This window comes from Scyliorhinus torazame, chromosome 4, assembly GCF_047496885.1.
Source record: "Scyliorhinus torazame isolate Kashiwa2021f chromosome 4, sScyTor2.1, whole genome shotgun sequence".
NCBI classification, from domain to species: Eukaryota; Metazoa; Chordata; class Chondrichthyes; order Carcharhiniformes; family Scyliorhinidae; genus Scyliorhinus; species Scyliorhinus torazame.
In genome coordinates this window covers 160,995,070-161,067,158 of record NC_092710.1, presented here as the reverse complement: position 1 = coordinate 161,067,158, position 72,089 = coordinate 160,995,070, and positions in this window count along the sequence as shown.

The following is a 72,089-nucleotide window of genomic DNA, read 5'->3' as shown; positions in this document are numbered from 1 at the left end:
TGAAGGGCACTCCCTGATGCCCTGGTGCAAGCAAGGCGACATGCGTGCCTTCAATTACCCCCTGGATCTGGGCATTCCGGCAATGGCGGAGACTCCTGCAGCCCGGGCATCTTTGTGGGCTTGGTCCACCTCAAAATTGATATAGTCTGATGCCTGGGCATACAGGGCATCCGTGAATTCCTGGATGCACTTGTGGGTTGTAGCTTGCTTTTGCTGCACAGGTCCCTGCTTGAGCCCTGGAATGAACCGGTTACATAAATGTTGAGGGCTGCAGTGATCTTCATGCGTTCTGTGTTATGATCACGGTCCACAGAACATCTAGTTGTTTAACTAGAAAGATGATTTATTAACAAACACGTGGAAAGATAACTAATGAACTTTAATACAGATGATGGCTACTCTAAGTTCAACTAGCCTCTTGTACAACTTACCACCAACTGACAGGTCTCTCGAGTCACATGATAGATCTCTATCGCCACCAGCTGGTTGGAGGTCACATTGTTAACTATAAACAGAACTCAGCACAGGCATACCACCACACTTCACGGCCAACAGGAGTGGGTGTCCTGCTCCTCCACAGGGTGCCAAATCAGTGAGGACATGGCATTGGTGCTGTTCTATCTCTTTGATGAGACAGTCTCCTGCGGCACATGTTATCCGTCATCTCCTCGAAATACCAATGATGCCTGTACACCTTAGGCCGTCGCTGGCTTCACTCTCTGCCTGATGGGTGGCAGGGTCTTCAAGGTGTGCGATGGCCCCTTGTACATGGGATGCCACCTACAGCATGCAACAACGCTGCTGCCGCCTTTTCTGGTGTCTGGCTTCCTGGGCTGTAACCACCACCGTGAGGGCATCCTCTGCGGACCGACACCACCATCCATTTTGGTTAAAAGCAAATTACTGCGGATGCTGGAATCTGAAACAAAAGAGAAAATGCTGGAAAATCTCAGCAGGTCTGCAGCGTCTGTACGGAGAGAAAAGAGCTAACGTTTCGAGTCCGATGACTCTTTGTCAAAGCTGGCCATCCATTTTGGTATCTGTAAGGAATTGGAGTAGAGATGGATCAACAACCAGTTCGGGCCTCTGCCCCAGGACCTTCAAATTCCCTAAGACTTCCCCACCCTTACGTGTCCCGTCTTCTCTCAGAGTTCCATCCACGAAGACAGTTGTGCTGGAGAACCTTGCTCTGTACACTCACCCCTAGCCACAGCAGGAGCCCCTGGATCCCAGACCCCGGCCGGGAATATTAAGGAGACCATGCTCAGGTGCCCTCCCCTGATCCACACACATTGCCTTTGATCGCGAGGATATCCCCAGTACTGAAGCTCAGCTCTTGAGTGTTTAATTGTTGGCTGCTGCCTCGATGATGCCGCTGCTTCTCGAGTTCAGTCAGAGTGTTCTGGCTTCAAGGCTTGATTGAAATGTGACGCAATAGTCATAAAATCCCTGCAGTGCAGAAGGAGGCCATTCGACCCATTGAATCTGCACCGACCCTCTGAAAGAGCACCCTAGCCAATCCCCCTTCCTATCCTTGTAACCTCACCGATGGACAATTTAGCATATCCAATCTACCTGACTTGTACATCTTTGGACTGTGGGAGGAAACCGGAGCACCCAGAGGAAACCCATGCAGACATAGGAAGAGCGTGCAAAAGACAGTCGCCCGAGGTCGGAACCAAACCCAGGTCCCTGGCACTGGGAAACAGTGCTAACCATTGTACCACCGTGCTGCCCCTCATCATCAGTGATAATCATCATCAGTGACATGGCAAGTGTACCCACAAGAATTCACTTGGGAATATTTTGTTTATTAACAGTCAACATTATCCTTATGCAAAAAAGATAATAAAACAAACTACATAGCAGTCCACATATCACATTAACCAGTAACAGAGAAGGAAAAGGCACTGTGCCATAGAAAAAGGCACCTGTTTACTACAGAGTGTTGGTACAAACGCAAAGCCACAACAGTAGATTGAAACATTGAGACAAAGAAAACCAAATACACATTAAACAGTCAACAATACACAGAAGTTACTAGCATCCAAATCAACCCCCCCCCCCCGGCAATCTGCCCCCCCACTCCCCGCAGTTCCCAGCCGCAGACCCGCATTAGTGGAACGTCGCTTGGGTGTGGTACAACAATACATTGGAGAGTCACACTGATGCAGAGCATGGTGGAAGAGCAAGAAAACACCCCTTTCTGGGTTCCATACCTCAGACAAATAGAGCTGCAGCAAACAAACATACAGCCTCCAGACATGAAATAGCAAACAGGCAACAGTACAATGAGGTTACCAGCATCCGAATCAACCCACTGCTCTCTCCCACTCCTGTAGCCTCCAGCAGCAGACTCACATCAGTGGAAAGTCGCCTGAGGATTCATAGAATTTACAGTGCAGAAGGAGGCCATTCTTCCCATCGAGTCTGCACCGGCTCTTGGAAAGAGCACCCTTCCCAACCACACACCTTCACCCTATCCCCATAACCCAGTAACCCCACCCAACAGTAAGGGCAATTTTGGACACGAAGGGCAATCTATCATGGCCAATCCACCTAACCACATCTTTGGACTGTGGGAGGAAACCGGAGCATCCGGAGGAAACCCACGCACACACGGGGAGAACGTGCAAACTCCGCACAGACAGTGACCCAAGCCGGAATCGAACCTGGGACCCTGGAGCTGTGAAACAATTGTGCTAATCACTATGCTACCATGCTGCCCACAACGCAATAATACACTGGAAAGTCACAGTGACGCAGAGCATAGCGGAAGAGCGAGAGAGCACCCCTTTCCGGACTCAATAGCCTCAGCCAAAAGGGGCTGAAGCAGACAAACGCATGTCCTCCATACATCAAACAGTAAACACTCAAGAGCACAAAAACTCTCCCTCCCCACCCCCACCCCCCCCCCCCCCCACCTTCAGCTCCAGCAGTAGACCCACATCATTGGAAAATTGCACAGGGATGAGCAGAACAATACACCAGAAAAGTCACACCAACACAGAGCGTGGCTGAAAAGCGAGAAAGCACCGCCTCCCCCTCTCCAGTACTGGCAGTGGTTCCGGATTCCAGGCTACGGAAGCAAAATGGGCTGCACCAAACAAGCATTAGACATTGCTCCAGGCATTAAACAACAACAGATCAGTAGCAAACACACAGTTTCCGAACATTAAACATAAACAAGCAACAGTACGAACAGGCACCAGCAGTTTGCACAACCTCCAAACCTGAAACGGTAAACAGTCATCAGCAGAATAAAGCCACCAAGAATGTTCAGAAGTATTTCTTCAAGTTGCTCAGTCGAAGTAAGCCGCCACCCTTCCTCTCCTGTCGTACCGGTATCTGGTCACCTGACTCAACCCAGACCTTAGTCCAGGCCACAGAAGTAAAGAGACAGTAACAAGCAACCATACAGACAGCAGTACAAAGTACCAGCAATCTGCAAGAGTGGTTCACCGTACCTTCAGCAAGTTGCTCAGTTGAATTGGGCCATCACCCTTCCTGTTTTGTTAGCACTGGCAGTAGTTGTCTCTCCCTCTCCCTCTGGCAGCTCCAGCAGCAGACTCCCAAGGTCGGAAAAATAATTACCTGAAAGCCACACTAACATAGGACACAGCAGAAGAGTTGAAAGAGCAGCCCTTCCCCTTCTTCAATCTGGTAGTAGGCATGCTCCTATCTTCCCTTGCCTCGTTGCAGGCCACAGAAGCAAAAGACGCAGCAGCAAACAAAAACTTCAGGCATTTTTGCAGCCAAAAGCAGGAGCAAGCAGCACACACAACCTATAGCTACTTGAGTGTACTTTAATTTATTAACCATTCCTTTATACAAAAAGACAAAACGAGGTACAAATCCATCACATAAAACAAGAAGCAGGCAACACACAATGAACTTTCCACCGTTGCAAAGGAGACGAGACAAACCAAATCACAATACAATGGCATAAACAGTGAACAAACAGCAGCAGAATGAAGGCACCAGAATCCAAATCAATGTGCTGCTCCCTGCCACCCCCGCAGCAAATAGACTCGCGCCCTGCGAAAACCCCAATTTTGGCGTTTCTCGCTGTTTAACTGGCGCGTTCAGACCAACGCTGGGCGCAAAGTAATGGTTCAATCATGCTCATTATAAATTGTCATGGCTTAACATACAACTGCTTGGGAGAGGTAGGCTAGGCAAATTCTGTAGATCTATATGTTGGTACAACATGAGACTCCAATATAATTTTCTAATTTAACCTGACAGCTAAAATTAGATCACAGTTTTGCTGTAGCTACAGGGTAATGTGATTGAACACTTTGCTTCCACTGTGTCCAAAAATAAATAATTAAAACAGACAGCATTCATTGAAGGTGATTTTGAATATGAAAGCTCAATGTGCATTTTAGAATATGTAACAATGTGGAAAATAGGCCCTCCGCAATGTCCATTTATCACCTGTGTCTACTCAGAAAATGGCAGCTGAAGTGAGCCTGATGCATTTTTAAAAAAAAGAGTAACATATTCAAAATAATTCCTCAAACTGGGCCACTTTTATGTACTTAAAATAAAATTAAATCATTAAAAATAAAAGTTTGCAATTTTAAAAAATGAATTTAGAGTACCTAATTATATTTTTTCCAATTAAGGGGCAATTTAGTGTGACCAATCCACCTGCCCTGCACATCTTTGGGTTGTGGGGGTGAGACCCACACAGACACGGGGAGAACGTGTAAACTCCACACAGACAGTGACCCAGAGCTGGGATTGAACCCGGGTCCTCGGTGCTGTGAGGCAGCAGGGCTAACCACTGCGCCACCATGCAACCCTAAAAGTTTGCTCTTTGTAATGTGGTAACATAAATTGCTTTAGGAAATCTAAAATAGAGTCCAAATCATGAGCGCCTCGCGGTGACATTCTTCATTAAGGTGTACAACGGTTTTACGTCACTTCACCCAGTCTTCTGTTCTGTCTGAAGTCAGGTCCCCGGCCAGAGTTGGGGAGGAACGGGACAGCTGACACATGCGATCTTGTGCTGTTCAATTCATTACATATGTATCCACGAGAAGCTCTGCAAATCTTGCAGTGGGGCAGGCAGGAAGTCGCTGCCCCCACCATCACCTTGTGGGGTCAAAGGTCCTGGCACCATATTTAAAGGGTAATCTGAACAATCATTCACTCACTGCGAGCCAGGTGTCTGAATTTTCCACCTCACAGACAGAACAGGCGGGACTCTCCGGTTCCCCAGCTGTGTTTTTCGCTAACACGCCATTCTTTGGTGGCAGGATTCTCGACTCCATCTTCTTGCCAATGGAATATCTCATTGAAGTCACCCTACACTGCTGTGAAACCGGCAGGTGTGAGTGTGCTGCCAGCGAGAAAAGAGAATCCCAACAGCTGGAAAAGTCCGGCATATGTCATAGAACAGATAATTGCCGGAATTCTCTGCCGGTGGGATTCTCCATTCCACTGGCAGTGAACTCCCGCCCATGTGTCTCCTGGACTCAGACAGATACACAGCCAATGTGTAACTAAAACATTGCCCATTTAAGACCTTTGTGTTGGTAGCCCGATTTAAAAAGCGCTGCAACCCATTATGTCGAGAATTGCCTTATCTGTGCTCAGAACAATCCCAAACGTTACTCAAAGAAAGGACAATTACGTCACACCCGACCTGTGAATGGACAAATTTGCAAATCGATTACATTGGCCCCCTTCCCCCTTGCAGAAATGGTTTCAAGTACGTGTCGGTTGTATTCGACACCTTTACTAAATGGCTAGAAGCATTTCCCTCACGGACAAACACAGCAAAGGGCACCACTAAGACTTTGACCCAACAGATATTCACACCAAGGTTCCACTTCACTGGCAGCGTCATGCAAAATGTTTTAACAATTTTGGGGATCAGGCAAAAATTCCATATAGCATATCACCCCCAATCCAGTGGTATTGTCGTGAGAATGAATCGAACTTTAAAATTGACTATTAGGAAGATGGTGCAACAGAACAATACCACATAGGACACAGTCCTCCCATTTGCTCTCATGTTTCTTCGGAATACCGTTTCCAGCTCCACAGGTGACTCCTAATTGGAGTAAGGAGAGAAAGACTAATAAAACGGGATATTAACCAAAGATAATAACAGACACTATGCTTGCGCCCCCAGGATTACACAGAAAACAGAAAACACAGGATGAAGCAAGGACTGCTGACATGCGTTTGGATAATCGCTGGACTTCTGCAACTGCGCACGCACGGACATTTGTGACAAACCCCACACCAGCCCCGAACATTGCCACCCAACAGACCAGCACCAGCCCGGACACTACACCACACATAAAGACAGACATCGAAACCCCCACCTGGTGTGAAAACATTGCAAATGGAACCCCTTCCATACATAGTAGAGGCCCTTCTAGTAATTGCAATAATCTACAGTGTCATTCAGACACTCCGACTCCGTAAATGCCGAGCAAAAGCCTCCCACTCCCCGATATATACAATCCGAGCCCCCTTCTTTGGGATTCAACGAAATTGAACTCATGTAGCAATCGCTGCTAAAACTAAACCATGGAGCTCTTTAACTTTATTAGGATTAAGTAGAAATGTGATGCTGCTGTTTTAAATTTTGTACTGTATATAAGTTATTTGATATTCACCAGTAGCATGAGAGTAGCTTAGATAGTGTTAGCTAGAGATCAACTGTGTGGATAAATTAAATGTTACAGGGACCTAAATTATAGTAACCATTAGAGATGAATTAATTTATGAATGTATTAATGGAATATTAGGTAAATGTCCCAAACCATAAGATAGAGTAGAGTAGAACCTTGCCTTGACCAAGGGTGACCGGTCCACCAGGGATGAACAGGGATCAATAGTGTGATCCACCACGCTTCGCGTTCAGGATCAAAAGGACGGAATGTAGCCATCTAAGATGGCCACCTGCAAAGGACCATGGGAATTATGGCCAACCCAGGACTCAGACAGATACACAGGTAACCAGACCTGACCGAACCCGCCCCCCCCCCCCCCGTATGTTTACATTCCAATGGCCCATTTTCCTAGGACAATAGAACTCCAATCAAGCAACCGGTACAGCCACAGACTGATCGACGCCACTCTCTTGCTCAGAAAGCACAACTGCCAAGGTCAATGACCGCTAAGGACCCGCCCAGCTACCAAGGCACCCGCCACTTTATTGGCCGAAATCAAAGACAGTAATCTGGGGCGAAATGACATCCCCGGGCGGCGGATTCGTGGGAGCGTCAGCGGCCGCTGACAGTTTCCCACGCATGCGCAGTGGAGGGAGTCTCTTCCGCCTCCGCCATGGTGGAGACCGTGGCGGAGGCGGAAGGGAAAGAGTGCCCCCACGGCACAGGCCCGCCCGCAGATCGGTGGGCCCCGATCGCGGGCCAGGCCACCGTGGGGGCACCCCCCGGGGCCAGATCGTATTGTAAGCTGATAGGTGTAGTTTAACTCGTAGTAGATAATGTGTTTGCATGTTGAGATAACTCTTGTGTATGTAAATAAACCATCTTTTGAACTAATTAACTGGTTGTGTGGTCATTTGATCGATATAGGGGAAAGGCTTGTGGTTCACCGAGAGAAATAAATAGAGCATCAGAGAATTCACCCCAATGTGTGGCCCCACGGTTTTGCAAAGTCTCCCTGCAGATTCTCCTCCAGGACATCCAGGGATAGCAGCAGGTGCCCCTCCTGTCTGCCACATGGACCTGGAAAGAGGTTGGTGCAGACATTGGAGACTGTGGGACCCACTGGTGGTATGCCAGCAGCCTAGAAAAAGAATGACGATCTGCTAATCCCAAACAGGACAAGTGCCAAAAGCTACTCACTGCAAAGTGACATTCATATGGGCATCAGGCAGTGTAATTGTCAGAGTGCCCAGAGATGTCATCCAGAAGTTTGTGTTGCAGGACTCAGCAGCAGATGAGGCATCTGCACTGAATGTGTGGCAACCACTTCATTCTCTCAATGTACTATCTGTTGTTGAACATTTTGCTCTTAGTCTCTTACTGGGGGGCCTCAGGAGCTGGCATAGGTTTCCATATTCCTAATCTGCTCATGCATCCATTGGATGACAATCAGTCTTTCTGCAGGACAAGGGTTCACACAATAAATAAGAGTTGGCCAAGACCAGAGGTGGCTTGCCTGACATTTGAATCCTCATCCCATTCAAGGAGGAGGCTGGGACCATGCCTTTGCCGAAGATGAGATAAGTCTCCTCCAGGAAACCAGTGAGGATGCCTCTAGTCTGCAGTTATCAAATGTGCCCACAAAGTGGTGCATTGCTTTAACAAGGGAATCTGCTTAGGCATTCACTCAATCTTTGTTTTCTCCATTTCGGGTATCTGCAAAAAACACGGGGCAAGCCCACAAGGGAGACCAACCACTGAACCATCCCCAATCCCTCCTGCGTGCACCTGCATTCTCCACCAGTGCAGAGACATTGACCATGAGTGAATGTTCTAGAGTAAGCTCGGGGTCACAATCTGGTGACTACATCACCGTCATGAGTCCAGGGCTGGCGGAGGAAGTAACAGCCAAGGGCTCAGGCACTCAGAGAATTGCTGGATTCCAGACCACTGTTCAGCCCCATGCAGATCATGAACCTCTGGAATCAGTCCTAAGAGACCTGATGGAGGTGCAGAGATAGGTAGGGGAACAACAGAGATGATGGAGGACATGCACAGACTGGACTGAAGGCTGGAGGAGTCTGCCCACAATCTGTCTGCTGTCATGGCTCCAGCATATGAGCAGTTGGTTGCCTCCATGGAAAGGGGCATTGCCACTTTGGAGACCGAGATCCCCCAGGTACAGAAGAACACACAGAAGCTGCTGGATATGCACCCGGACCGGCACTCGCGCCATGGGTGTAGTGCAGCAATAGCTAACTGGGGTGGGGGACACACCAGAATCTGTGCAGATAGCCTTAATAGGCTGAGTCCTCTGGGCCTAGCAGCATGAGAGGACACAGCCATAGTCACCACAGTCATCAGGCCACAGCAGTCAGCAGGCTGCTGTTACATTATTACACAAGAACTTGGATGTATTTATTGCACAAGGCACGAGGCACCGATCACTCATAAGGGATTTGGTCAGCACGTGGATGGTTCCTTTATTTAGACATAGGTATAAAGCTTGAAGATGTGAGAGCTGTGTGTGTGCACTCTGCTCAAAGTAAAAATGAAGCTAAGACTGGATCCCATTTCTCTTCAAGTGATGTAATTGCTGATAACTATTAAATGTATATTATTGCAATTGCCTCCATCCCAAACTGCAGATGTCGGGGCTGCATCTAGTAAGAGGAAAAGAAAGAGAGGCACACAGGTGATATGACTGTTCAACCATTGAATATAATTCTGACACTTGTAAATATATGTCTAATTGTACTGTGTTCCGTTTGCTGTATTCCCATGATGCTGCTAGTTGCTACAATGCTGAATTAAGGACATTGCATTTTGCTTCCAATCTAGTTCTGATAATGTGGTTCTAACAATGCACCATTTAATATCTCTCATAATCAGTAGTGTCATCATTGAGCATTCGGACATGAGTATGTTTCAGCCTTGACCATAATTAGTGAATTTGCCACCTAGGCATTCATCAGATACCCCAGCAGGTTTTACTCACCCGGTTTTGAGCTCTCTTACAATGGTATCTGTGAACCACTTGCAGTCAAGTCATTGCAAGTTCTGCTGGTAACCTGATGTGTGTTATTAAGGGGATGTAAATGGGATTCAAGGGCAGTTAGACAGGCTCAGTGAGTGGCCAGAAATATGGCAGATGGAGTATGGAAATGAAAAGCATGAGGCTCTGCGCTATGGTCAGCAGAATAATAAACAAGAGACTTTCCTAGAAGGTGAGATAATGAGAAGGGAGGACGGTCAAATGGACCTGGCTGTCCTTGTTCAAAGGTAACTGTGGGCAAACATACAGATACAACCAGAAAGTAAGGATACAACTGTCAAGTTGCCTTTGATTGCATGATTCTCCCGTTTGCTCCTGCCAGTCGGAAAACCGGAGTGATACCTGCAGGCACTAGGAGCGATGTTGACATGCTATTCCAGGGCACATTTAGACTTTTTTTTCCAAGAATGGGGTTTTCATGCCATTCTATGGCACATAGTAAATTTTTTGAAGAGGATCAGGGTTTTCACTGGACCTAAGAGGGGCGGAGCCTAATCTCTCCGACAGGTCCCGCTCCTCAGAGATCAGGGTGCCTTCTCATAATATGGTTGCCCACTCCCCCTGGGGTATTGCCTGTCCCATTCTTCTCCTTACCAAGGGATCAATTGACATCAGAATAAGCAATTTTAACCAACGTTCACCAGAATTATCACAAGGATTGGGGATTATCCCATGAGGTGAGATAATTGCGACTCCCGACCTTGCAGGAATCTCGATGTTGTGAAATTCCGGAGTCAGGAAGCAAACCTGTCGTTTCACCAAAGAGAGGAGAACACAACTGAGCATGGTTCGCATCCTGTTGGCTCATGATTACTGGGTATCCATTTATTTGGCCAACTATGCTGACCTTGAACTGCAACTACCAGAAAAGACCCTCCTCACACTTCAACGGATTGCGATTTCAGAGGGACCGCGTTTTTCACAAAGGTATTTAAAAAATGGTGGTCACCACCTTTCAAAATTTCTCCACAATATTCTACCCTATCTCATCACCACAAACCTACCCTATCATCCTTAATCCAACCAATATAATCATTCCTCTCTCCTCTGTTACCCCTTAAGGACCCCACTAGCTTTGAACATAGCCCTTAAGCCACCTCATTACTTCCTCCAAAATTCAATTCAAATTCAAATTGAATCCAATTCATGGGAGACATATAAGGTCCAAGCGGACAAGAAACGGCATTGCACCTGATCTTGGGCTTGATCTGAGCCAAAAGGCCGAGAAGCCTCCTCACAGCTTGGCTTACCAGCACCTGACCTCTATTAAGAGGTTGACACTTGTAAGTGGTCCCCAGGAAAACAAAGCAGGAGCTACTCACTTCAAAGACATGGAAGAAGTCTGCCACACCAGGTTCATGCCACTTATATGCAATCGTAAATGTGAACGTCCTAATTTCTGACTGACAGGGAACTTAATTTGGAAGGGGAACTTAATTCCGGTGAGCTGGCCTTTCAATGAGCATGCATGATGTGAGGGTGGATGAAAAAGGGCTTCCCAACACTCTTCGGCGGGAAGCTTGACCCACCTTCAAAGTCCCGAGAACATATTTGGAAAAGTTCATCCCACCTTCAGGAAACTGGTTTTTGGCCTCACGCCAAATTAAGCATCACGCTGCTGGCGGGATGGGAAGAGTCCACCCAAACTGTCAAAACCTTTTCAAAGTAAAGTTCTTCACCATGAACTTAGTTACTTGGAGACATCGCTGTAATGACTGGAACCAATGCTAAAACAAAAAAATGAAACCTAGAACTTTGAGCAAATAGGCCAGTGTTCGCATTGGGCTTGTACAGAACCACTCTGGTCCTCTCCAGGGTAACATTATGCTTGTGGACCTTTTGAACAATCATTTCAGTGTTTCCTTCCTATGGCATTGCAGTCAAAGGTTTTCCATGAGATGCTGTGCTTCTCCCAAGCTCTAATCTGCCACAGATAGCCACGCATGTCCGAACAAAAGAAGGCTTAACCTGAATGGTAGGCCTAAAATAATCAAGACAAGAGATTGCCACTTATTTTTCTAAAGGCACTTTGTCTACCAAAATTACCTTTGATGTGGGCATACGAAAGAAGCAAGTACGAGTCGACTTTGAACACTGTAATGGAGACATCATCATTTCAAACAATTTAGCCACGAACATCTTTGGAGTAGTCATACAATGCCTCTTTGAGTTGTGTGAGTGACATTAATGAGCAGAGGAGTGGAAGGAAAATTTTCTTGACAGCAAAAGGTTTTATTATCTATGTTGGTGCATCTCACAATTTGTCTGTACGGGTGACAGTGTGGTTGCTATTATCCATGTATTTAAAAATGGACATTTAAAAAATACATAATATTAAATCAGTGCCACATTCAGCATTTAAAGGTCATCTCATACTCTAATGATTGTTTTCAATATGGTTGGACCATTTGATATGGTGATATGACTGCAGAGTACAATCAGCATGAAGACTGATATACTGCCTTTAACATGTTGCTTGCTGCTTGCATCTTAAAAGATGCATTGCTACTGAAAATATGCTGAATTTTCCAGGCTGTGGCAGTAGCAGGTTTATAGCTTGAGATACATTAAACAGTGCATAAAGTGATTGGGGATTCACATTGTGTCACATTTTGTCATCATTTAAAACTTGGTACAGCAAAAAATAATGCTCGGGGTTAAAGTCTCCATTTTGTGCCAGGTACAGAAATAAAGTAATGAGTTTGATCCCTGGCCTATGTTAGTTGATCTCAATTCAGATAATGACATGGCTGTTATAAGTGGCCGCAACTTCTCTGAGGTACAGAGAGAAAGAAATCAGCCAGAGTTCCTGCATGCCCCTAATCTCTGCACAACAATTCCCTAGTCAGACTCAGCCGTGATTTCCTCCACATTTGGGTAGCCTGCTGACTCTCATTGTCACAGCTCATACATTAGTAACGCTGTCTTGGATGATGTACTGTTGGGTGAGCACTCCCATGGAGTCATAGCACAGTAAGGGAGCCAATGGTGTTAAGCGAGGAGAGACAATCAGAAAAAGTGTAGATCAAACTTTGGAAAAAAGAGGAAACATTCACAACCATCGGATTTCACCAGAAGTGTAAATGTGGTGCAACTAATTCCTCATAAAATGAATATTCTAAATGCATTTAATTGCTATTTAGTTTGAGTTTAGCAGTATCCTTGTTTCAATTAATGGTGATGAACAGTTTTAGTTGCTTTTGACACTTTGACAATGAGAGTTTGTCGTAAAAACTGCACATCGAGCAACTATTTGCTGATGTGGGGTATTTCACACCGTGTGTGGTTAGTTACATTATTTGACATCCTTTAGTCCAAAGTTTTTTGTGCCCCCATTTGCTGGAAGTGTGAGCTGCAGATGACATGGTGAGTGCAACAGGGCATCTTGGACTTCAATGAATGGCCAGTCCAACAGTGCGTCTCTTGAACCAATAGTTACCATTGACCAGAAACTGAACGGAACCAGCTATATAAATACTGTGGCTACAAGAGCAAGTCAGAAGATGAGAATTCTGCAGCGCGTAATTCAGCTCCTGACGCTCCAAAGCCTGTTCACCATCTATGAGGCACAAGTCAGGAGTATGATGGAGTACTCTCCATTGCGTGGATGAGTGCAGCTCCAACAACACTCAGTATGATTGACACCATCCAGGACAAATCAGCTTGCTTGATTGGCACCCTACCCACCCCATCAATATACACTCCCTACACCACTGAAGTACAGTGGCAGCTGTGTGTACCATGTACACGATGCAGTGTAGCAATTTATCAAGACTCGTTCAACAGCACCTTCCAAACCTGTGGCCTCTACCATCGGAATGGATGGGGCAGCAGATACACCAGCTAGACATTGCCCAACAGCAAGAAAGAAGAAATTAACAGTAAAATTAAAGCTTTCCTACTCAATATTCCCACCCCTTCCTAAATCCTGAGACCATACAAAGGGGGAGGTTCCTAGGAAACAGGCTCATTACCTCCTTTTGTTATGGGCCAGGGTTTAGAAAACCCCAACGTGTATCATGGAGTTCACCTGACCCACAACTTTTAATTGATTGTGGTATGGGGAGCACACGGCCCACTCTACAGGTGCGGTACTTCAGAAATGGAAAAGTATTTTTCAAAGCAAAATAATGTTTATTCTATGAACTCAAGTTAACCTTTTTAAAACAAACAGTGAACATCTTAGCAACCATTAATTCAAATACAACCCCCAAAAAATACAACACTAAGTAATCCTTAAGCTGTCCTTTTAATATCCATAAGACTTAAAAAAAGAACTTTTAACAGAAGCACATCAGGTTAAAGTCACTACTGAGAGCAGTTATTAGTTTTAAATCACCAAAGGATCGATTTACAGTTTTTCGATTACAGAGAGAGAGACTAATACTCATTCTGGCTGTGACTGCAGCTATCCAGCTCTGAAAACTAAACTAAAACACACCCTGCAGCAAACAGCCTAAAACAAAAGTACAAAGCTGACAGACAGCCCAGCTCCACCCACTCTCTGACATCACTGCAGTAGTAAACACCCATTTATTAAAGGTACTCTCACTACAGATATTTATATGACATACCCATTTATAAACACCCATTTCTTAAAGGTATTCTCACATGACACTTTTCATTACCTTTTGCCACCTAACTGAATTATAAAAAACATGAGAGAAAACATTTGGATTTGGGAAATTGTTATGAAAAAACATTATCCAAAGTGGCAGCAGATTTCCGATGACATTACTCGTGCTAAATCAGAGACTATACTGTTTTATACTGACAGGAATATTCTTCCATATCACCCATTTATCCACTGATGTACGGGTGGAGCTGTGTTTGAACAGGCTGCTGGGCCAATCAACATTTAATTGTTGTTTGGTGATGGATGTTCACTGATGGAAGGAACCTCGTAAAGTTCTGCCTTGTTTCAAAAACGGAAGCGAAGAATGTCTGTCTTTGTCTTTTATTAAATACTTTTAAGCACTTTGAAATGTGACACCTGAAATGTGACAAACACTTTCAAAATGTTTATTAATGTTTCGGGCTGTGATTCTCTCCATTCTATCCTGTTCAAAACCCAGGTGGATTGTTACAGAGAATAATGGAAAATGGGAGGGTGAAATCAATTGCAGATTCACTACTTTCACCTCTCCCGCCCCCCCCATCAAAACTGCTCTTTCCTCACCTACCACATGAAACTAGTAGTGGTGGCTGGGCTGACTCATAAAGCAGTGATCTTCTGGTCTTTGAAGTGCTTTTGGCCTTCAACGGCTGGAAGAATAACCTGAGGCTGAATTTTATGGCCTCCAGGGGCAGGATGGCAAGCGATGGGAAGGTAGTAAAACTGGCACCATAACAGCGGCACTGTGCCTGAAGCTTATCTGCCCCCTGTGATAGTGTGGCCCTTTTAAGGGGTGATCCTTCGCGGGTCAGGAGATGGAGATGGAGTGTGCGAATCCTGGGCTCGGGTAGCGGGAGATCATCAGCGAGCAAGCCAGGGATTGAGGGAACTCGCCTTATTTTGGAATCGTGTTGATCTGTAAATACAAAGTTCTTCCTTTATTGGATTTGATTTATTGCCACGTGTTCCAAGGTACAGTGAAAAGTATTGTTCTGCGTATAGTCCAGACAGATTGGCGCACGGTCGCACAGTGGTTAGCACAATTGATTCACAGCTCCAGGGTCCCAGGTTCGATTCCCCGCTGGGTCCCTGTCTGTGCGGAGTCTGCACGTTCTCCCCGTGTGTGCGTGGGTTTCCTCCGGGTGCTCTGGTTTCCTCCCACAGTCCAAAGATATGCAGGTTAGGTGGATTGGCTATGTTAAATTGCCCTTAGGTTAGATGGGGTTACTGGGTTATGGGGATAGGGTGGAGGTGTGGGCTTACTTAGGGTGCTCTTTCCAAGAGCTGGTGCAGACTCGATGGGCTGAATGGTCTCCTTTTACACTGTAAACTCTATGATTCTATGAGATCGTTTCATACATGAACAAACATAGGACATGCATAAATACACAATGTAAATACATAGACAAAGGCATCGGGTGAAGTGTACGGAGTGTAGTCCTTCTCAATAGAGAAGATCTGTGAAGAGATCAGTTCAGTCCATAAGAGGATCATTCAGGAATCTGGTATCAGCGGGGAGAAGCTGTTTTCGAACCTACTAGTGTGTGTTCTCAGACTTTTGTATCTCCTGCCCAATGGAAGACGTTGGAAGAGAGAATAACCCGGTGGGAGGGGTCTTCAATTATGCTGCCCACTTTTCCAAGGCAGCGGGTGGTATAGATAAAGTCAATGGATGAGAGGCGGTTACATGCGATGGACTGGCTGTGTTCACAACTCTCTGTAGTTTCTCACTGGTTGGTAGTCTTATTGATACTTATTGATAGTCACCATTATGATTTAAGTCTGCTTCGTCGTATTACCTCACGCTACAACATTGGCGACGAGAATAAATCAATCAAGTCGAAAGGAAAAGTCATCAGCTTTTGGAGCGGGAGGGAAAGAGTGGCCTCTCAGTGTCCTGTAAAAAGGTAAAGAATCAAGGGCAGCATGGTGGCGCAGTGGTTAGCACTGCTGCCTCACAGCTCCGAGGTCCCAGGTTCGATCCCGACTCTGGGTCACTGTCCTTGTGGAGTTTGCACATTCTCCCCGTGTTTGCATGGGTTTCACCCCCACAATGCAAAGATGTACAGGGTAGGTGGATTGGCTGCGCTAAATTGCCCCTGAATTGGAAAAAATGAATTGGGTACTCTAAATTTTATTTTAAAAAAAGGAAAGAATCAACCAGAGTCGAATAGCTATACCACTATTCAGGAAAATTAATCCATTCGATTTGGAGGTTGAGAGTTTGGGTTAATGCATCGAAAAGCTTCAATACTTTTTCACTTCCCATGAAATCACAGCAGAAGACAAGCAAAATGTTATATCACACGCAGTTTGCGGGCCACAAACAAATAACCTCGTGAGAAGCCTAACATCTTCAGAGGCTCCGGATGCCAACGCATTTTATCAATCAGTGAGAGACTACTACAATCTCTAGCCCTCCATTATAATGCAGCATGATAAGATCCTTTCAGCCATTAGGCATCCTGGAGAAACAGTGTCCACTTTTATAGCCAGGCTTCGACAGATGTCTCAACATTATGAATTCAGTCCGTGATATGTTACAGTGATATGTTATATGACCGTTTGGTTTGCGGTATCAATAACTTGAATATTCAGAAGAGGTTACTGGCAGAAACCAGAATATCTTCAGACAAAGTGTTTGAGTTGGGTCAATCAACTGAAACACTGAACAAAGTGCTTTTCAACCATAAAGCATGCAAAGCGAGTTACATCAGTTATGGCGGGACACAGCAGCTGTTCAAAGTACCCGGAGTAAGGGTGCAGCAGAGCCTGAGAAAAGGAAGAGTGACTGTCAGTCACAATATTTAGAGGCTTGTTATCAAGACATAGACTGACAGGGACCCGGTTTCATCGAAGGAAAAAAGGATGGTTCTCACTGGCTGGCATTTTGAGAAGTCAGAGCAAGTCAGGCCCTACTTGCAGTATAGGGATGAAATTAGCTGTGAAGATCGGGTTCCTTTGTGGGGGTGGAGAGCGATATTGCCTCCCCGGAGTGACAATCACTGCTCCAGTTGTTGCAGAACGTGTATCCTGGCAAGACCAAGATGAAGATGTTGGCTAGGAGCTGCATTTGGTGGCCAGGAGTAGACAAAGAAAGAGAGAGTGTAGTCAGCCGTTGCCAAGCACAGCAGACCCTTCCACCCGCAGCTAAACTACACCCTTGGGAGTGGCCAGGCTGTCCGTGGCCGAGGCTCCACGTTGATTGTGGGGGCCCTTTTATGGGTCTGATGCTTTTAATTGTTTGAAATGGTTGGATGTCCTGTCATGCGTTCTGCGATTTCATCAGCCATGGCCGACAAGATGTGGTAGATTTTCTTAACACAGGGCATCCCAGGGGCGATTGTTTCAAATAATGGCACCACTTTCACAGCCGAGGTGTTTCAACTCTTCATTAAGTCAGATGGAATCCAGCATATACGTACGGCCTCCTACCACCCCGCTTCAAATGGGTTGGTGGAGCGAACAGTACAAACCTACAAAGCCTCACTGAGGAAGTAGTCCAACAGACCACTGTTGCTCCAGTTAGCTAATTCTTTACTCACACGCAACACTACCCTGCATGCTACCACCGGGGTTACTCCGGCTGAGTTGTAGGTGGGTCAATGGACCTGTCTTCGCTTCTTCTTCCCAAATTTGATGGGGAAGGTGGAGGTTAATCAAGCTTCATAGGAGGAATATCATGACTCAGCCAAGGGAGACAGGTTGTTTGAAGTGGAGGATTTAGTTTTCAACTGGAAATTTGGAGACCGCTGAGGTACTCAGGAGGATATTGCAATGACTGGCCCAATGTCTTATATGGTTGACCTACAGGCTGCCAAGTGCGGAAGCATGTCGATCTCCTGAGAATACAAGAAGCTGCTGTCCTCACAGAGAGGCATGTAGACTCAGTAGTCGTTACCAGTGTACCAGCCAGAGTTGCTGGTGATAGATCCAGGATCTTACCAAGGGGAATCTTGTGTGCCAGCAGAAGGAGCTGAGGAAGGTGTCAGTACTAGCTCATCTTCAGAGTCTGTAAATTTGCCTGGCCCCGCAGTGGACTCTGAATCTGGAGAAACAGGTTTTTAAATTCATTTATGTAATGTGGGCATTGCTGGTTAGGCCAGCATTTATTATCCATCCCTAGTTGCCTTTCAGAAGGTGGTGGTGAGTTGCCTTCTTGAACCACTGCAGTCCTTGAGGTGTAGGTACACCCACTGTGCTGTTAGGGAGGGAGTTCCAGGATTTTCACCCAGCGACTGAAGGAACGGCGATATATTTCCAAGTCAGGAACCTCCAGGTGGTGGGTTTCCAGGTATCTGCTTCTCTTGTCCTTCTAGATGGTAGCGGTTGTGGGATTGGAAGGTGCTGTCTAAGGAACCTTAGTGAGTTACTGCAGTGCATCTTGAAGATGGTACACACGGCTGCCACTGCGGAGTGTTGAACGTTTGTGGAAGGGGAAGCAATCAAGCGGGCTGCTTTGTCTTAGATGGTGTCGAGCTTCTCGAGTGTTGCTGGAGCGGCACTCATCCAGGCAAGTGGAGAGTAATCCATTACACTCCTGACTTTGCTTCTCACAGTAACTTGATTGAAGCCTACTTGTGACGGTAAGCAATTATGATGGCTTGTGCCTTGTAGATGGTGGACAGGCTTTGGGGGGGTCAGGAGGTGACTAACTCATTGTAGGATTCCTAGCCTTTGACCTGCCCTGGTAGCCTGGTAGCTGTGGCGCTCTGCAAGAATCTGAAAGTGCCCTGATAGACTGACTTGATGAACTTTGCCTGTTGGCTCCGTACTGATTATTAGGTTTAACTTCACACATTTGTATATAAGGGTTTTTTTCTGTGAAATTGTAAGAGGGGAGAAATGTGATTACGTGGACCTTTTAAGGAGGAATCCTTTGTGGACCACATGACCCACCCGAAACCTATGGGGACGGAGCGCGCAAACCTTGGCCAAGCAGGTGCCAAGGCGCGGACCCAGGTAGCGGGAGATGATCAAAGAAAGCCTGGAGTCGAGGGAACTAGCCCTGTGTTGGAGTTGTGTTGATGTACATGTATGAAGTTCTTCCTTTGTTGACAAATCACCATTGTGATTTAACACTGCCTCATTGTATTACCTCTTGCTACAATACCCTCGTCCACTCATGTGGATATTTCAGCCGCAGCAAGAGAGGTGGAGTGACCATTTACCCATGGTCAATATAAGGTTCTTGACTGGCCAAATGTCCATACTGTCCAGTTAAAGCTGATGGCTGTGTTGGGGGTGCCAGTTATTTGGGTGCCCTTGCCCATTGGAGAGTGCCCCTCCCATCCAACCCCCAGATGCCCCTCTCACCAGCATTTTCCCTGACCCAGTCCACATCAGCCCATCTCAAACAAATTAATGTCCCGATTGCCGTTATAACACCCTCCAGCAGGCTCTGCCCAGACGTTTACACCGTGAGACAGGGACCCTGCCCCCTGCATTAAATAAAGCCCCTCGTCTAGGACTCCCTCTCCTTGGGTGTCCTCCCCCTGGTGTACACAGGTATGTTTCGGAGGGAGCTCCATACCTGGCACACAGGTTGGACCTGGCATAACCAGATTCCAGCCTAATTCAGAGGAACATAAGAACATTAGGAACAGGGATACGCCATTCAGCCCCTCAGCATGCCATGCCATTTCATTAGATTTTGCCTGATCTTCCCTTGAACTCCACTTTTCTTCTCCTTTGTCCCACATACCTTGATGTCCAAAACATCTCAGTCTTGAAAATCCCAATCAACCCGGCCAGCATACACCGCACTTTAGGGGAGAGTGTTCCAAATTTCTATTATGATTGTTATGAAAAAATGCTTCACTGTGTTACTGCTGAAAGGTCCAAAGTCTAATTTAAAGATTTATGTCCCCTCCGCCAGAAGAAACAATTTCTCAGTCCCTGCAATATCAAATCCTTGGAACGTTTTGAGCACTTCGGTCAGAGAGCCCTTCAATCTCCAACACCCAAGAGAATGCAAGCCAAATTTATAATTTATGTAACGTGTCCTCATAATTCAACAGTTTTCATTGCATTTCCACCTGACGTATGGCATGAGTTCCCCAGATTCACAGTGGATGTTTGAGACCAATCTCTCTTCATGATCTTCTGGTACTTGTCTAAGAGATGTTATTTTGTAGCAGCTTGTGACACAGCCTACTATTAAACAGGCAATTCTGGATTTGGTGATGTGTAATGAGGCAGACTTGTTGAGGGAACGTAAGGTGAAGGAACCCTTAGGGAGCAGTGGCCACAATATGATAGAAATTACCCTGCAGTTTGAGAGGGAGAAGCTGAAATCAGATATAATGGTATTGCAATTAAATAAGGGTAAATAAGGGTAACTACAAAGACATGAGGGAGGAGCTGGCCAGAGTTGATTGGAAAAGGAGCCTAGCAGGGAAGACAGTGGAACAGCAATGGCAGGAGTTTTGGGGGATTATTAGGGAGGCACAACAGAAATTCATCCCAAGGAGGAGGAAACATGCTAAGGGGAGGACAAGGCATCCATGGCTGATGAAGGAAGTCAAGGACAGCATAAAAGCAAAAGAAAATGCATACAACGTGGTGAGGATTAGTGGGAAGCCAGAGGATTGGGAAGCCAGAACGAGCAGACAATGAAAAACGTAATAAGGGGGAGAAGATGAAATACGAGTGTAAGCTAGCTTGTAGTATAAAAGAAGATAGGAAAAGTTTGTTTTAATTTCTAAAAGGTAAGAGAGAGGCAAAAATAGACATTGGACCACTGGAAAATGTGACTGTAGAAGTAATAAGAGTAAACAAAGAAATGGCAGACAAACTGAATAGTTACTTTGTATCAATCTTGACAGTGGAAGACACCAGTGGGATGCCAGAGCTCCAGGAGAATCAGGGGGCAGAGGTGAGTGTAGTGGCCATCACTAAGGAGAAGGTTCTGGGGAAACTAAAAGATCTGAAGATGGATAAAGCACCTGGACCGGATAGACTACACCACAGGATTCTGAACAGATAGCTGAGGAGATTGTGGAGGCATTGGTGGTGATCTTTCAGGAATCGCTGGAGGCAGGAAGGGTCCCAGAGGACTGGAAAGTGGCTAATGTAACACCACTGTTTAAGAAGGGAGGGAGGCAGAAGATGGGAAATTATAGGCCGGTTAGCCTGTTTTTGGTCATTGGCAAGATTTTAGAGTCTGTCATTAAACATGAGTTCGCAGAGTATTAGGAAGTGCGTGATAAAATAGGACTGAGTCAGCACGGCTCCGTCAAGGGGAGGTCATGTTTGAAAATCTGTTAGAGTTGTTTGAGGAGGTAACAAGGAAGTTGGAGAAAGGAGAACCAGTGGATGTCATTTATTTAGATTTCCAGAAGGCCTTTGACAAGATTCCACATAGGAGACTGTCAAATAAGTTAAGAGCCCATGGTGTTAAAGGTAAAATCCTGGCATGGTGGAGGATTAGCTGACTGGCAGAAGGCAGAGAGTAGGATAAATGGGTCTTTTTTAGGTTGGCAGCCAGTGACTAGTGGTGTGCCTCAGGGGTCGGTGCTGGGACCAAAACCTTTCACAGTATACATTAATGATTTGGAAGAAGGAACTGAAGGCACTGTTGCTAAGTTTGTAGATGATACAAAGATCTGTAGAGGGGCAGGTAGTATTGAGGAAGCAGGAAGGTTTCAGAAGGACTTGGACAGGCTAGGCGAGTGGGCCAAGAAGTGGCAAATGGAATACAATGTGGAAAAGCGTGAGGTTATGCACTCTGGAAGGAGGAATGGAGACATAGACTATTTTCTAAAAGGGGGAAATGCTTAGGAAATCAGAAACACAAAGGAACTTGGGAATTCTTGTTCAAGATTCCCTTAAGGTTAGAGTGCAGGTTCAGTTGGCAGTTAGGAAGGCAAATGAAATGTTAGCCTTCATGTCGAGAGGGCTAGAATACAAGACCAGGGATATACTTCTGAGGCTATACAAGGCTCTGGTCAGACCCCATTTGGATTTCTGTGATCTCTTTTGGGCCCATATCTAAGGAAAGTGGTGCTGGCCTTGGAAAGGGTCCAGAGGACGTTCACAAGAATGATCCCTGGAATGAAGAGCTTGTCATATGAGGAACGGTTGAGGACTCTGGGACTGTACTCATTGGAGCTAAGAAGGATGAGGGGAGATTTTATTGAAACTTCCAGGATACTGCGAGGCCTGGATAGAGTGGACATGGAGAGGATGTTTCCACTTGTAGGAAAAACTAGAACCAGAGGGCACAATCTCAGACTAAAGGGACGATCCTTTAAAACTGAGATGAGGAGGAATTTCTTCAGCCAGAGGGTGGTGAATCTGTGGAACTCTGCCGCAGAAGGCTGTGGAGGCCAAATCACTGAGTGTCTTTAAGACAGAGATAGATAGGTTCCTGATTAATAAGGGGATCAGGGGTTATGGGGAGAAGGCAGGAGAATGGGGATGAGAAAAATATCAGCCATGGTTGAATGGCGGAGCAGACTTGATGGACCAAGTGGCCTAATTCTGCTCCTATGTCTTTTGATCTTTTCGTACTTTCTAGTCTGTGTGCAGCAGCAGCAGCATTGTCAGTCACCACAGCATGAGCACCATGTTTTTAATGAGGGATAAATATCCTTGTTTTGGAAAAGTAGCTCCTGATTTATGTCATTTTTAATTATATAAACCTTAAATTTAAGCACAGACAAGAGCAAGCTATTGGGTAATTTGATATTTACTGGCACAGGAAGCTATTAAAGTTCTACCAAGACAGCAGGTTCTGAGTGGAGAGAACAGAAGTCTCCAAGCAATTTTATTTAACTGCTTAATCCTCCCACACACTGATACAAAGTCGACAAAAGGGAACCAAATTACCCAGATCCACATTGATAGATTTGCCTATTGTGAACAGGCCAGCAACTAATTCCTTTATATTCTTGTTTATCACCAGCTAGAACACAGGCTTGCGTTAAGCCAGGGTTTGGGAGTAAATCTGTCAAATTTAAATGAAGCATGCCATGATAAAAGGGATAAAATAAAGGTAATGGGGGTGGGATGGTGAAGGTGGATGGGAGACAGGACAAGTCAGCAAGGACATCCTGGACCAAACTGACTGGTGGAATGACTTGCGTTCAAAGGGCAAAAGAGGATAGACAACAAAGACAAGGCAGATGGCCAAATACTGAAGAAATCTGAGCTGATTATCAAATGAATACTTCCCACAGATAAAACCGCTTTCAAATCATGGGCCTTGCAGAAACAATCCCAATATCATTTGTTAACTAAGCCTTGAGTGGAACGTTTTGTTTTTATTGAGCAAATGGTGCGAAAATGAAAAGATGTCCATTTATTCCAGGAAAACAGAAAGATGTTTTGGTTTGTTTTTTTATTAATAAGTGGCAAGGTTAGATAACAGTCCTCCTGTATAGTGGGTGGTATTCTCGCAGCCCTGGGCCGGGCCGGAGAATCCCCGTGACCGGGCCACGCCGCCACATCGCCGGCACGCGATTCTCCGCAGAGTTCTTCGGCCCGGATGGGCCAAGCGGCCATAAGAGGTCCTGGTTTGAGCCAGCGGGACCTCGGCGCTGAAGGGTCGGGTGGCGGGCCTGTGGGGGGGGCGACCCTGGGGAGGGGGGCCTCTGATGTGACCTGGCCCGCGATCGGCGGGCCGGCCTCTCTGGCTGGGGGCCTCCTTTCCTACGCGCCGGCCCCTGTAATCCTGCGCCATGTTACAACCCTGCTAAAATAAATGTTTTCAGGCAGTATGTTTATTTTTTCAAATTCTCTCCTTTCCCCAACTTCAGAAGACAATAGGGTAAATTATAAAACATTTCACACAGCCACTGGAGGGGGTATAAAAGATTTGCTTGAATGGCTTTAACTGGGGAACAACATTGACTGACTTTCTGCACCTCCCTCCTCACAGTCCCTGTTCATATGTGAGCCTTTATGGAATGTCAATGGAACATCAGATAACCTTCGCCTTGCTTCTGTTTGCACCAATGTCCATGCTTCCATTCTTTCCTGTGATTAATGGACATTAATCAGTGATGGAAATCATTTTCCATAGAATCCCTACAGTGAAGAAGGAGGCCATTTGGCCCATTGAGATTGCACCGACCCTCTGAATGAGCACCCTATGTAGGCCTACTCTGTCCTATCCCTGTATCCAACCTACCCTGGACATTTTTGGACACTAAGGGGCAATTTAGCATGGCCAATACACCTAACGTACACATTTTTGGATCTTTGGACTGTGAGAGGAAACCGTAGCACCCAGAGGAAACCCACGCAGACACACGGATAACATACAAAATCCACACAATCATCCAAGGTCAGAATCAAACCCAGGTCCCTGGCACTGTGAGGCATCAGTGCTAACCAGTGTACCACCCTAACCCACTCCCTACCCGGGTTGCTGAGGCCAATTTTAACATCCTGGAGAGACAGTAGGCAGGATTCTACGGTCACCGACGGCGAAACCGCGTACGGCGATCAGCCGGAGAATCACAGTTCCCGACCAAATTGGGTCGGCATCGCTTTCGCGATGCTCCGCCCCCTCCAGAGCTGTGTACTCTCTGAGTATGCTGCGCCATGTATCGACGGCCTCAGGACATTGCCTCAGGCCCACCCCCTGATGGTCCGCACCCGACCGGCCGAGTTCCCAACGGCGTCGGTCGCGTGTAGTCTCATCCGTCGGGAACTCGGCGTGGTGGCTGCGGACTCAGTCCAGCGCCGCCACAGTCGGGGGAGTGCCGATCCGTGGGTGGGGGAGACTTTATTGGGGGCTGGTGGCCCTTTGGGTTGTGGCATTTCTTTCTGGCGTAAAACACCGGCGTGGGGACATAGCCCCAGAATCGGAGAATCCAGCCCACTGACTTTTGTTCAGTCATAATTACTCATGCTGGTCACCTACTGTAATTCGATAAAACGCTCAAGAAAATGAGAACGACACCTTGACACCTGAATACTGAAGATTCTGTCCTTTGTTTTGCATTCTTCAAGTAAATAAATCCCCTTTTTAAAAATAAAAAAGGGACAAGTCACTTTGTTAATCAATCATGATGGGCAGCATGGTGGCATATTGGATGGCACTGCTACCTCACGGTGCCAAGGTCCCAGGTTCGATCCCGGCTATGGGGGTCACTGTCCGGGTGGAGTTTGCACATTCTCCCCGTGTTTGTGTGGGTTTCACCCTCACAACCGAAAGATGTGCAGGGTAGATGGATTGGCCGCGCTAAATTGCCCCTGAATTGGAAAAATTGAATTGGGTACTCTAAATTTAAAAAATAAATCATGACAATGCTTCTGAGTCACAAGGCTCCTCTAAGGCTCAGGTGGGTTTTTTTGAAGATCTTGACATATGTCATGCCTCTAAGATTGAGAAGGGTCTTTCTTTGTTGTGGTGTGTTAACACAGGAACATATTGTTGCTCATTGGTCCATATGTGTTGCCAGCATTTTCAGTCTTTCCATTCCTGCCCGTATCAGGGAGTGAATCCCTCTAGAGCAGATGTTGCTGGTGGATATGAGAGTGGGTGAATGACTTTTAACAGGTCGCAAGGGTGGTGGATAGAAATCTCTCAAGTCGGATAAAAGCACGGTGTATTACTTATTCCTGAATACTATTTGCCCCATGGTGATACAGTCTGCTGGGCAGGAGGATCTTTGCAGGAACCCAGTCCAATGCAGTTTGGGAGAACCCGCCTGCCTCCAGACTCCAGGTTGGCTTCGTCGAGGGACAAGCTGATCTTATGCTGGGTCCTTTGAGTTTGGGGAGCAGGAACCTGGGGCGAAATTCTCCCCCAACGGCGGGATGCCCGCCGACTGGCGCCAAAGCCGGCGCAAATCAGACGGGCATCGCGCCGGCAAAAAGGTGCGGAAGTCTCCGCATCTTTGGCGGCCTAGCCCCAACATTGAGGGGCTAGGCCGACGCCGGAGGGATTTCCGCCCCGCCAGCTGGCGGAAATGGCGTTTGTTGCCCCGCCAGCTGGCGCGGAAATGCGGCGCATGCGCGGGAGCGTCAGCGGCCGCTGTCAGTTTCCCAGCGCATGCGCGGGAGCGTCAGCGGCCGCTGTCAGTTTCCCGCGCATGCGCAGTGGGGAGAGTCACTTCCGCCTCCGCCATGGTGGAAGCCGTGGCGGAGGCGGAAGGGAAAGAGTGCCCCCACGGCACAGGCCCGCCCGCAGATCGGTGGGCCCCGATCGCGGGCCAGGCCACCGTGGGGGCACCCCCCGGGGTCAGATCGCCCCGCGCCCCCCCCAGGACCCCGGAGCCCGCCCACGCCGCCTGGTCCCGCCGGTAAATACCAGGTTTGATTTACGCCAGCGGGACAGGCAATTCCTGGGCGGGACTTCGGCCCATCCGGGCCGGAGAATCCAGCGGGGGGTCCCGCCAACCGGCGCGGCTGGATTCCCGCCCCCGCCCAATCTCCGGGAGCGGAGACTTCGGCGGGGGCGGGATTCACGGCGGCCAACGGCCATTCTCCGACCCGGCGGGGGGTCGGAGAATGACGCCCCTGTTTCTTTTTGGGACCCGATTACCCCACTGCTTCTCTGTTTCCATTGTCAAAGGCGCAGGATTAATGGTTCAGACATAAGCTCATTCATCCCTTCCAACATTCGGCAGGTTTGCACTCCAGCCAAACCTCCTGTGCCGACTGTGCAGTAACACCCCACCACATCAGTGGCTGAAATATTTGCGATGTTACCTTGACAACTGAGAGATCTCAGAAGAGAGCAAGAGTTGTACTGCCCCTATGCTTGAATGATGGCGCAAACTGCTGACCTGAGCAAAAGGCCAGTTAACGCAGCACAGAACCAGGACCGTACCTTTTAGGATGGCTTTGTGATTCAGGCAGTGGCCTTACTCAATGGGAATTGTTTTTTCAAAGCATATCTAAATATTTTCACTGCCAGCAGGGTTTAGTGCCCCCAGAAACCTTTTTGTTTTATTTGTAGATCTTTGTAAAAATTTCCTGTTTCAGCAAAGTAAATGATCGTAAAAGAACAGCAGAGTCATATCAACAGTTTGAGTCGAAGGAGAAGCAATTGATGGCTTATTTAACCCTGTGAGTGCAATAATTTCTTAAATTGCTTTCAGTAGCAAATGTTGTAAAATAACACGAGAGAAAATTGGCTGTTCAATATTTACTCTCAGAAAGGTGTTGCTCAGATAAAAATAAGTGGATTAATAAAATAATATTTTGCGAGATCATTCATCTAATTATAAACTTGCAATATGATGTTGGCATGTCTGTTTATTCTGCATTGTTTTCAGAAGGAAAGGGAATTAGTATATGTACCAAAACACAATAGACACCTCCACCTCGGACTTGCTTGATGTAAGTCTCTTCACCCCTACTCCATTGCATTTCAGTTATTGGGTGGTTCGATTTTGACCTCTGTCACCAATTATTGAAGCAGTCACTTCATTTACTCCTGTCTTGTATGTGTGTTGTATCAAACATTTTGCCAAATCCAACAGAGGGATGTGGGCACAAGAGGGGTGATAATTCAAGACAGCGGAGGCCTTCTGATCAAAGTTTCCTTTTTAACGGATGATGTTACCATCTTCTGCTCAGATCTGTTGTCAATGTGTAGATTGATGAGGTTCTGCAACTAGTTCAAATTAGCCTCAGGGGCCAAAGTGAACCATGACAAGTGTGTGATCCCTTTCTTGGGAACTGGGCTGACTGATCCTTTGTCTCCTTCACCCTCAGGTCAGACTACCTGAAGGTACTTTGGATGTGGTTCTGAGGGGTTGGGGCATGTACCAAATACTGGAAAGAGCAGGTAGCCATGGTGAAACAGAACTTGGACATCTAGGAACTCCCTCTCCATTATGGATAAGAACCTGATGATCAGGGATGACATGATGAGATGCTTTTGGTGTTGCGGTATGTGTCGCAGGTCTGGCCCGGCAATGCCCTCCTCATGTGTCGTGGTGATCACCCAAGCCATCTCCTATTTTTTCTGGAAATTGAAAATGAACTGGGTCCACAGGACAAGGGAGGAGGAAAATATACCCATCATCAGCTTCTTCCTGATGGCCACCTTTGTGAACAGCTGCATCAAGATATGTGTAGAACCTCGGTAAGTGAGATCTTCTGACTTCGCGTCGGTGTGATCTTCCGGACCCGCCGACAGCACATTCCTGTCGTGGGTTTCCTGGTGGAGTGGGATAGATTCAATTGGAAATCCCATTGACAGCAGCGAGACCAGAAGATCCCACTGTCAGCCAACGGCAGGCCGCCTCCCGCCACTGAGAAACACGCGGCAGGGAGGCCAGAGAATCCCACCCCCAGTGTCAGGACGTCTGGCCTGTTGCTGCAAACAGTCCAAGCAGTTGGACTGTGCCATATCACTTGCCTTTGTGGGGAAGTTTATGCAGAGAAACATCTTTTATCATAATTCCATCAGGCAGTGGTCTGTATGTAATGTCCTCGAGCCCCTGTGGGAAAAGGTGATGGTAGACCCTGTTGGATGGTTCCCTGAACAGACAGTCAAAGTCAATTGGCAGAATGCCTTATTGCCCAAACTTTCAAACAAGCACCAAAACATGGCTTCGCTGGTGGTGAGAAATGCCCTCCCGTCAGATCCTTCCTGCATGCTCGTGTTTCAGCTTAGTTAAACGTTGTCATGTCATGTAATATACTTTCATAAATTTTATGAAAAAAGTACATTGGGAGGGGGAAAAAAGTCACTTTGCTCACGAATGTGCGGGTCAATCTTCTTTCTATCCTTTTGTGCATCCTCTAATCGAGATACAAAACAGAAATGAAAAAACATTTACAAACTGTCATAATATACACATCAGTATATGATGGTGCAGAGACACACACTGACTGACACACTACAAGACCAATCAACACACACAACACAGCAGCCAATCACCAGTTAGGGCACGGTCACTATAAAGACAGAGGGCACTAGTTTTCCCGCTCATTGGGATGCAGCCTCTGAGACAGACAGAGCCCGCAGTCAGTAGCACAAACATCCACCATGTGCCAGCAGTATAGGCTGGTCAGGTTAGGCATAGGTCTTCAGTCAATCTAACATAGTGTCGCCCCACAGTGCAAGTATGTTTAACAGCTCTTCGTTAAATAAAATAGTGTTGTACTATTACAAGTGTTGGTAGCCTGTCTATGTTACTGCTAAGGTAAATGCAGTCTCCACAGATCCAGAGTACCCAACACATCACAAACTACATTGCATAGAATCCATAGTGCAGAAACAGACCACCCAGCACAAACAATGTTTGATTTTTTTTGGGGTCCCTTCCACTTTGATTATCTGCTACCACCCTGCCCCCGATATTTCTCTGTTCCCTTCTCCCCCATGCACACATCAAGCCTTCCCTTAAATGTATCAATGTTATTTGCTTCAACCACTTCAAGCAGCAGTGATGTGGGATATTTCTCAGCTTGACCTTTCAACTCTGAATGTACGGCTTTTAAGTGGACAGAGGGTCATGGAATTCCACAAAGAAAGCCCGGTTGATAGAAACACTGTGAACAGGACCATTTGTTACAGAATACTGAGTGTAGGCTGGCTTGAGTATGAAAAAGCAAAAATAAGCTGTTAAAGTTCGAGGCAGAGTGATGGATAATATATTCACAGTAAAAGTATTCATAGATTATCATAGAATTTACAGTGCAGAAGCAGGCCATTCGGCCCATCGAGTCTGCACCAGCTCTTGGAAAGAGTGCCCTACCCAAGGTCAACACCTCCACCCTATCCCCATAACCCAGTAACCCCACCCAACACTAAGGGCAATTTTGGACACTAAGGGCAATTTATCATGGCCAATCCACCTAACCTGCACATCTTTGGACTGGGAGGAAACCGGAGTACCCGGAGGAAACCCACGCACACACGGGGAGGATGTGCAGACTCCGCACAGACAGTGACCCAAGCCGGGAATCGAACCTGGGACCCTGGAGCTGCGAAGCAATTGTGCTATCCACAATGCTACCGTGCTGCCCGTATTGATTGTCTGTAAATTATGCTGGATACAAGACATAAAAATCAAGGATCATGCATATAGTAGGAGAAAGCTTTCCACGCTATCATAAAGATTACAATATATATGTATGGTCAGGGTAAGTAAAGAACATTTGTTATCTGTACTGTATTCAAATTTTAACAATTAGAGGTTTATGATCTTGGGCAGCACAGTGTTGACCACTCCCTTCCTCACAGCGCCAGGGACCCGATTCCGCCTTGGGTGACTGTCTATATGGAGTTTGTACGTTCTCCCCGTGTCTGCGTGGGTTTCCTCCGGGTGCTCCGGTTTCCTCCCACAGTCCAAAGATGTGCAGGTTAGGTGGATTAGCCATGACAAATTGGCCTTGGTGTCCAGAGATGTGCAGGTTAGATGGGGTTACAGCATAGCAGGGATAGGCGGGGGAATGGACTTGGGTGGCGTGCTCTTTCATAGGGTCAGTGCAGAATCGATGGGCTGAATGGCTTCCTTCTGCACTGTAGGGATTCTATGAATAAAGCTTTTTCTAAAGAAGAAACCCTGCTTATTTATTGAAAGATTGAAGTCACAAGATTCCGTGGTTTAAATCCCCCAGTAAATTACGATGCAAGTCAAACAATGCAAGCATTAAATACTACCTTGTGTAATTGCATATATTCTAAAACCAAAAATCAACACAAGTTAGACATGGATTAATAGGTAAATTGTGATCAATTTATGAACCATAAGTGTCATAACAAATGGCAGATAGAACTAAGATAGATCTAACAAATTAGCTTGACAGTTCACTCAGCATAAGGTTCATCAATCTTAGTCACAAAGTCCTTCAGAACACTGTCTTCATCATGAATAATTTTACACTCTCTTTTAGGATTTAACTTGAACCCCAGCAAACCAAAGTACTCAACCAATTTCCACGACAAAAATGGTAGATGTTTGCAAAACCTCCTCAAATCTGCTTACTCAGGTTTGAATAGAGTAGATCCATCAGTTATTTTCAAGCAACAGAAACAGATACAATGACTATACATTTGCCTATTCTCAGCTTCTGGATCCAATCTCTGTCTTCTTCAGCCTGCCTAAACTGCACCACTGGCTTCACCATCTGAACGGCTGTGTCTTTTTATATGGTTTCGGCCAGTTTCAGTCCCCCAGAAATTTTGGTTTCCACTCTCGGTTCAGGTCTTACTTTCCTTCAAAACTGAGCAAGTTGGCTTCCTTACCCACTTCCCCTTTTCAGTTTCCTTTTTCAATTAAGGCCTGTCCCAAAAATACAAGACATGGATTCCATCACAAGATGGACACATTCAAGGAAAATCTCATGTGGTGACTTGAGACAATATATTGGAGACTTTCAGCAACCACAAAGAGAATTTATTAACAGTAGGCAAAACTGGCTAATCGATGGGGTAGACTGTGGGAGGGGAAAGATCTGGAGGTGGCTGGTCCATGTGGGGAGGGAACCTCAGTTAGAAGGGAGCGCCCCACCCACACCCAACTTCCTGCCGATTGAGGGCAGTGGCTGTTTTCTGTTCCTCACCCTGAGCTATCCAGCACTGCTGCCTCACAGCACCAGGCACCCGATTCTTGGCCTTGGGTGACTGTCTGTGTGGAGTTTGCACATTCTCCTTTTGTCTGCGTGGGTTTCCTCCGGGTGCTTCGGTTTCCTCCCACAGGCCAAAGATGTGCAGGTTAGGTGGATTGGCCATGATAAATTGCCCTTAGTGTCCAAAGATGTGCAGGTTAGTTGGGGTTACGTGGATAGGGCGGGGGAGTAGGCCTACGTAGGGTTCTCTTTCGGAGGGTTGGCATAGACTTGATGGGCCGAATGGCCCCCTTCTATACCGTCGGGATTCTGTGGATTCTTGAGTATCATTGTGGATATTGCATCTCCCGATCAGTTGCACCAGAGACACAGAAACTGGGAAAACAAAGTCCTTAGAGGAAGTAAAGTGAGAAAGTGCAATCAAGGTAACTTTGGGAGTCAAGTGGGCTTATAGTTAATATTGGTTAATGGCCTACCCCACAACTGGCAGGTTAGGTGGATTGGCCATGATAAATTGTCCTTAGATAGGGCGGAAGTGTTGACCTTGGGTAGGGTGCTCTTTCCAAGAGCCGGTGCAGACTCGACGGGCCGAATGGCCTCCTTCTGCACTGTAAATTCTATGATAATCTATGATAAGCCAAGGGAGGAAGAGAAGAGTTGAACCGTGTGAAGACAAGAGAAGGGTGGAAATTCGAAACAAAGTAAATGAAGTGTTCCAGTTCAGAATGAAAGCAGGAAAAGCTCCTATTCAGAACCAAAGAAAGAGGTGGGGGGGGGGGGGGGGGGGGGGCCTGTGTAGCAGTGGTTGAAAGAATGTTGTATACACCCCACAAAAAGGCAAATAGAGCTCAGTCACATGCTGCTACCCATTGTGACACCTTTTGTTTGAGGAAGTGCGTGGAGTTGAAGGAGAAGTCGAGGCAGGCAGAGGAGGGTGATGGATAGGTGTGGGTTGGATTTGTTTTCAAGGGGGAAGCAGAAAGCCCGAAGGCTGCAAAGGGATTGGACGTCCGTGATGAAAATTATTTAATGAAGGAAAGCTTTTGTTAATGTTTCACGGTAACTCAAATTCAATGTGATTATTGTGGATATTCCCCCTTGTTCAACCAGCTTTTTTTGTACTATTAAATCTTCAGTTGGCACTGACTCTTGTTGGGTATAGTTCCATTGGTGCCACAAGTTTTCTCTCTCAATTGACCACTTTTCATGGCTCAGCCAAGGCTGTGGCCAGAATATTCCATTCCAGGCTAAGTCCCATGGTGGGAGTGGGAAATGGGAATGTTTCCTGCCGTGGAGCCCGGGGGTATTGCGTAACGCTGGGCACCCGCCTAGATATTAACTTCTGTCACACATCCACATTGATGGAGGAGATGACCTGCTGATTCCAGAGAGCTCGAGCCCTTAAATTCAGCAACGCTTTTCTTGATGTTCTGCTCAGTGCAGTGGAAGCCAAGGGGGGTGTCAAATATCCGAGGAGGAGACCGAGTGGTGTGACTAGCCCTACATGGGAGAAAGTCGCCAGGGTGTCCAGTATCCATGACCTCCACCAGGGGTCTGCTCTGCAGTGCTGGATATGGATAAATGACCTCATCTGCACTGCCAGGGTAAATGAACCCTCAACTGCTCACACTCACCTCACTGAATGGTGGAAGGGACATGGGCCTCAGTGGCAAGGACAACACCCCATGGCCCATTCATAAAAGAGCTACTCAACATGGTAAGCAAATACCTCATAGCCCCACTGCAGTCCATTCAATCTGCACCATAGAGTCCACTGCTGGTCCCCGACCCTTCCGCACAGGGAGCTCACATGTTCTGATGGGAAAGGGGTTAGGTGTTGAGGGCAAGCACCAGTAATGACCTGCCTCTGTGAGCCATATCCTTCCATCTGCATGGGCTCATCACTCTGGGGGGTGCATCCCCAGAACCCTAGTGGACAACCTGCAGTGCATCAATCAGATGGTTCACAACCCAGTGGATTATTTATAAGATTGGACTCATGAGAGAGATACTTGAAACCTCTTCTCTCTGCAGGAAATGTTAAAACATAATAGGAGAGAGAGAGACAAGATGGGAGGATGCGGGCCTGACCTCTAGAACCTTACTGAGTTTGAGGAGTGGCCAGCCAAGCTAGCTGAAGAGGAACTGAACCAAGCTGTGGAAACAGAGGTCGAAGGCCAGCCGAAACCAGGAAGGATCCAGGCATAATGGCACTTAAAAATCTAAGAATCATGGGCGTCATTCTCCGACCCCCCGCCGGGTCGGAGAATGGCCGTAGGCCGCCGTGAATCCCGCCCCCGCCGGTTGCCGAAGTCTCCGGTACCGGAGATTGGGCGGGGGTCGGAATCGGGCCGCGCCGGTTGGCGGGCCCCCCCGCTGGATTCTCCGGCCCGGATGGGCCGAAGTCCCGCCGAGAAATTGCCTGTCCCGCCGGCGTAAATTAGAGTACCTATTTACCGGCGGAACAAGGCGGCGTGGGCGGGCTCCGGGGTCCTGGGGGGGGCGCGGGGCGATCTGACCCCGGGGGGTGCCCCCACGGTGGCCTGGCCCGCGATTGGGGCCCACCGATCCGCGGGCGGTCCTGTGCCGTGGGGGCACTCTTTCCCTTCCGCTTCCGCAACGGTCTCCACCATGGCGGAGGCGGAAGAGACTCTCCCCACTGCGCATGCGCGGGAAACTATCAGCGGCCGCTGACGCTCCCGCGCATGCGCCGCCCCGACATGTCATTTCCGCGCCAGCTGGCGGGGCAACAAATGCCGTTTCTGCCAGCTGGCGGGGCGGAAATCCCTCCGGCGCCAGCCTAGCCCCTCAAATGTTGGGGCTCGGCCCCCAAAGATGCGGAGCATTCCGCACCTTTGGGGCGGTGCGATGCCCGTCTGATTGGCGCCGTTTTGGGCGCCAGTCGGCGGACATCGCGCCGTTTGGGGAGAATTTCGCCCCATGTGTTGCTCCATGTTGGAGGCAGTTCATGCAGTCACTTGCTCTCTCCTCTCTCACTTACAGGTGCCAGCAAGAAGAGAAGAAGGCCAGAAGGAAGGGCAGGGGCCCAGGTGTCATAGGGGCAGGGGAGAGGAATAATGTGTAGGAAGGACACAGAGGATATGATTTATAGTGAAACTGGAGTTAGAATGGAAGAGAATCTCATAACCACTGTATCTCTCAGATTACTGACACATACATAGTGTATGTCATGTGCAGTTCCTGTATGCACTCCAAACACTGCCACATATGGCTCTCTTTGCAATTGACCTCTTTCTTCATGGAGAAGTTTTGTTGCCTTTTCTGTGGCTCTGCTGTAACTATGGCAATCAGTGAGTTTGCCCTCCTTTCTTTTGATATTTATATTCTAATGCTTAGAGTCGCCAGGTATCAAATGATACCACCACAAGGTTCAACCAGATATTGATCAAAGCCAAACACCAGTTAGTTAGTTCAAGACCAAGAGTACTTTATTTACACACACAATTAATCATGCAACATAGACACTACTAGTTAAACTACACCTATCAACTATGACAACCTGTACTTAACTTCAGGCACCCGGCTTCGGTCAGAGGAACAGTGGCCGTTGTTCGAATCTGGGTCTATCGGGTCTGGAGAAGTAACTGCTGCTCAGCTGGGCTCATCCGTCTGGTAGCGGGCGTTGAACTTGAACTTGCTTCTGGTGGTGCTGCACTTGGAAGCGGATGTAGCCAGGGCGCCGGGTTCAAGAGAGGCCAAACACATGGTGGACTCTCTTCTTATGCTTGGGGGTTTTCGCCCTCCTTTGGACGGTCCTTCAGTTTGGACCCCACTAATTGGGTGATCCGTGATCACTATGTTCGATTTCGAACCAATAAATGGGCGGGTGTCTGGATGGCTGGGCGCATCCCAAGCGGTCACTGACCCCGTTGTTTACGCTTCCCTAGAACAGGGAGTGGCGCCGAAATGTCTGGGACTGTGCCGGTCGCTCAAGTACCAGTCTTTTGTCTGGCGGAGATGGGCCATCAAATGCTAATCGGTTGGGGGTTTTGATACCGTCTGGATTCCTCACTCGCAAATATACATTTCAGGCTCTGAGCCTGCCTGAATCTTGCTCTGTCCATTTTACCCGCCATGCTTTGCGAGCTTCTCTGTTCCTGGTTGTAAGTGGCCATCCCAGATGGCTGCAGTTTTAGCGCTCAAAGTGTGTGTGAGCTGGATGGGCACCTCCATCTTCTGCCTTAAGGCCCTGAACTTCATCAGGAAATTCCGAAATGTGGAAGCACATCTGTCACTGTTGGTCTATCCTGTATCCTCTTTCCTGTATCTCCTGAGATCCTGCACCAGTACCCAGCTGAGCAGGGTTGTTTCTGCCCTTCATCCTCCGAGGGATGCCTCCAACATGGTCTTAAATGACTCCCCAAGACTCCAAGTCTCTGGTATCATGGCGTCATCAGGGTTAGGGCCCTAACCCTAACTCGAATGTAAAATCTAGCATGCATTTTTCTTCATTGTGCAGTCAAATCGGTGAAAAAGCAGCTACAGTAATTCTACAGTGGTTGAGTTTAAGTTGGGCCTGTACATGAGTCGGCCTGGCTCCTTTCCTACCCCACAGCCTTTAATTGGCCTTCATAATTGTCTCCGTATTTACTAACTGGTCAGTCCACTGAAGTAGGGAAGGGTGTGGTGTAGGGGTATTGTCACTAGACTCGTAATCCTGAGAATGTAATTCTCTGGGGACCCAGGTTCAAACCCAACCACAGCAGATGGTAGAGTTTGAATTCAATAGAAAATCTAATAGTGACCAAGAAACCATTCTCAATTGTCGTAGCAAACCAACCAGGTTCACTATTGCCGCATTAGGGAAAGAAATCTGCCATTTTTACCTACATCTAGCCTCTCAGCAAGCTATGTCTGATTGATCCTGCAAAGTTCTCCTGACTAGCATCTGCAGGCATGTGCCACAATTGGGAGAATTGTCTCACAGACTTGTCAAGCAACAGCCTGACATATTCAGACTGATCGAATCATGGGCTGGATTCTCCTGCCCCGCCGTCGGTGAAATTGTGTTCGGCGACGGGGCAGAGAATCCGTTTTGAATCCGAAATGAGGAGCGGTGCCGGTTTTAAAATTCTCCGCCCCCACCCCCCCTGAAAATCGGCACACTCGTGGAGTACACCGCGCCGAGAATCCACCGAGAATAGTCCCTCGATGCTCCGTCCCCGACCGGCCGAATTCCCAACGGCATGGGACTCTTATGGTTCCAGCCATACAGGAACCTCGCGAGGCGGCTGCGGACTCAGTCCGGGGCCACCACAGTTGGGGGAGGGACGATCGACGGGCAGCGGGGGCTTCATTGGGGGCTGCGGGCAATGTAGGCACACGAGTGGCCGATGCAGGGTACTACTTTGCCGGTCCAAGTCCGCCATGTAGCATGGCATGGCCTCTGACCCGGAGGTGCAGGGGATCGTATCTGCAGCTAGAGATGCGAGCTCTATGATAGCTCCCTGCTAGCCCCCAGCAAAATGGGGAATCTCTGGCCTTCTGACACCAGTTTTCCTGGCGTAAGAGACCACAGTTTTCACGATGGCGTGGGGACTAAGTCTCCAAAATGGATATCTTTCAGCCAATATCCCAGACACTACCATCGCCTGGTCTGTGCCAGCTCTGTGGCACAGTGGTTTACAGCCGGGACGGATTTGCCCTAAAATTGATGCCGGACCTCTAAAATTGATGCTTTATCTCATGGCATCAGGCCAGACATTGGCACGAAAACCTCCTGCTGATTACCACTTACCAACCCCGATGAATCAGTACTTCTCAATGTTGAACACCACTTGGAGGATGTTAAGGGCACAGGACTTTAACATCACCAAGAATAATTCAGTAGCACCACTACTGACCAAGCTTGCCGAGTCCAAGCAAGGGGAGGGGGGGAAGGCAGCGATACTAGGAGATGTTTTTTCGAGAGGGAGTGCAGGGGGGTTTCTGGGAGGCGGGGGAAGGGGTTTGATGTTAATAATGAATAGGGGCGGGTAAGGACCATCGGGCAGGACCTGGTGGTCTGATGGTGGTGGATAAGAAGGGTGGGGGGGGTGAGAGACCCTCCAGTTAGGATAGTCAGGTGGAACGTGAGGGGGTTAGGAGGTCCAGTCAAGAGGTCAAGGGTGCTTGCGCATCTTAAAAGTTTGAAAGCCGATGTAGCAATGCTGCAGGATACTCACTTGAGGGTGAAGGATCAGGTGAGACTTAACAAGGGCTGGGTTAGTCAGGTGTTTCACTCTGGAATTGACGGAAGGGCTCGAGGGGTGTGGTAAACCACTGTTGCACCTGCATTAGGTGATGTACGGTAGGACCTGTACTACAGGTTCGCCGGTAGTCTCTGCCTGCTGGCGCCACCCAGGAGGCGGGCTATAAATATGCGTGTCTTCCAGCCAGCAGCCATTTCGCCAGCTGCTGTGGGAGGCCACACATCTGATAGCAATAACACCTCAGTTGGATTCAACTATCGTCTTTGTCCAATTGATCTTGCCTCAAGGGGTAACGGCAATGGTCAGCAAAAGAGTACGGTAGTTCCAGATGGAGGATGTGGTTGCAGATCAAGGGGGTAGATATGTGATTGTGACAGGTGCGCTGGAGGGGAGGTTAGTGGCGCTGGTAAGTGTATATGGTCTCAATTAGGACGGTTGTGGGATATGTGAAGAAGGTGTTTGGGGCCATCCCCAACTTGGACACACACAAACTGATAGTTGGGGGGGGGGGGGGGGGTGCGGCTGGAACTTGGTGCAGGAGCCGGCTCTTTGAGGAGGTAGAAGATGTGTGTGAGCGTTGCGAGGGGGGCCCCCGAAAATCACGTTCATATGTTTTGGCCCTGTCCTAAACTGGAGGATTACTGGAAGGAGGGTAATCTCTAAATTGGTGCACGTGAAACTGGACCCAGGCCCTCGGGAGGCCATATTCGGGGTGTCGGACCAGCCAAGGTAGGAAACGGGTGCAGAGGCAGATGTTGTAGCCTTTGCCTCGTTGATCGCCCGAAGGGGATGTGGTGGTACGTATTAGGGGTCATGTGGGACTGTGAAGCCGTGATGCTATTGGCTGACAGATCCCGGGTCCTGGTTGGCTGCTGACTCCTGGCTCCGCCCTGAAGGCGGAGTATAAGAACCCGAGCTTCTCCCCGCCGCTTCATTCTGTTGCTGAACTGCTGGGGACAAGTCTCGCTTAATAAAGCCTGAATCGACTTCATCACTTCTCGTCTCTCTCGTAAGTCATTGTGCGCTACAGGCGGATCCTGTTGGGATGGAGAGCAACCTCTCCACCCTGTGCCCTGGCTTGGCGGGGGGACCTGTCGGAATTCTTGACTCTTGAGAAGGTTAAGTTTGAATTGAGGGGAAGGATGGTGGGTTCTACAATTCATGGGCGTTATTCATTATGCACTTTCAAGAATTGGATAACATCGAACATTAGTGGGGGGGGGGGTGGTTGGGAGAATTTAGGGGCAGGGGACTGTGTGTGGTAATGGTGACTATGGGTGATTCCTGATTCCTTTTGTTATTTGTTTGTATTAACATGCAGGCAGTTGTTTGGGGGTTGGTGGGAGGTTGGGATTGTTGGTGTTGATATCGGGATCAACATTATATTCGTTACTGCTTATTGTTTATTGTTGTGGGTGCAAATTTGGGAGAAAATGTGAAAAAGGAGGAGAATAACAATATTTTTTGAAAAAGCTTGCCGAGTCCTGAAGGACAAAGTTGCCGGCGTAGACTAGGTGGTGAGGAAACCAACAAGAGGGAAAACATACTTGACCTCATCAAGATCAACCCTGGTTCACTGAAGAGTTCAGGAGGGCATGTCAGGAACAGCACCAGGTTTACTTAAAAATAAGGTGTGAATCTGGTGAAGCTACAGCAGAGGACAACTTGCATGCCAAACAGCAGTAGCAGCAAGTGATGGACAAAGCTAAGTGATTCCATAACCAACAGTCCTGCCATATCCAGCTGTGAATAGCAGTGGACAATTAAACAACTCAATGAAGGAGGAGGCTACACCATCATCCCCACCTTCAATGATGGGAGAGTGCAGCACATCAGATAATGGACGTCAATTTGCTGCAATCTTCAGCCAGAAATGCCGAGTGGATGATCCATCATGGCCTCTTCCAGAAATCCCCAGCATTACAGATGTGTGATTTCAAGAAACGGCTGAAGGCACAGGATACTGCAAAGGCTTTGGAGCCAGACAATATTATGGCAATAGGCCTGAAACTTGTCACGCCCCTAGCCAAGCTGTTCCAGTACAGCTACAACACTGACATCTACCTGACAATGTGGAAAATGGCCCAGCTACGTCCTGTGTACAACCTGACCAATTATCACCCCATCAGTGTACTCTCAATTATCAGTAAAGTGATGGAGGGTGTTAGCAACAGTGCGATCATGCAACACTTATTCAGCAATAACCTACTCACTGATGCTCAGTTTAGTTTTGTCAGGGCCACTCGGCTCCTGACCTCAGTACAGCCTTGGTTCAAAAATGGACAAAAGAGCTGAACTCCGGAGGTGAGGTGAGAGTGACTGCCCTTGATATCAATACTGCAATTGACCTAACGTGGAATCAAGGAACCCAAGCAAAGAGTCAATGAGAATCAGGGGGGAAGCTCTCTGCTGGTTACCATCATACCTGGCACAAAGGAAGATGGTTGTAGTTTCTGGAGGTCAGTCATCTCAGCTCCAGGACATTTCTTGCAGGTGTTCCTCAAGGGAGTGTCCTAGGCCCAAACATCTGCAGCTGCTTCAACAATGAACTTCTTTGCATCATAAGGTCAGAAGTGGGGATGTTCACAGATGACTACACAATGTTCAGTACCATTTGAGTCTCCTCAGACACTGAAGCAGTCTATGCTCAAATGCAACAAGACCTGGACAATATCCAGGCTTGGGCTGACAAGTGGCAAGTGGCACATTCGTGCCACACAAGTGCCAGGCAATGCCCATCTCCAACAAGAGAGGATCAAACCATCGCTCCTTGGCATTCAATGGCATTACCATCGCTGAATCCCCCACTCTCAACATCCTGGGTGTTACCATTGACCAGAAATTCAACTGGACTAGCCATATTAATACTGTATCCACCAGGGCAGGTCAAAGGCTAGGAGTCTTGTGGTGGGTAACTCACCTTCTGACTCCCAAAAGCCTGTTCACAATCTACAAGGCAAAAGATAAGAGTGTGATTTAATACTCCCCACTTGCCTGGATGAGTGTAATTCCAACAACACACGAGAAACTTGCCACCATCTCGGACAAAGCAACCTGCTTGGTTGGCACCCTTCCGCAAACATTCACTCCCTCCACCGCCAACGCACAGGAGCAGTAGCGTGTATCATGAACAAGGTGCACTGCAGGAACCAAGGTTTCTTAGACAGCACCTTCCAAACCCATGACCACAACCATCTAAAAGGACAAGGACAGTAGATCCTGGGAACACCACAACCTGGCAATTTCCCTCCAAGTCACTCACCTTCCTGGCTTGGAAATATATCGCTGTTCCTTCACTGGTGCAAAATCCTGGCACTCCCTCCTTAACTGCACTGTGGATTGCAGGGGTTCAAGAAGGCAGCTCACCACCACCTTCTCAAGGGCAATTAGGTATGGGCAATGAATGCAGGCCTCATCAGCAACACCCACATCCCTTGAATAAATTGAAAGAAACTTGTGGCTTATTTTTATTTCCCGCCAACAACGCCCCCCCCCCCCCCCCCCCCACCCCCCATAAACCTCCACCTCCGAGGGACATTCAGCACCCAGAAACAATTCGACTTCTGTTAAACCCACAGCAAAAATCCAGCCCACTTCCCCCTTCAACATTGTGTACCTTCTCTTCACAAATTATGGTGCTCAGCACAGACTATGGATTGATCCTGGGTTCCTTTGATCTCAGCCTTGAGGCGCACCATCCAGCCACTTGCACCCCCACCCTCTAGCTTTATAGCATTCCTCACTTGAGGTGAGTGTGTAAAAAAAAAGACAGACTGATCGCCCAATTCTTTGCTCCTACCGTTCTGTGATACAAAAGAACCCAGTCTTGGGTTGGCTTGAGATCCCTGCTGGCTTTCCAGCTGTGCTTCCCAGAGATTTTCCTGCACCAAGGTGATGACTCACCCTCCCAAGTGACCTGTGTTTGATGTCTGAAACTTGCTGTCTGGAGACCACTGGTTTCAGACTTACATCTTACACTCTGTGTTACAGTAGCATGACACACCAGGTCACAAATTATTCATCCTGGGCGGGATTCTCCGATATTGAGGCAGAGTGTTTGCGACGGCGTGAAATGGCCGCGGGCACGATTGATTCAGGCCCCGAAAAGGGGCCAGCAGCAGGGCCGCGAGAAACGCGGTGGGCATGGCACCAGAACAGCGGCGTCATCGCACGACACCCGGCTGACGCCGCGCCGCATCATTTAAAGTGCACGATCCGAGCACAGGACCCGAAGGATCGAGATGGCTGAGCCCCGCCGTGCCGCTCCCATGTACCGGGACAGTGATCTCGAGACGTTGCTGGACGCAGGGCCATCGTGTGCCCAAGACGTGGGCACCGGCAACCATCTAGCACTGTGAAGCGCGGCTGGCGTGAGGTGGGCACTGCGGTTAGCGCTGTGGGGCACACCACCCGCTCTGGAGACCAGTGCCGAAAGAAGCTCCACGACCTCACGAGGGCTGCCATGGTAAGTACCCCGAGGGTTCCCCTGGACCACACACTACCCCTCCCCACCCCTGTCCACGCAGGAGGGGGGGGGCATTGGGGACACCACGTTGTACCCGACCCACATGGGCAACACACCTCCCTTGGGAGTTGCCATGGCATGGTGCCCAGTGTCCCATACCCAGTCCTAGTGTTGCCAACAGCTGCGCGTCTTGATGCTGATCGCCTAACTTTGATGCTTCGCCCCCCCCCCCCCCCCACCCCCCCCCACCCCCCCCCCCCCCCCCCAACCCTGTCCCTCCCCCTCCCCCGCAGGATACGACTGCTCACAACCAACGTGAGCGTACCAAAACCGGAGGGGGAATCACCTGTGCTGCACCCCGTCACCGTCCATGAGCAGAGTGCTCTGGGCCTCGCTGGGGGAGCCGCCACCCGGGAGGTAGCGCCATGCTAGGTCGGAGGCGCAGGACCAAATGAGACTCCCCTGCCTGGCTACACACCGTCAGCACGTCACCGCCCCACCCCCCTCACACTGCACCTCCTACCAATGCCCCCAAGCCCCCCCTTTCAACCCACACTGTGACATATACCCCTCCACCCCCTAACCCCCCCTGACACCACCCTCTCACACTGCCCCCTCCACCCCTAACCCCCCCTGACACTCCACGCAGTCACATTGCCCACAAACCTCTCTTTTCAACCCACCCCCTCACGCTACCCCCTCCACCCCCTACTCCCCCGACACTCCCCCCTCACATGCCCTCCACACCCTAACACCCCCCGACACTCCACACCCTCACAATGCCCCCTCCACCCCCTAACCCCCCGACACTCCACACCCTCACATGCCCCCTCAAACCCCTAACCCCCCCCGACACTCCACCCCCTCACAATGCCCCCTCCACCCCCTAACCCCCCTGACACTCCACCCCCTCACACGGCCCCCTCCACCCCCTAACACCCCCTGACACTCCACCCCCTCACAATGCCCCCTCCACCCACTAACCCTCCTGACACTCCACCCCCTCACAATGCCCCCTCCACCCACTAACCCCCCGACACTCCACCCCCTCACAATGCCCCCTCCACCCACTAACCCCCCTGACACTCCACCCCCTCACGCTGCCCCCTCCACCCCCTAACCCCCCGACACTCCACCGCCTAACACTGCCCCCTTCACCCCCTAACCCCCTCACACCCCACCTCTTCACAATGCCCCCTCCACCCCCTAACCCACCCGACATTCCACCCCCTCACACTGCCGCCAAGCCCCCCGTTTCAACCCACCCCCTCACACTGCCCCCTCCACCCCCTAACCCCCCCTGACACTCCACCCCCTCACAATGCCCCCTCCACCCCCTAACCCCCCCCGACACCCCACCCCCTCACACTGCCCCCTCCACTCCTCTCACCCGATTCCAGGTGTCGAATGATACATGCCTCATTGTATTCCCCAGGGCCAGGAACCGATCGTCCAGGGTCGTCTCCAACAAGCCCCCGCCATCCAGCTGCAAGCCCATGCGCCCCCCCAGACGCATGGCCGAGGGGAGAAGGAAGACGGACAGGAGGGCCCTCCTCTGAGGCCGGGGCACTGGAGGGGGACGCACAGAGGACAGACAGAGATGACACTGACGGACACAGGAGGGACAGTCAGGACACTGATGGCCGTGAGTCGGACGAGCAGAGGGCTGCGAGCCAGGACAGTGACGGAAAGAGGACGGGGACACTGGACAGTGACGCACAGAGGACGGCCAGACAGTCGACGGACACAGCAGACACGGCACCTAACATGGGCTGCGGTCTAGTTGCATCGGTCCAAGGATCGACACCGGAGACCCCAGAGCTGGGGACAGATGAGGAGCTCGAGTTTGGGGCACTGCTGTCACCCACAACATCCACCATCGCAGATACACTCACCTCGGTTGGTCACATAAGTGATGAGGCTTCTGGGTCACTGACTGGTGCGCACCACACAGCCGAACCGGTACAGCAGGTGGAGGTAGGCCCAGCCGAGGGGCTGGACGGTCCGAGGGCAGCCAATGCCCAGCACCCAGATCCTGCCCAGGCGGTTCCCGGGTTCCTGGACTTACTGGACCCACCCACAGACCCGATGCATTTGGAACCCAGGGAGTGGACAACGGAATGACGGCCATCTTCCAGCATCTGCAGACGCAGTTGGAGGAGTCCATCCGCGTCCAGGAGCAGGGTGTGGTGCCGGTCATGGCTGCCACCCAGGCCGACACCGCACGGGTGGCGTCCGCGGTGGAGGCAATGGGGGCAACGGTTTCGGCCATGGGTCAGGTTCTGCAAGGCGTAGGGCTTGATGTGCCCCCGTCATCCATGGCCCAGGACTGGGCTGCCCTCTCACAGGCAGCCATGCGCCAGGGCCAGCTGGACATTGCCACCGCCCTCCGGGGTCTGGCCCAGTCTCAGCAGGCCATGGCCCTATACCAGCAGTCCATCGCTGAGAGCATCGGCGGCCTTGCCCACGTGCTGGATGGCTCGCAAATCCCAGCGGGAGGTATCATAGAATTTACAGTGCAGAAGGAGGCCATTCGGCCCATCGAGTCTGCACCGGCTCTTGGAAAGAGCACCCTACCCAAGGTCAACACCTCCACCCTATCCCCCATAACCCAGTAACCCCACCCAATACTAAGGGCAATTTTGGACACTAAGGGCAATTTATCATGGCCAATCCACCGGAGCACCCGGAGGAAACCCACGCACACACGGGGAGGATGTGCAGACTCCGCACAGACAGTGACCCAAGCCGGAATCGAACCTGGGACCCTTGAGCTGTGAAGCAATTGTGCTATCCACAATGCTACCGTGCTGCCCTTAATCATATTGAAGAATGTAGGCATCGATCCCACTACCTCTTACATGCAAAGCAACGCTCGACCATTTGAGCTAATTCCCCCGACAGCCAGGTAGCACAGACCCTGACAGGGATGGCGCACTCCCTGAGCTCCATCGCTGGGAACGTTTAGACCCTGGTCGATTCCACAGCGGGCCTCCAGGACTGGCAGCACCAGGTGTTGGTGGTGCCACGACGCCTCTCTCCGCGCGCACCACCGTCCCACAGTGAGGCCTGGGGTCCACTGGGCTCTCTGAGGGTGGAGGAGGTTCTGGTGCCCGTCCCGGTTACTCCAGCAAGGGAGGTCCCAGAACACTCGGACTCCCCCTGTTCCGTCCCTGGTGCATCAGTGGGCAGCGGGCAGAGCAGGGTGGCACCACACCATCCAGCACGCCCACCGAGCAGCCTGGCCCATCCAAGCCGGGACGCCCCAGGAAACGCGCGCCGACGGGGACCAACATCGCAGAGCAGGAGTCTCAGCAGTCCACCTCCACTCCTGCTTACCGTCTGGGGAAATACCAAGAAGTAGTGGTAGGGCCCGTAAGGCCAAGAAGTTAGACACGTAGTAAGTGGCACGGGTGCAGGGCACAGCTTAGTTGTAGGGGCTAGGGCACTTGTATGTGAATGTCACAATTAAAATCACTGTTACATCAAACCTAGATTTCTCTGCGCTATGTCCGGTGCCTGAGGGGTCATGAGGGGGACCGAGTGATGCTGGGGGTCGAAGTTCTGTACAAAAGTGGGGCTGGGTGTGTGTTTCTTCACCCCCTCCTCCCCCCTCAACAGCCCGTTGCCCTCAGCACACCAACGCCAGCTGCCCCACATGGCCATGTGGTGGAATGTCCGTGACGCATACAGGGACCACCGAGGCGGAGGGTTCAAATATGGCCATGAGTTAGACATTGTCTAGCGATCCGGAGCTCAGAGCTCATCGCAGAGCGGGTTGTCATCACTCAACATGGCACTGATCACACCCGCTGACACAAGAAACTGTGTTAAAACATTCACGATGTGCCGCAGGTGTAAGGTGCTGTGAAAGTGGTGGTGTGGGTGGTAGGGTTGTGCAATGGTGCGGGAAGTGGAAGGTGCTGGGTGGTGCGGTTGTGCTCGATCCGTGGTGAAAGTGCCTTGCTCAGCGATGCCCTCCCCCTAGTTAGTGAAACGTGCGGCGATCAACGCCTCGTGTGCTCGCTCTCCTAGCCGGTGCCGTCGTGCAGCCTCCCGGCCATATCCCGCCCCCAGGTTGTGTCTGTGCCCCCCTCCCCCATCCTCCTCCTCCTCCTCCTCATGTGCAGAGGCGTCGCCCTCATCGGGCTTCCCCTGTGCATCCTCCTCCAGGATATCGCCCCTCTGTTGGGCAATGTTGTGCAACACACAGCAGGCCACAACTCTGCGCCTGACCCTGTCGGGGTGGTACTGCAGGGCCCCTCCAGAGCGGTCCAGGTACCGGAATCTCATCTTCAGGAGGCCAAAGCACCTCTCCACAACACTCCTGGTTGCTGCATGGTCCTCATTATAGCACGTCTCCGTGTTGGTCTGTGGCCTCCGTATAGGCGTCATCAGCCACGACGGCAACGGGTTACCCCTGTTGCCCAGCAACCAGCCCCTCAGCCGGGGGTGGGGGGTCCCTCGAACATAGCGGGGTTGAAAGAATGAGCCAGTATGAAAGCATCATGCACACTGACAGGGTATTGTGCGCACACGTGCATTATCTTCATGCGATGGTCGCAGACCATCTGCATGTTCATCGAGTAGTTCCCCTTCCTGTTCAGGAAAATGTGCCTGTTATCCGAGGGTGGACGCATGCCGACGTGCACCCCCGGACCATCGGCATTCCAGCCATGGAGGCAAATCCCGCTGCCCGGTCAGCCTGGTGTGCGCGGTCCTCCAGAAAATTTATGTATCTGTCGGCGATGTCATACAGGGTGTCGGTGATGCCTGGATGCACCGGTGCCTGCGAGATTCCAGACAGGTCCCCGCTCGGCGCCTGGAAGGACCCCGTGGCGAAGAAATTGAGGGCAACCGTGACCTTGACGGTCACCGGGATAGCATGACCTCCCCCCGTTCCACGTGGTGCCAGGTGCGCCATGAGGTGGCATATATGTGCCACGGTCTCTCCCGACTCAATCGAAGTCTCCTCCTGCATGCCATACCCGGAAGGTCCTGGAACGACATGCGGTCCCGGTACACTCGAGGCCACATGGGGCACCTCCAGTGCCTTGGCACCACCACCTGCTCCTCCCTCTGCGCCCCATCAGGATCCGAATGCTCGTCCTCCGCATGCCCGACGATGCGGTGATCATTGTCACCCTCCGCGTCCTCATGCACCTGTCGGGCGGGAGGGCCTGCAGCATGAGCAGCTGGCATGGGGCCCTCTGCAGACAGTCTCTCTGCTGCAGCCACCGCTCCAGCAGCTGCTCTGAGCTCCTGCGTCGGTGGCGCCAAATGGCTACCTGCAGGGCAGCCGCTCCCGCCACGGCGGCAAACATAGCTGACTGGTGCGCAAACATGACGAACTACGCAAAGGTGGGGGGGGTTGAGAAGGAGAGACAACAACATGTTTAACGATGGCGCTTTCACACCTCGACAGCCAGGGCCCATGGAATACATGGGTGTCCCGGCCTTGTTCCGCTGCAGATGCACATGCAACCTTCGCCCTGCCCACAGTTTCCGTCCACCGCCCACTTCACCCCGTCCCTCCTCATTGCGGCGCCACTGGCCTCAGCCTATCACCATGACCTGCACTTGGAAGCGTGTCTTCGCCACCAGCCTGCCATGGCAGTCCGGCTGGAATGGCGCTCCCGCGGGTAACCTAGCCCGCCCCCCCCCCCACCCCCACAGCAATGCGGTATCATTTCCCCCACCCCCTCCTCATTCCTCCATCCCCCTCCTCCTTCCTCCACCCCATCTTCATTTCCCCACATCCTCCTCCTTTCCCCACCCCCTCCTTATTCCTCCATCCCCATCCTCCTTCCTCCACCCCCTCCTCCTTTCCCCACCCCCTCCTCCTTCCTCCACCCCCATCCTCCTGACAATATTGAATTCTTTACCCATCGGTCTGGCCTCAATAAAACTCGAGATGGATTTGTAGGTATAGTATTATTTATTTTTAACCAACTTGCAAGGCTGGCTCGCTCCACAGAGATTCAGAACACACAAGCGGTCTCCTGGAGCTCCAGAACCGAGTGCTATCGGAGACAAAGAAATCTTTACAAATCTCATTCAAATGGCATAAAGTTTCACATACAAGATTCCCATAGGTCATCCTATACACCTCCTGACCTGGCCATATATCCTGATTGGCTCACTTCGCATTCCTTAACCCTGGGCCCAGCATCCTTTTCCCCATCCTTGCCATGCTTTCTGAATCCCTTTTTCCTTTGTTTGTGAACTCACTACTATCAGACTGGCTCACATCTACATTATTGTAACTAATATTTGAACTAACTATTTTATATCACATTCGTTTGTTCAATTCCTCACTCCTTCCTCCACCCCCTCCTCCTTGCCCCATTCCTTCCTCCACCCCCTGCTCCTCCCCCCCACCCCCCCCGACCACCAGCCCCCCGGGCTTGGCGGCATCCTTCTCCGAGAACCCTCCCGCCACCCTCCAGCACCGGCCGTGGACACCACTTCCTGCTGCCTACGGTGAGGCCGGCCACTCACCTTCTTCCTCCACATCGTCAGCCAGCACGACAGGCTGACAAATTTATTTGCCAGGGGTGAACGACGACGGCATGACCTAGGGTCACGCCGTCGGGACATCGGCCCATCTGGGCCGCTGAATAGCGGGGGGCCCGGAGAATCGCCGTACTTAGTATCTCGGGCGATTCTCCAGCAGGCGCGGCGCCGACCTCAATGACGCCGTTCTCACCGGTTGGGAGAATGGCGGAACGGTGTCGGACTAGTGCCACGGGAAAAAATGGTGCGAACGGCGATTCTCCCATACGGTGCGGCTTGGGAGAATCCCGCCCCAGTCTTTTGGTCACCAGAATTGTCAATTTTCAATCTTCTTCATTTTTTTGTCTTGAAGGTACTAATTCTTCCTGAGGCACGGTTCCAGAGTCATCGACAACTCTCCCATTCTTTGCTTCAGCAGCGAAGATTCAACTTTCAAGGTTCTGTGGGAGGCTACTCAACTTAAGGGGGCATCAAGCTAACTTTAGCCCTGACTACATGAACCTGGGTCCTTATGTAAAGCCTGGCTGTATGGGAGCTGCAGACTGCCTTACAAAAGTGGTGATTAAAATAGGGACCATGAGAGTATTTAATAGATTAGGTAGGCATGTGGAGGTAAGGGGCATAAAGAGACATCAGAACAGGACAGGACTATTTCTCATGCGACATATGAGCATTTGGGAGGTGGTGAGGCCAAATGGCCTGTTACCATATTATGATTTTAATATAAGTCAAGTATGCGTTTACCAAAAAAATCAAATGGGAAGCCCCAATTTTGTCTTTTAAATCACAACACACACAACAGTCTTTCTCAACGTTTCATTTACTTCAGACTGAGTATAAGTAACATGATCACATTCATGGGTTACTGGGAACATCAGAGGTAATTTTAATAAGATCAGACTATGAAGAATCAGCAAAGAAAAGCTAATACTACAACAAAACAATGTTAAATATCACTGTGAAAAATATGAAAATCTGAGGGTTATGGTTGAAGACTTTAGTAAGATGGGGTAAATTCTGATTATATGGTGCATTGAATTACTTTCAATGTCTTGACACACTTGTTTTGAAATAATCGTAGTGTCAGATTGGTTTATTGGTTCTAACTGCTATGTTGTGATTCGACAGTAAATGTCACTGGTTAAAAAAAAATGCCCTTCCTGCAAAAGCCCATCAAAATCATTTTCGCAGGATGGGGGCCCCAAAAACCTCTTTTAGCCGATGAAATCTGACTGCATATCAAAAGAGGAGGACAAATTATTCATTTTTCTAGCAGCATAAAAGAAGTGCAAGTGAGATCTGAATGGACGCTATCTTCAGGAGCAAACTGTCAAAGAACGTGGGAAAGCAGCCCTCCTGCATTCTTGTTTCAGGTCCGTTGATCAGAAGATTGAAAGGCCCACTCTACCTACAGGGGTTCTCTGTTCAAGTCTCGTGGTACAATTATAATCTATCCTCACCTCCTCCAGAATGAGAGCCCCAAAAACAAAGCTCACAACTTCTGTGCAGCTTAACATTCCGAATGCACCAAACCTCCTTTACATTTTTTTGTTCTGCTGGGATCCAGGATTGTATTATCCAATGTTGACAGACAAAAAAAAAACCTTTAAATTATCTGATGCTTCAGGGTGAATTTCCTATAGGAATTCCATCAGAATGGCCACTAATTGCACCGCAAGGAACACGGAAGAATTCGCCAGGTCAATAAATTGTGACGAAAATTATCCCGAGGTTTCTCAGAGCTTGTCCGTAGGGCAACGAGAGAAGGGGGAATATGGTACGACCCCTTTGGCTTCACAAGCCAGTGCAACAGTTCGTTCCCGCAAGTTTGAACAATGTCAGGTTGAACTTCTCCTGTGTTTGGCCTATGTATGCCACGACTTTGCATTTAAAATATAAGAATCAGAAATGCCGGCTTTCTGACAGTGATATTCACTCCTCCTTACCCTGGTCATGATACAAGCAAATTACTCATCTTAAAATAACTTCTTCCTTTAGCTGCAGCCAGCAAATAATCTTACATTATCTTATGCGTAGGAGGACTGTAATTCATCTGTCAAACAAGGTCTGGTGTTGGAAGCAAGACATTGTTCACATTTTGTTCTCCATTCCAAGTAATTCATTAGCGCAGCCTGTGCACAAAATTAACCAAACAAATCTTTTGTAGAAAATAATTTAAGCTTGTTAGACACAATAGCAGATCAATGGGATACAGGTATGATCTATCATATTGGTGAACCTCTGTCCACTCAGATGTGTCATTGAAGGTAGAGGCATGTCTGAAGCAAGGCACTTTCCCAGGAAGTCAGAGGGAGAGTTAACACCGACAGATTCTACTTCCCTAATCAGCTGGTATACTCTATCTAAGTCAGTGTACCTCCATCAAATATATGTTGAAGACATGGAGATTTTGATGTTTGGTATCCCTGCCTTGCCCTATTCTACATTGATTGCCATTCTTAGTACAGGTGGAGGTTCTGCCTCAAGCAAGCTAACTTGGAAAGGTCAATAAAATGTTGTTGGCCAATGTAGCCAGGGCAAAAAAAACAATAAAACTTAGAACTGAAGGATACCAGTAAAACCTGTCTAAACTGGACTTGTATACCTTAAAATGGAACTCCAGTATTAACCGTGCCAGTATTACTGATTTTTACTGGGATTTGACAATTTGGAATTGCTTTTCCTTCTGATGGGAGTACACAAGATCTTTGAGGCCTGGTGGGAACCCTACTGTCAAGTAAATAATTCATTTAAATTCATATATTTCCCATTTAAAAGTAAAAACTAAAGTGGTAACATTAATATTAAAACCATTGACCAATACCATTCAGAGTTGCTCTTCTCTGTTGACTAATCTTCTCATTACTATGGATAGTTGAACAAAGAGGAGAAACATTTTAACAAAAGAAAATAGAATACCAAAGAGGATGAAATGAAAAACTAATAATAAAAAACATTAATTTTGTAAAGGATAGATATCCACAATTTTTTTTAAAAATCCTCTTCTATTGCCTTAGTCTCTCAGCATTATTAAGTAACATTCGCACACACAAGTGTCAGGAAATGGTCATCTCCAGCAAGAATCTAACCATCTCCTCTTGACACTCAGCAGCATTACCATCGCTGAATCACCAACCATTCACAACCTGGGGCTTACCATTAACCAGAAACTGAATTGGACCAGCCATATAAATACTGTGCCTATAAGAGTAGGTCAGAGTTTGGGGTCCTTCAGCGAGTAACTCACATCCTGACTCCCCAAAGGCTGCCCATCATCTACAAAGGTACAAGTCAAGAGTGGGAAAAACATTGACTGGATGAGTGTAGCTCCAATAGCATTCAAGAAGATCAACACCACTCAGGACAAAGCTTATCACTGGACTGGCAGCCCATCCATCCACACCATCCTGATTTGGAAATGTATCGCCATTCCTCACAGTCGCTGAGTCAAAAACCTGGAATTCTTATCATAATAAATGCTGGTCTTTCCAGCAATTGCTGGTATCACATGAAAATGTTTTAAATATATGAGTTATAAGACAGGAGGTGTTGAACACCCATGTCTCTGGAAGTCCCAGGCTTAACCATTCCATGGATTTCCCTCCCTCGTTATGAATGTGTAGGTCAGCAGCTCAGTGATGTTAATAGTAGGACTGTTTCAAACATACTTAGGAGCCACAATACAAAGACATAAACGTGATCACTGGCTCAGTGAGAGGGATCATCGGTATGTGGCTGTAATATGGCATGTGTAATGCGCTATTCACTTGGCAAAGGGCAGTCAGATAGGGTGTTCCCAGGCCTCTGCCAAATATCATAAGAAAACTTGGAAAGAGGACTAGCCATTTGGTGCATTGAATCTGCTGTTTCCGCAGGCCATGCATAATCTACCCTGCCCATTCAATCTCCTAAGGGAGGTTAGGTGTATGTATCACGTACGCCCCAAAATTGGTTGAATAAAATTGTCTCCACCACTCATTCTTTCCTTGGTACCTTTTGAAAACAGCATGACTGTTCTTATCGTCCAAGTCTTGGTTTAGAATCAAAGCACATAGCAAACCAGAGAGAATTTTCCACCTACGTTCACATGCTTCCTATGAGAAAGGAGCCTAACTTAATTGGTGCTGTGCACCGCAGTGGGAGCATGGCTGCTACAAGGAAGATCTTGGGTGCAAACACTTCCATTCCACCCAGTAGATACTTGTTGAGCATATAAAGACAATACAACCTAGCCAGGGGATAGTACACCCTGAATGAACAGGGAGGATACCAAGGGGGGGGGGGGGGGGGGGCTGTGGGGTGGGTGTGGGGGAAGGGGGGAGAAGGAGAAGGGGGGAGCTAACAGGATGTATATATAAGAACCACACGTCCTGTACATATGAAACATAAAATACAACCATGTGTAAAATTTAAATATTTTTAAAAAATAGACAGTACAACCTAAGATATATTGAAATATTAGCAGAGGTAATAAGCTTTATAAAATGGTATCCTTTACACATAGGCCAAAATCTTCCATCCTTGCTCGCGGCTGGAATTTTCCTGTACCATTGAGAGTGAATAGAGTTTTGGCTGGAATGCCAAATGTTCCCTTCTCGCTCGTAACGGGTCCCACCACGGACAAGACTGGAGAATCCCACCCAATGCTTCGAGTTAAATAATTTGTTCTGCTTTTACACAACTCAAATTTGAGTAAATGCCATAGATATTATTGCATTAGTTTTTATATATATTCGTTTGTATGTCGGTTAGAAGCTCTGAAGTGAGCAATGTTTAAAATGTGAATGCGTATAGTGGAATGTACTGCCACATTTCAAAACAATATTCAAACAGTTCAATTAGATATTTTAATCTAACTATCCTAAAGACCTTAAATAAAACTGTTTTAATATGGCCGATGCTGAGGGTCAACACAGCTTAGTGGTGTGCAATGTCAAGTCTCCCCAACCCACCCACCCTCCCCCCACCACCCGAACATATATTGTTGCTGCTCAGTGAACCAAATTCTCCCAAACACTAATACCTCATTTTCATCTCAACTAGGATTCCCCATTCTTTGCTGCGAAGCTGCACTAATCCCTCATTCACAGTGCCCCCTCCCTCTGGTTCCACTCTGGGTTCTCCTTTTCTCCCCCTCATTGTATTCTTTATCAGGCCTTCTGCTTCCAATAGTGCTCCTTGAAAGCTCTTTCACAGACAAGAAAGGACCTGCTCCTTAATGGCCGACCTGGCCCTTTCTTTTTTGCTTCCGACTGAGCTTTGCTATTTAATCTTCTGAGGCTTTCAAGATGTCACTCTCGTCTGATGACTGCGGACAAAAGCGAAATCAAGCGATCCTGAATGCTGCGAACTTTCAAATACATCAGAACACTTTGAAGAAAGGTCCTTGAAGTCAGTAGGCACAGCAGATCATACGCAGTGATGGTGGCCTCATTCAGAACTTTTCCAGACTGCTTTCTGCTTCACACACTCTGCTATCCCCAGTTACCTTCCTTGCCCATTAAAACATGTCAGGCTACATTTCACTTTTATTGGCCTGCTGAGTATTTTGCTTTACGTCGTGAAGCGCATGTACCTCACTACAACTTTACTCTGTGTATTATGAAGAATAAGATTAGCATGGAACCTGAATAGATGCACATGCTGTTTTGCAACTCTTTAAGGGTTACAGGCTGCAAGCCAATCATTTTCTCAACACTATTCAGAAAATACTACCTGTACAGAAATGCTGTATAGTTCCATTTGTATCCTTAACTCTAATTGGTTGGCATGGTATTTAACATGGTTGGGGGGGGGGGGGGGAGGGAGGGGGGGGAATCTTTGCTTTGTTAACAGACAAAATCATTGTGAGCACATAATGAATTGGGGCAATCGTATTTGCACGCCCACAGACCTTCACTTTTATAAAGGTGGATAAGGAGAATGTTTTAAAAATTATCAGGAAAACTATTAAACAGATATATAAAATTAATTACATAGTCTACTCTAATGGATATTATTATAACTCAATTACCTGCAGTCAAAATCACATTCACTTTCAGAGGAGCACCATTTTTATGAAAACATGTTTGAGACTTACATTGTTCGCTTTTGTTTTGTATAGAATGGATTCAAATGCATTCTCACATCACTTTTGGTGGCATCGTCATCATGACACAATGCACCGATTTTCCCCACTCCTCTCCCACCCCAAAGAAGGAAAAGGTTTGCTGGTTTTGATGATGGTGGTGAGTGCTTCTTTACAAATGATTGTCCAGCTCACTGCATGCGCCTGTGACCCACCTGAGCACGGATATCTGAATCAAAATGTTGAGGAATCCAATTAGCGCATTTCATTATTGAATCATAGTACAGCTATAATTTGCTCAATTGAGGGTTAATTATTCTATTAACTTTGTGTTACACAGCAATCTGTTAGTCCATCAAGTGGGGGGCAGAGGTGAAGACTGGGAAATGTAATGTGCAGTTTCAGTCTGTTAATATGTAACCCTGAGATTGGAAAGGTTGAGTTTAACCTCTTTGCCCTTGAAAGGTAACTAAATAGACTGTCATCTCATTTGAAGCAATTTTTTTTCAGGTGAGGAACAAATACCTCATTTGAAAAGTAACTTAAAGTTCTGACGAATTTGTCTTTTAACCTAACGGTAATGTTTTACTTAATTACACATTTAAGACAAAGAGCCTTTAGAATGTGACATAATTGCCACAGCGGAACCAATGAATGAAAAAAGCAGTTGATGCCAAAACTGTGCTGCATTGTTTCTGTCCAACTGTCATGTACCTGCATTGAAAAGGCAGGAAGTTGGCAAGCTGCCATAGTCATTGGGTTCAAGTTTACTGCGGAGTGATCTAGTCTTAAGCAGCACCAATCCATCACAGTCACACGTCCACTTTACATAAAAAACCATCTCAGATTAATGTGACCTTAATGAATAGAAATTATCCTCAAATACTTTCCTGTTTATTATTGAAGCTCAGCCACTCGAAAGACTTGAACGATGGCACCCATGGGCACACTAAGGAAATCATATTTAAAATGTGGGCACCGTTGTCATACTTACAGCCCACGCATTTTATATGTTCATATGTACCTCTGGAAATATAAAAATGGAAGTGCATATATATTTATGATGAATGAAGTCCTCCACCCCTTTGACTGTATCGCAGAGACTTTTCCAGGGTTTCCTAAACAGTAATGAAGGTAAGAATACAGTGGAAATGCAATTTATCATATATGATCCTTGCTACAATTTTAGGTCCAGTTTAGATATTCCCTTTCTATCATGATCGCTGGTCATGCCAATGTGGATCTTGCATCCCTTATGAGCTGGAAGATTACTATTCTGCCAACTAGCTAAATGGTAGCATGCGACAGTTAGATTCATTGGTCTGGAAATTCTACTGCATGGCACATGTTTTTAGGGCACTAGATGGCCCCCTAATATCCCAATATGGCCAGCGAGAAGCACAAGCTTATCTTGACATTCACCGTCCACTCTGTTTGTTAAATGGGTGGAAACCCTTAAAGGATTCACTGGCTGCTGCACCCAAATTCCTGGTTTGTACTCCCAGCTGTTGAAGCTTCAGGCAAGAGTCCACGCTATAAAATCTACCCTCACACCCAGAGATTCTTTTTAGTTATTGGCAAAAGAGTGCATGGGGAATCAAAGACTTAAATAGGCAAGGAGTTTCACAGATTTGATGCCCTGGGAAAGAATAAGTTTGAATGAGTAGGCGATGGTATTTAACACTAAATATTGCAAATATAATTTGTGATTTAGTCAAAGTTTTATTAGTGACAATGGTCAAACCATAAATGTGGTTATCATACTTACCTCGTACCTTTAAATTCTAGTCATATCTACTGCTGGGTTCCCAAATAAAAAGATTGTGGGTAGGCCATGATCTGAATCTAACTTTCTTCGCAAGTTGTTCAAATGGTACATTTGAATCAATTACTCTAGATTAATGATGGGATAACATTTCATATAGAGTAACACCTCAGTATTGAAATTAATTAATACACTCTCTCAGGTTTGACGAGAATCTTTGGTCTCTCGCGGCACGTTTCTCAGTGGTGGGAGGTGGCCCCGCCGTTGGCCGGTGGCAGGCTCTTCTGGCCCCGCCTCTGTCGATGAAATTTCCCATTGAATTCCCCCTAACCCGCGGCGAGGATGCGCTGTCAGCGGGACTGGAAGATCCCACCAGCATGAATTGTCGGAACTTCTCACCCTTCGGCTTTTAGTGTCTGCTTCATCAAATAGCAACTCAGGCACCTCTGGGTTAGGCCATCATTGGTTCCATCCCCATTGCATAACTTGAGGACTTAAACTATACCTGATCCTTCTAGAATGAGGAACCGCTGCAAACAACTGTACCTTGAAATGCCATAAGAATTCCTTGTCAATCTCAGTGGAGAAAAGAGTTCATCTATAAACATGCCAGAACATGTTCTCCACAGCACTAACTATTGCAATATCTTGTAAATCTAGTGCTCAAAACAGAATTCAAGGAACAGAGTTGCTCAGAGGTTCAACATTAATTGGACCCTTACCTAATTCTGCTAAAGGGTTGCATCTAAACATAATCTAATTTTAGAAATGCGCTCTGATGAGCTTCACCTGTCAGGAGCATATATGAACAAAGAAAATGGGCATGATCCGAATGTACTGAAAATTGAGCAGAACACCCCGGAGATTTCCAGCAACTCGCAAGTTCAAAACAAGGTAAAAACAAAAAGAAAACAACAAACCAAACCCCCCACTCCCTCCCTCCCACCCTCCTTACTGTTCAACAGCAACCAATTCCCGGAAGTGCATGATAAACAAACCCTATGAATTGTAGAACCCCTCCTTCGACCCCTCCGCCCTTTTAACTCAAACATCACCTTCTCCAGGGTCAAAACCTGCAGCAGGTCCCGCCGCCACACCAAGGCACAGGGCAGAGAAGCTGATCTAAACCCTAACAGGACCCGCCTATGGGCGATCTGTGAGACAAAGCTAAAACGCCTGCCCCGCACCAGCCTGCAACTCGGGCCGTTCTAGGGGACCAGGCTCCAAATCCTTATGCAGCACCCCCGAGATGATGCCAAAGACCGTCCTCCAAACCTTTCCCGCTTCGGGCAGGACCAAAACATATGAACATGGTTTGCGGGGCCCCTCCCATACACCATCCACCCCCTCAAAGAGATGGCTCAATCCTTGCTTTTGTGAGGTTTGCCCTATACACGACCTTCAATTGTATCAGCCCCAAACTTGCGCATGAAGTTGAGGCATTCACCCTTTGCAGCACCTCACACCAGAGACGCCCTTCCATCGCCTCCCTCAGCTCTTCCTCCCACTTCACCTTAACCCCCACCATGGACACCCTATCTTCCTCTAAAACCCTCCCAAAGATCGCCAATACCACCCCCCTCTCCAACCCCCCCCCCCTCCCCCCCCCCCCCCCCCCCCCCGACAGTACCTCCTCTAAAAGCGAGGGGGCCAGCGCCATCGGAAAAGTCGGGAACTCCTTCCTCACAAAATCTAGGATTTGAGGGTATCTAAACCCTTCCTGCTGTGCCAATCTGTACTTCTCTCCCAACTCCTCCAACCTCGCAAATCATCCCCCGAGGAACATATCCTTCACTGCCCTAATCCCCTTCTCCTCCTACCTTTGAACTCTCGCATCCAACCTCCCCGGCTCGAACCTATGGTTCCCCCTAATCGGCATCCTCCCCTGACCCAGCCCCCAGCTTAAAGTGATGTCTAGACTGCCTCCAGATCTTCAAAGTTGCCACCGCCACCGGACTCATCATGTGCTTCCCTGGGGCCATTGGGTGAGGTGCCGTTGCCCAGCGCCCTTAACCCCAATCCCCTACATGTGCCCTCCTCCATCTTAATCCACCGTGACACCCACCCCCACAACCCAGCCCCGCACCTTCTCCACATTCGCCGCCCAGGAATAATATAGTAAGTTTGGGAGGCCCAGCCCCCACCACCTGTCACTGTCTCTGCAGGACCACCCTCCTAACCTTGGCCACCTTCTCCCCACAAGTAAACGAGGTGGCCATCTTGTCCATATCCTTGATAAAAGACTTGGGTAAAAAGACCAGCAGGCACTGGAATAGAAGCAGAACTCGCAGTAGCGGCACTCGGCCCGCTAACGACAAAGGCCGCCCCCTTCTCCAAGACCACACCCACCCAATGCGGCGCATGATCCAAGATCGCTATCGCAGAATACTCCCTTGACTCCAGCCAGGAACGCCTTCCCCAACACAAAAAAGTTTATTCTCAAATACACTTTATGTACCGCGGAGAAACGAAAACACCCGCTCCCTCGGGTGCAGGAACCTCCACGGGTCCACTCCTCACATCTCTCTCATGAGCCTAGTGAGCGCCTTCGCCTCCCCCAACTGGGCAATCAAGCGTGGCTGCGACCATCCACTTAAAGTGCATGAACTGTCTGTGGAGGCTAACAGGTGCTTACCTATGTAATGTTTGTGGTAAAAGTAAATTCTGATAAATTTGTGCCAAATGTAGCAACCCAATTGAAGCTTTTACAAACTTTGCTCTGTGGCAAACAGGCATGGCACTGGTCAGAAGAATGTGAAAATGCATACGATGAAGTGAAAGAAGTTTCAAAGAAGTCAGAGACGCGATTTAACACCCAAAAAAGTCTAATTTTGGACGCGTACAGTGGGGTCTTTCTCAGCGCCAAGAACAACCCCGCTATCAAACAGGACTCTTCTTGTTTCTTGGCCTCAGTTGGGAACTCCCTGCACTTACCTCACTTCCTGCACTAACAAGTGAGATCGTCAGTGCAGGAAGAGATCAGGACACCATTTTTAAATGACCGGCGGACACCACACGTGCAGCCTCCGGACTCCACATTGCCCCAACTTACTTCTTAGGGGGTCCTTCAGTCCCCCACTCACCTCACCTCATAAGGGCAGAGTACCCCCGGTCCTGGGCCCAATCCCTGGCGTGGGCAGCCTGGCACTTGGGCACTTCCAGTCTGACACCCTGGCATTCCCCTGCCAGCCTGGCAGTGTATTCCAGGCACCCTGACAGTGTGGCACTAGCACTGCCACAATGCCCAGATGCCAGGAGTACCGGGGTACCACTCTGCTCAGACCCCTACCACACAGGAGCTTCCGGTGGCCGGTTAGACTTCACAGGTGCCTGGTTCACATTTGTGTGGACCAGTACTAAATGACGCCATTGCGAGGTCTGCCAGGTGCAGGTGTTCGTTCCCAGGCCTTGAGAGAATTGGGCGGCATCATATTTAAATATGTCTAATGGTTCACTTAAATATGTAAATCTGGATCTTGCCCTCGCCGGGGAAGATCCAGATCACAACGTCTCATGAGATCTCATTATATCCGGCGAGGCGTCCCGAGGGTCGTAAATCCCACGAGAGGCCTCTTGCATCACCGAGTCAGGTGCGACCAGACCATTCAATCGCAGCCTATAGCTGGAGATTTATTACAATCCCAAGATGAAGTTTAAATTTGGTTCCGATGCCTCACGTTATGGGGCTGGCACAGTCATATCGCACATTATGCCTTCAGCAGAGGGATGACCAATAGCATTTGCTTCACAAACTCTTACTACTGCAGAAATGAATTACTCTTTGCTCGAAAACAAAAGATTTGAGCATCATTTTCAGTGTATGAAGGTTCCACGATTACCTTTACGGACGTCATTTTACTCTTTGACGGATCATCAGCCCTTGACTACAATCTTTGGGCCATATGAAGATATATCTTCTTTGGCAGCGAGTAGATTACAAAGATGGTCATTGATATTGTTTGCAACACATACCCAATATCTCAACATGTCCAATATCTCAAGTCCGAGCAGCAAGCAAACACTGACGCTTTATCATGATTGCCATTGCTGGTCAAGCATGACCCGGAAGAACATTTCATCAATATTTTGTATTTCTCGATCATGGATTGTGTATTTGTGACTTCAACTTAGTTCAAAGATGTACAAGAACTGATGTGTTGGGTAGGCTGGGTCGATGTGGACTACACTTGATGCAGTGTAACGAAAGTCAGACCTCCAACACTTGATAAGATGCAACACAAATGTATTTATCATCTAAACTATTATACATGTTCAACTGTGGGTTGACACTTTGCTGACTTGACTGGAGACCTGATACGAGCCTAACCAGACTTACTAGCTACCACATGGTGTTTGCACTGGCCAGCTCACTAACTCTGACTGTCTCAGAGGCTGGGTCCCGAGAGAGCAGGAAAACTGGTGCACTCTGGCTTTATAGTAGTCGTGTCCTGTCTGGTGATTGGCTGCTCTGTTCTGTGTGCTTATTGGTCATCCTGTGTGTCAATCACTGCCTGTCTGCATTCCATTGTATACATAGATGTATATTATGTCATCTCCCCCCTTTTTTTTTGTTCTGTACTGTGTGTGTTGAGATAATAAATATTAAAGTGCATGTGCGTGTAGATGTGTATATGTGCGTGACTATATACAGAATGTGCTAAAATTACCTTATGTACACAGGAAGGTGTCGCTAGTGCAAATATAGGGCAGATGAAACGGTAACAACGGTATTTACAGAGGTCAAAACGATAAGGTGACACAGTTGTGCAAAAGTTCAGTCTATAAGTTTAGTCTCTGCGGCAGGCGACGAATTCTGGTTGACCGCCTCAAGGTTGGATCAGGGGCCGCCTGCACTTGGATAGGCGGGACCGCCGCCAATGCGGTGGTCGCAGAGGTCGGCAGGATTGCTGGTAGATCGGTGGCCTCGTGGTAGGGCACGTCCGGAGGAAGCATTGTGTGAGGCGGGACATCATGGTTAGGTGGCGGGCGTGGAACCCTGCGCAGCGCCCGTCTGTTGCGTCGTAGGAAGGAGCCATCAGCCATGCGGACGAGGAACGATCTCGGGGCCACATGCTTGACCACCACAGCTGTGGCGGACCAGCCGCCGTCAGGCAACTTCACACGAACACGATCAGTTGGGACCAGCTCGGGGAGATCCGTGGCATGAGCGTCGTATGCTGATTTCTGTTGGGCCCGAGACTGCTGCACCTTTTGTATGACCGTGAGGTGGTCAAACATCTAAACTATTATGCATGTTCAACTGTGGGTTGACACTATGCTGACTTGACTGGAGACCTGATACTCGCCTAACCAGACTTACTAGCTATCACATGGGCTGTTTAGCACAGGGCTAAATCACTGGCTTTGAAAGCAGACCAAGGCAGGCCTACAGCACGGTTCAATTCCTGTAACACCCTCCCCGAACAGGCGCCGGAATGTGGCGACTAGGGGCTTTTCACAGTAACTTCATTTGAAGCCTACTTGTGACAATAAGTGATTTTCATTTTCATTTCATGGTGTTTGCACTGGCCAGTTCACCAACTCTGACTGTCTCAGAGGCTGGGTCCCGAGAGAGCGGGAAAACTGGTGCCCTCTGGCTTTATAGTGGTTGTGTCCTGTCTGGTGATTGGCTGCTCTGTTCTGTGTGCTTACTGATCATCCTGTGTGTCAATCACTGCCTGTCTGCTCTTCATTGTATACATAGATGTATATTATGACGAGAACTAGATCCAGTGATGGACATGGTCCAATAAGGAACGATGTCAAATGTTCATAAGAAAAATCCAGACCTCACGCCATATATCACACGAACACTTGAGTTGGCAGGACAGAATGGAGATCTACTGTGGAGTGATTATTCTCCCGTGCTTACGTAGTAGAGTCCTTGACTAATTGCATGAGGGACATCCTGGTGTGGTACGGGTGAAGGAATTGGCACTCAGTTATATTTGGTGGCCAGGATTAGATGCTCAAATTGAAAAGAAAGTAGGGCAATGTCAACCCTGTGCAAAACTAAGAAACACTCCATCATTACACCATTACATCTATGGGAATGTCCAACAGCACAGCAGAGAATACGCATCCATGATACTGGTCCATTGGAGGGTCACATAATCCCAGTGATTGTGGATGTGTACTTGAAATGGCCAGAAGTTGTGATGATGAAGCCAACGACAACTGAGTAGACCACTGAGAAACTAGATGAAATTTTTTCACGATTTGGAACACCAGAACAGATTGTCAGTGATAATGGTAAGCAGTTTACTTCAAAGGAGTTTGAGGACTACTTGAAGGGGAACGGTATACACCATATCAAGTTAGCGCCATGTCATCCAGCAATAAATGGATTGGCAAAACCTTTTGTGCAATCATTAAAGCATTCTAACACAGCATTGAAGGACGAGGGGATATTGGCAAGAGGAGTAATCAAATTCTTTATGCCTTACCGGAACACTGTATATGCTGCCAAGAAAAGTTCACCGGCAATGCTATTGTTCAAGAGGAAACTACAAACACAATTTGATTTGTTAACTCTTCATGATACTTCAGAAATTATCAAATGACAACAACAAGCACAATTGTTTAGGAGGGAGAAAAATTTCACAATGAAAGTATTCAACCAGGGAGAGAACATTAATTAGGAGCTACACCACCACCCGAGAAATGGGTACCTGCTATGGTCCTAACAAAAGATCATGCACCATACAGATGGACGATGAAAGAGTTTGGCAACATCGTGATGATCAGTCACTTGCTGCGCAAAGTAAGTTTGCAGAAACTCCTGAGAGGTTCTGCCCTTGGGAAATCTAGGGAATAATGATTCAGAACAGAGAACAGGTACAGTGATGAATTCAGATTCTTTTTCTGGGGACTTTCTCAATACATACAGTGACAGATACTGAAATATCAACTCAAGAAGAACCATCGACAGAAAGGAATGAGGACGCTTCCAAGGTCTCAAGTAGCCAAGGTCAAGAACACCGAATTCTACTAAAAAGGAATAAAAGTCCATCACAGAGACTGTCTTATTGAATTGTATACATGTATAGAAATAATAGGAGAACTGGGAAGCGGAGTTGGGAGGGATGATCAATTGGGGAGTATGGAGTGAGGCACTGCGTAGGGTAAATGGGACCTCCTCTTGTGCAAGGATGAGCCTGATACAGTTTAAGATGGTGCACAGGGTGCATATGACTTGGACGAGAATGAATGGGTTCTTTCACAGGGTAGCAGATGAGTGCGAGAATTGTGGGTGGGGGACAGCGAATCGCGCGCACATGTTTTGGGGTTGGGAAAAATTGGCAAGATTCTGGGCAGGGTGTTCGCTGTCGTAGCCAAAATGGTGGAGGAGGAGGTGGACCTTTGGTGGCGATATTTGGGGTTTCAGAGAAGATGGAGCTCATGGAGAGGAGGAAGGCCGATGTCGTGGACTTCGCCTCTCTGATTGCACGGCGGCGGACTTTACTGGAGTAGCAGTCGGCATCGCCACCCGGGGTAGCGGCTTGGTTGGGTGACCTGTACGACTTCCTGCGGTTAGAGAAGATAAAGTATGAGTTATGGGGCTCTGCAGGGGGGTTTGAGAAAAGGTGTTTGAGGAGAAAAACTGTGTTTGAGGAGCTGTTCGTCGCAGGGTGGGGGGGGGGGGGGGTGAAAATGGGGAAAAATCTGTACAGACTGTATAGTTGATTGTTGGGAAGTATGTTTCCTGGAACTTGTTTTGATACATGTTTTTAATAAAATACATGTTTTTTAAAATGTACAGAAATAATGCATAGTTATCTGTTGTATAAATGTTAATTGTTGTCATTGCACTAATGAAGTGAAGAGGAAGGGGCAATATGTATCTGGGAATACATTCTTGCTGGTTTAGCATCAGCAGTGTTTGCACAAGCTTTAAGCAGATCACCATCTTGATTGTTTGAGCAACACCCTTAGTAAACCTCTCATCGTGTTTTGCAAGAATTCAGAGTGTCGGCACCTCTATACCTTTTCTCTTTGCAGCAACATCGAAATATAAAGGGGGGGTGACAGAGGAATGGGGGGTCCGGAAAATTCCGACCTTGCATTCATTTCCAATTGGATCTTTTTAATTCTTCGATGGCCCGATATTGTTGCTAAAACGGTGTCTCATTATTAGGTGGCTGTGCACTGTATTGGATTTCATAGTTGCCCTCATTAAATAAATGCAACAAATATAAATTACGTTGTTTAAAAGAGTACTCATGGATGATTTCAGTGGTCACTGTTAACCATTATGTTGGACAGGAATGAAAAACTATCAATAATAGACAGCTGGACATTTGTGGAGTGCTGTCAACAACAGTTGCATTGTGCCAATGCTGCTGTCAATGAAATTTTCAATATAAATGAATTGACTTCTGGAAATTGAATCACATCATAGACCCATATTTTTGTGAGATGCCATCAGGTCCCTGGATTAAACGACAAATTCCCTCACTAAGTATTCCCTCACATGTGTCTCTGGTCTTTTGTTGGTGAAACAGCCAACAGGAAAGTAAATTGCGAAGGCGCAGGTGTCCATTTGAGCATGGCTCCATTTTATAATGTAAAACTGCTGATAAATTTCATGAGGTTTCCATATTGATACATAAATTGCTGCACCAGTTTGATGCCATCGTTATTGCCCGATGAAGACATGGACGCAGTGTAAAACTTTTCGAAGAATATCTTGGGCATTGGTTTGATATTTGATCATACATATATATCACAGCACTCAATGTTTGGGTATAATTTGAATGAAGAATGCGCAGTTTTTTCCTGTTGCGATAAGCATTTATAAATGTATGCACAGTTGCCATGGTGGCAGAACAGGTACGAGAATTGATATTGCTAAAATAAAACAAGAGGTGAAATTAAATCATGGTTGAAACAGATTTCCCAGACATCTGGAGATGGTGTACTGCCATTAAGATTAAAGTCCTTAAAAGAAACTTGGTATGAGTCCATGCCTTGAATCCCAGTAATGGTTGCAGAAGTCTTCAAGGACACAGCAAGCTTCTGTAAAATTGACCCATACACGGGTCGAGGCTGCATTTTGTTGTTTTGAAAGCAGTCAAACCCACAGATACCATCAAAAATATTTCCGTAGCAAACACAATACACAGGGAAACTCCAAGACATTTTAGATGTAGTCCCATTAACGAGCATACAACAACAATTTATGATTTATAGCATCTATAATCTAATAAAATATCCAAAGGTGTTTCAAAGGCAGCATTATAAAACAAAGAATGACACTGAGTCACAGAAGGAGATATTAGGTCAAACAACAAAAAGCTTGGCAAAATACATAGATTTTAAGCACCACCTTTAAGTAGGAAAACAAGTTAAAGAGCAGAGAGGTATATGTGGCACCCACAATAATGGCACTTAGAGTGTAAACAGTAAAGAAGGCTTTAATAAACAAAAAACTAGACTAGAGCTGAGACGTGTGCTAACTGCTGCACTGCCCACAAGGCGGCTCCTTATATACGGCTCCCAGATGGGCGGAGGCGGAGTTCCCCAGGGTTCCAAGCCTGGTCTTAAAGGGGACATCACCTTACATGATGACAAGGGTACAGTGTAACAGTAACCATTCATCACATTCACCCCCTGTTTAAAAAAAGAGTCCAGCGGGGGTGAAGTGCCATCATAGGTCCATCCGTCTCGGTGGCCGGATCGTCCTCATCGACCTCCTCAGTTCGGGCGGCGGTGCGGCGGCCGGTGGTGCGGCGGACACGGGCGTCCTGGTTGAGGGTACGTCCGGGGGCACGGCGGTTGGAGCTTCGGGGCAGGGGAACAGGGCACAGGGAGAATAGATAGGGACGGGGGGTAGAGGTGCCGGCGCCAGCGGGGTGTGTAAAGGGGGGGCGCGCGGTAGGTACTCACTAACGGTGGGTGGGGTCGGGAGGGGGTGTGTTGTAGTGGGTGCCGCGTCCTGCAGGGGAGCGGCGCGGGAAGGGGCGTCAGTCGTGGGGGATCCAGCCGGTGCCAGATCCCGGAGGGAAACCGTAACTTGCCTGCCGTCGGGGGACTCAACGTAGGCGTAACTGGGGTTGGCGTGGAGCAATCGGACCTTTTCGACCAGGGGATCCATTTTATGGCTCCTCGTGTGCCTCCGGAGAAGAGCAGGTCCCGGAGCCATCAGCCAAGGTGGAAGCGAGAACCCGGAGGTGGACTTCCTGGGGAAGACAAACAATCGGTTGTGAGGGGTCTCATTCGTGGCCGTGCAGAGGAGCGACCTAATGGAGTGTAGGGCATCGGGCAGGACCTCCTGGGAGACCTCTCGACTGTAGGGCCAGAAGGACAGCCTTCCACACTGTCGCGTTCTCCCTCTCCACTTGCCTGTTTCCCCGCGGGTTATAACTGGTCGATCTGCTCGAGGCGATGCCTTTGCTGAGCAGATACTGACGCAGTTCATCGCTCATGAACGATGTACCCCGGTCGCTGTGGATATAAGCTGGGAAACCGAACAGGGTGAAGATGCCGTGCAGTGCCTTAATCACGGTGTCATGTCGGGGCAGGGAATGGCGAATGGGAAACGGGAGAACTCATCGATCACGGTGAGGAAATAGGCATTCCAATTGGTGGACGGGAGGGGCCCCTTGAAGTCCACGCTCAATCGCTCAAAGGGCCCCGAGGCCCCGAGGCCTTCACGAGCTGAACCTTGTCTGGCTGGTAGAAGTGCGGTTTGCACACCGCACAGATCTGGCAGGCCCTGATCATGGCCTTGACCTCCTTGGTTGAGTAAGGAAGGTTGCGGGACTTGATAAAATGGATGAGCCGGGTAACCCCCGGGTGACAGAGGTCATTGTGGATGGCTTGCAGGCGGTCGTCCTGCGCGTTGGCACATGTGCTGCGGGACAGGGCATCTGGGGGCTCATTGAGCTCCCCTGGACATTACTTGATATCGTACATGTAGGTGGAGAGTTCGATCCTCCACCTCAAAATCTTATCATTTTTTATTTTGCCCCGTTGCGTGTTATAAAACATATAGGAGACTGGCTGTTGGTCGGTGACGAGGGTGAACCTCCTACCGGCTAGGTAGTGCCTCCAGCGCCGCACAGCCTCCACAAAGGCTTGTGCCTCCTTCTCGATGGCAGAGTGTCGAACCTCGGAGGCGGTGAGGGTTCGGGAGAAGAACGTTACTGGTCTGCCTCCTTGATTGAGGGTAGCAGCCAGGGCGATGTCTGATGCATCACTCTCTACCTGGAAGGGGATAGTTTCGTCCACCGCGCGCATAGCGGCCTTGACGATGTCAGCCTTGATGTGGTTGAAGGCCAATTGAGCCTCAACCGAGAGGGGAAAAGTGGTGGTCTTTATGAGTGGGCGGACTTTGTCCACATACTTGGGGATCCACTGGGCGTAGTAGGAGAAGAGCCCCAAGCACCGTTTGAGGGCCTTGAGGCTGCGGGGGAGGAGGAGTTCCTTAAGGGGGCGCATGCAGTCGGGGTCAGGACCTAGGACCCCGTCTTCCACGAAATAGCCGAGGATGGCTAGCCGGGTTGTGTGGAAAACGCATTTTTCCTCATTATAGGTCAGGTTAAGGGCTCGGGCGGTCTGAAGGAACTTTTCGAGGTTTGCGTCATGGTCATGGCCGCAGATGGTGACATTGTCCAAGTACGGGTATGTAGCCCGCAAACCGCACTGGTCCACCATTTGATCCATTGCCCTTTGAAAGACGGAGACCCCATTCGTGATGCCGAAGGGTACCCAGAGGAAGTAGAAGAGCCGTCCGGCTGCTTCGAAGGCAGTATAGATGCGGTCGTTTGGTTGGATGGGGAGCTGGTGGTGGGAGGATTTGAGGTCGACCGTGGAAAATACTCGGTATTGGGCGATCTGATTTACCATTTCCGCGATGCGAGGAAGGGGGTACGCATCAAGCTGCGTGAATCGGTTTATGGTCTGGCTATAATCCACGACCATCCGTTTCTTATCCCCGGACCGGACTACCACCACTTGTGCTCTCCAAGAGCTGTTGCTAGCCTCAATGACCCCCTCTCCCAGTAAACGCTGGACCTCTGACTTGATAAAAGTCATATCTTGGGCACTGTAGTGCCGGCTCCTGGTGGCGACTGGCTTACAGTCGGGAGTGAGGTTCGCGAATAGCGAGGGGGGATGCGACTTTCAGTGTCGCAAGGCAGCATACCGTGAGGGGGGGCAAAGGACCGCCGAACTTCAGTGTCAGGCTTCGGTGGCTGCACTGGAAATCCAGTCTGAGCAGCAGGGGGGCACAGAGGTGGGGAAGGATATAAAATTTGAAACGGGTGTACTTGGCGCCCTGGATCGAGAGATCCGCGATACAGTACCCCTTGATTTCTACCGAGTGGGACCCGGATGCGAGGGCTATGGTTTGGGATGCGGGATGGGTGCGCAGGGAGCAGCGCCTTACCGTTTCAGGATGGATAAAGCTCTCCGTGCTCCCGGAGTCGAAGAGGCATGCAGTGTCGCGCCCGTTGACCTGGACCTGCATCATAGAATTCTGCAGGTGTTTTGGCAGAGTTTGGTCGAGGGTGATCACTCCCACTCGCGGGTAGTCGGAGTCCTCAGCCCAGTCGGACTTGTAAAATGGCCGCCACCGGCTGCGCGTGTCGGGTCTAGAAGATGGCCGCCTACAAGATGGCCGCTCCCATGATTCGCATGAGGCTGATGGCACGTCAGAAGGGGGCATGTCGGGTCAGTGCGCAGCCGCATTGCGAAGCCTGCGGGCCTGAGAGCCTGATTTTCGGGCCGGCTGTTCTTTGTTCTTCTGGCCCCTGGGTCTGGCCAGGCAGACCCTTGCAAAATGCCCCTTCTTTCCGCAGTCGCTGCAGATCGCGGAGCGGGCTGGGCAGCGTGGGCGTGGGTGCTGGCCCTGCCCGCAGAAGTAGCATGGTGTGCCCCCATGATGAGCGGGTCACCGCGTGGCGCAGGCCTGTAATATGGCTGAGTCTGAGGAAGTCCGGGGGGGGTCTCGCAGGGTCCGCGGGTTACGTACCCAAGTTATGTCATGCCACCTCCAGCGAGGAGGCGAGCGTTAGCGTGTCCTGGAGGTCTTTTGCCCCGTTTTCGAGCAGCCGCTGCCGGATGTATGTCGAGCGGATGCCGGATACAACAGCGTCTCTGATGTGCAGGATCATATGGACTTCCCCTGTCACATACTGGTGGTCACAGTCCCTGGCAAGCGCGGTGAGTTTCTCGACAAATTCGTCTAGCCATTCCCCCGAGCGCTGCCGGCAGGTAGAGAGCAGATGCCTGACATGCACCTCGTTGATAGGCTTGACGAACCGCTTGCGGAGTAGCTCGACCGCCTTTTCATAAGTCGTCGCCTTCTCGAGTGTGGCGGAGATTCTGTGACTCACCCGGGCGTGGAGTAGGCGCAGCTTGCGCGGCCCCAGGATGGGAGTCTATGAGGAGCCCAGGTAAGCCTCGAAGCATCGGAGCCAGTATTTAAAATGTCCTTTGCCTCTGGTGTCCGTGCTTCCAGGTTGAGCTTCTCGGGTTTTAGGCCTGCGTCCACCCTGCTGCAGTTTAGTTTATTAAATTGTGGTACCCTCAATAACGACGCTTAGAGTGTAAACAGGAAAGAAGGCTTTAATAAACTAAGAACTAGACGAGAGCTAAGACGTGTGCTAACTGCTGCACTGCCCACAAGGCGGCCCCTTATATACGGCTCCCAGATGGGCGGAGCCGGAGGCGGAGCTCCCCAGGGTTCCAAGCTCGGTCTTAAAGGGGACATCACCTTACATGATGACAAGGGTACAGTGTTACAGTAACCGTTCATCACAGTACAGTGAGAGTATATTCCACAGCTTGGGGTTTAGTGAACTGAAGGTGCAACCACCAATAGCGGGGCAATTAAATCTAGTCACACTCAAAAGGATGGAATTAGATGAACGTAGATATCTAGGAGGGTTTTAGGATGGAGATTACAAAGGGACAGAGGCCATGCAGGGATTTGAAAATAAGGTTGAGAATTTCAAAATTAAGGCATGGCTTGACTGGGGGTCAGTGTATTTCAGCAAGCACAGGGGTGATGATGAATGGTATTTGATGCGAATAGTCAAATCTCGGAGTAACAAGATGTGAATGAGGGTTTCAGCAGCAGATGCGCAAATGCAGGTGCAAAGTCCAGCAGATGTAAATAAGCGGTCATAGTGATGCTGCAAATGTACATTTGAGAGCTCATCGAAAATGACACCTTGGTTGCAAACAGACTGGTTTAGTCTCAAACAGTTGCCAGGGAGAGGGCTGGAGTTGGTAGCTAACTAATGGAGTTTGGAGTGGGTTCTGAAAACAATGGTTTGAATTTTCCCAACAGTTAATTGAAGGAAATTCTGGTTCATCCAATATTGAATGTTGCATGGTCAGTCTGTGAATTTTGCAACAGTTGCTAGTCAACAGAAGGGGTTGTGAGGTAGAGCTGGATGTGATCAGCCTACGTGTGAAAACTACTGCTATACTTTCAAATGATCTCACCAAGAGACATCATGTAGTTTTAACTGTGTGATTTTTTTTTTGCAATGGAATGTCACCATATTTTTATTTTTACCCCTTGCCTCTCTATTTGATTTTATAATCAAAAACTGAATTTTACACTTCGTCAAGGTCCCTTCCCCCTGGCAAAAAAGTCAGTGGTGAGACCACCTATGCTTGGCTTGCTTCCTGTGCTGCAATTTAATGGCTGTTGGGCCTTTACTTGACTTGAAGAGGGCCTCCTGAACCCATTGGTAAGGAAGTCCTGCCTCAAAGAGTTGCCGGTCAATCAGACTTGGAGCAGTGGCCACCTCTGGGATTGCAGGCAGTCTTCAAAGAAGAGCCATGGAGCCCAGACTTTCAGATAGGTCGGGGTCTTGGTGGGGACTGCCTAGTAGGCCCCAGCGAGGGAGCTGGAGTGCCAGAGACAGAACATGGGGCAAGAGCAAAAGCGGAAAGGGAATGCCCTGGAGCGACATCCGACGGGAACAGGGTGCCCAAATAGAAGGCAACCGTCCCGGCCACAAGGCTCACTAGGTTTTAATGGATGGTGATGGGTGGCCTGGACACTTGACGTTGACTACATTGCTGTGGATAAAATCCCAAAGGCGGGAGAAGGAGGCACTTAAGTGCCTTAATTTAGAACTTAATGGCCTCAATTGACCCTGGAAGTGAATAGGTTACCGTCACTGGAGGTAAAATACCCACAAGGGCAGGGGGGAAGGTAGGCAGTGGGCATGAAGCCATTGTCATGGTACTCAATTTTACATCCGCCTCGTCAGCCAACCCACCCTTGAGTGGAGTGTAAAATTTCA